The sequence below is a fragment of the Furipterus horrens genome, unplaced genomic scaffold, assembly GCF_987537825.1.
Source record: "Furipterus horrens unplaced genomic scaffold, mFurHor1.1.pri manual_scaffold_2, whole genome shotgun sequence".
Lineage (NCBI taxonomy): Eukaryota > Metazoa > Chordata > Mammalia > Chiroptera > Furipteridae > Furipterus > Furipterus horrens.
This window is the reverse complement of record NW_028327172.1, coordinates 157416603-157488691: the sequence shown is the minus strand read 5'-3', so window position 1 is coordinate 157488691 and position 72089 is coordinate 157416603. Positions and strand designations below refer to the sequence as shown.

At 37.8% G+C, this 72089-nt stretch overlaps 1 protein-coding gene across 1 annotated transcript; it reads right to left on the bottom strand.

Moving 5' to 3' along the window:
- Positions 1 to 15315: 15315 nt before the first annotated feature.
- On the bottom strand, positions 15316 to 50529 carry LOC150019797 (uncharacterized). The gene is made up of 4 exons (XM_090267373.1): positions 50450 to 50529; positions 49914 to 50355; positions 26655 to 26737; positions 15316 to 15665 (listed from the first exon to the last, which is right to left on the bottom strand). The coding sequence occupies exons 1-4, from the start codon at positions 50527 to 50529 to the stop codon at positions 15623 to 15625; spliced, it is 648 nt and encodes a 215-aa protein (XP_090123499.1). The 3' UTR covers positions 15316 to 15622.
- Positions 50530 to 72089: the final 21560 nt, after the last annotated feature.

Here is a 72089-nt window from a genome sequence, read left to right as displayed (position 1 = left end):
GTTCAGAAACAAATATATACTTAGATGAATATAAATGAAATAAATATGGCAAATGTCAACAATTAAAGTATAGGTAGGGGGTATATTAGCATTCATTGTACTATCCTATAAATGTTGGTTTATGTTTAAAATTTTTCCTAATTACAATGTCAGAAAGCAACTAAATCCCCCAGAAATTAGTTATCTCTACTTGTCATTAGATCACATATTTATTGATATTCAGCTTAGAAGTTTGCACAATTACAAAACAAATAAATCTGAGGAGCATTGTTGAACCAGTAGTTCCACTTAAAAGTTATCCCATCTCTCCATGTTTGCCGGAGGTTAAAAAAATAATTGGTACTGATTCCTTTGTTTTCTTTTCCTGTTTTCATCTTACTTTACTTTTCATTAAAAGCAGACAATCGCTAAGTCCAAGAGGAATTAGTCAAGTTCAGTATCCAGGTGCACAAACATAACCATAAGTTCATTTTTATATAATAAATGAAGAACTTATGTGTTTATGCAAAACACTGGAAGGGGGCACAGAGGGGAAAGAATAGCAGGACAAGAAATTCACATCCAGAAGTTAATTGAAAAAGGACCTTTAAAACCAATGAGTTAATTTGCAAATCTAGTAATTTTTACTGAAATATTGACATGAAAATATTATCTGGGTGTTAAGTTCTCAATGTAAGAAAAATTCAGTGACACTCTCATCATTAACACATCCAAAGCATACTTTTAAAAAAACTGACATAGTCACCCTGACCCATGTGGCTCAAACTGGTTGGGCATTGACAGGTAAAGTGAAAAGTGGCTGGTTCGATTCCTGGTCAGGACACATGACTAGGTTGTGGGTTTGGGTCTCCTTTTGGGGCACATTCGAGAGACAACTAATTGATATTCCTATCACATCAATGTTTCTCTCCCTCTCTTTCTCTCTCCCTTTTCCTCTCTCAAAAAATAAATAAAATCTTTTAAAAACTGACATAGTCAAAATAATAATTCAGCATTTATTTTTATGTAAAGAACATTTTATATTTCTAAATTGCATCGATGAGTTTTTGTTCTTAAGTTATGCATTTGTAATTATGTTTTCACAGTATTTTTAATTTTAATTTACACTTATTTAGTATAATATGTAATTTAAAATATGTTTTACTTCACACCAATAGGAATTTAAATTAAAACTACCCTGATACATCATATCAACACACTCTGTTAGTGAGGCTGTGGCAGAAACAGGAACTCTTCTGCATTCATAATGAGAATGGAAATGGTACAATCTTTACAAAGAGAAAATATGGTACTATCTACAGAAATTATATAGAGAGACCAATCCTATTTTTCATAAGGTTTTTTTTTTTTTTTTTTTTACTGTAGGATTGTTTATAGAAAAAGAATAAGAACAAAGTAATCAAACATTCAGGCTGGCTAAATAAACCATGGTACTTATGTATAAACAATTACCAAAAGTTGTAGAAAAGAAAGAAAATTATCTCTATATATTAGTATGAAGTGATCATACAGATATATTGTAATGTAAATAAAGTATGGTGGAAAGTATGTAGTATATCATTGTTTAAGAAAGAGAATAAATATATATACTCATACATGATTATATAAAAATCAAATTTTTAAGTTACCAGTGGCAAAGAAAAAGAAAACAGGTTGAAGAGACAGAAACAGAAACTAAACTTCTTTGAATATATTTGTTTCAATAGATTCAACTGGACTATGTAAATATTTACATAATTACAAATTTTATAAAACTATAAAAATTTTATAGTTTTTATTAGACTATAAAACTACAAAATTATAAACAATAAAACTTAAAATTTTATAGGTTTTACTTACACAATAGTTTAATAAAACTATAAAAATAAAGTTAAAACAAATTAGCCAAATAACCACATAGAGACAAACTATTCCAAGTGACTTTCAAAAACAGTAATATGACTTTTTTTTAATGTATGAATATTGGGATATGCCTAAAGATGATTGATATAAAAAATCAAACTAGTGGAGATCCAAGATGGGGGAGGAGTAAGTGGAAGCTACACTAACCTCCTCCCAGGATCAACCTGAAATTACAACTAAATTGTAGAGAAATCATCCAGAATAAGCAACTGAACAATAGCTAGAGAGAAGCCTTATAACCAAGGACAGACAGAAGGAACCACTTCACCACAAGTCTGGTAAAGAGTGAGGAAGAGATGTGAGGGGGCTGGCTGGGCTCCCACACGTGGCAACTGAGGATCTGGAGAAATACTCCAGTGGCCCAGGGGTTCCCCCTGAGAAGTGTGGGGTCTAAACACCAAGCTATGTTCCCCAGTCTATAGCACCAGAGCCAGCAAGGAACCCGGGTAACATCCAGCTGCGAAAAGCAGTGGGGCTTCTATCAGCCAGAGAGACAGCTGGAATCATAGCCCCTTAAAGCACCAATGCATAAAATTTCATTTCCAGTCACTTACCCTGGGATCCAGCAAAGGAGGCGGGGGGCAGAGTGACTAGAGATGTTTAAGGAGAGTCTGGGGATGGTGGCTTTGGGGAGAAAACTGAAGGAGCAGCTACCAGGATCCCTGGGCTGAGTCATTCCTCATACTGCATAGTCATCATTCTTAGGCAGGGCACTCCCCTCCAAGTGGCATCAGCCTGAGGGGAAGCAGTATCCCCACTGACAGGAATTACTCTGCCCAATCCTGTGGTGCTAAGCCTGACTGCTGATTTTACGGACTGTCTAGATAAACAAATGAAGGAGACAGCCACAGATGGTGGATCTCCAGTAGTCTCTAAAAGGTTGCCTAGGGCCAGACTGGGACACAATCTGACATCACCAAGGGCAGATCCAGAAAGATAAGACACTGGTAAACACTGGGTTCTACTGAGACAAATTCCCCTGAAGTCTTCTTCATGATTTGCATTATTTCCTCTCCTGCATAGCTTCTTAACATTCATTCCTTTTCCTTCAAATTAGGTCACTAGTTTTTATATTATAGCTCCTCCCTTATCTTACTCCATTTTACCTTCTTCTTTCCTCTTCTTATTTTAAGTTTTATGTTCTCTCTTACTATGACTTGTGTCTATTCCACACTCTTACTATTTCTCCCCCCTCCAGCTTCTCAAAACCATGTTTCTTGTCATTAGTCATCTCACATTATTTTTCCTGTTCTTAAAATACCCTTAGTCTCTCTCCACTTTTATCAACCTTTGCTCATTGGTTGTAGATGTGGTGGTGGTTGATGCAGTCCTTCAATTTTATTTCTAGATCTTAGCTATTTTTGTATTTAAAGTCTCAGATTTTACCATTCCCCTCTTCTACTCCATTTTGCCTTCTTCCTGCCCTTTCTTTTTTTGTTGTTTAAAATTTTTCCCTGTGTTAGACTGGTTTTCATTCCTCACCCTTAGTTTTCCTTCTCCCTCTATCCTCTTAAAATCGCTTCTCTTTCCTCTAGACATCTCCTAAGTTTTTCTTTCTTTCTTCTTTCCCTCTTGTTACCACCCTATTATGTTAATCTTTGCTCATTTGTTGTTGATATTGCTGTGGTGGACCTTTTTATCCAATCTGGTTTCTATTTATATTTTATAAATTTCTCTTTAAACTGAATACTATACACTTCTATTCTCTCTTACTTCATTCTTCCTTCTTCCCTCCCTTTTACATTTATGATGTAAATTTTACTTTCTTTTTCTCTTCACCTTGTCTCTATTTCCTACTCTAATTATTGTTGCCCCCTCTACCTTCTCAAAATTATTTTTCTTTCAGTTAGTCATCTCATATTTGCTTCTCCTTTCTTATAATAGTCTTAATCTCTTTTCACCTTTATTAATATGGGCTGATTTGCTGGTGATAGTGTGATTGTGGTGGGAGTTATTTTTGCAGGTGTGGTTTTCTTTCCTGGGCTGTTTGGTTTTATTCTGGTAGTGCCTGTACAATAGCACAAAAGATGTGGTGGGCAGAATGACTCTCAGTCAGCCAGTCAGATGGAAGGACCCACCAAAGAATGACCCAACAATGACCAAAACCCAATTACAACAAGGAAACAACATAAGTGGCAAAAAGGGCATCCCAAGAGCATCAAGTTCAACAGATAAAGAGACTGCACCACTGAATCCCATAGGTCTCCTACCACAGAAGGCCACACTACTAAGACAGGAAGTCAAAGCAGATCAATCTAAGAAGCAGAAACAAACAAGAAGTCACTTAAAATGAGGAGACAAAGAAACAACCCAAAATCAAAAGGAAAGGAGGAATATCCACAAAGAGTGCTAAATGAAATTGAAGCAAGCAAACTATCAGACACTGAGTTCAAAATGAGGGTTATAAGGATTCTCAATGAGCTCAGTGACAACTACAAAGAATTCTGGGGAAACTACACAAGCATGAAAAAAGGACATAGAAACTATCAATAAAAGCCACGAGGAAATGAAGAATACAATTTCTGAAGTGGAGAACACAGGAGAAGGAACTAAAAGCAGTCTAGATGAAGCAGAGGATCACATCAGCAAGATGGACGACAAGGTAGAAAAAATTCCCAGAGGGCAACAAAACAAAAAAAGAATGAAAAAGAACAAAGAGGGTTTAAGGGACCTTGCAGTAAAACATGAAACGTAATAATACCCATACTATAGGGATACCAGAAAGAGAAGAGGAGGGACAAGGGATAGAAAACCTGTTTGAAAAAGTAATTACGGAAAACTTCCCTAACTTGGTGATAGAAAAATCATGCAAGTCTAGGAAGCACAGAGGGTCCCAATGAAGATGAACCCAAAGAAGCCCACTCCATGACACATCATAATTAGAATGGCAAAATTTAAAGACAAAGAGAGAATCTTAAATGCAGCAAGGGAGAAACAGCTAGTAATATACAAGGGAGCTCCAATAAGGCTATCAGCTGATATCTCAACAGAAACACTATAAGCCACAAGGGAATGGCAAGAAATATTCCAAGTAATGAAAAGTGAAGACCTGCAACCAATACTACTCTACTCAGCAAGGCTCTCATTAAAATAAAAAGAGAAATAAGGTGTTTCCAAGACCACCCCCCGCAAAAAAAAGCTAAACGAATACATCTTCACCAAACCAGCATTGCAAGAAATGATAAAGAGACTGCTTTAAGAAGATTAAGAAAGATTGTGATGGTGGCATGGGTATAAAGATAAGAAATGGCAATAACTAAGTACCTATCAATAATAACCTTAAATATAAATGAATTAAATGTTCTAATCAAAAGACATAGGGTAGCTGAATGGATAAGAAACCACGACCCGCATATATGCTGTCTACAAGAGACCCACCTCAGAACAAAAGAACTACACAGACTGAAAGTGAAGGGATGGAATAAAATATTCAAAGAAAATGGACACACAATACAAGCAGGGGTAGCATTATGTACATCAGACAAAATAGATTTCAAAACAGAAGCCATAAAAAGAGACAAAAAAGGACACCACATAATAATAAGGGAATAATCCATCAAGAAGATATAACCCTTGGAAACATATATGTACCCAACATAGGAGCACCCAAATATATAAGGAAAATCTTGGAGGGCTTCAAGAAAGATACTGACAGCAACACATTCATAGTAAGAGATTTTAACAACCCATTGTCAACAATGGATAGATATTCAAAGCAAAAAATCAACAAGGATACTTTGGCATTGAATAATACCCTAGATCAAATGGCCTTAATTGATATATACACAACCTTTCACCCCCAAAGAAAGCAAAATACACATTCTTTTCAAATGCACATGAAACATTTTCAAAGACAGACCACAAAACAAGCCTCAACAAATTCAAGAAAATTGGTATCATACCGAACACGTTCTTGAATCACAATGGTTTGAAACAAGAAACCAACCTCAAGAAAAACTCAAAAACATTCATATTCATAGAGAATGAATAACCTGCTCTTACATAATGAATGGGTTAACAATGACATCAAGGAAGAAATCAAAAGTTTCTGTAAACAAAAGAAAATAAACACAAACAGCCCAAAACCTATGGACACAGCAAAGGCAGTCCTGAGAGGAAAGTTCATAGCAACACAGGCCTACCTAAAAATGATAGAAAACTCTCAAATAAACAACCTAACCATACATCTATAAGCACTAGAGGAACAACAACAAACAAAACCCAGAGCAAGTAGAAGGAAGAAAATAATCAAGATCAGAGCAGAATTAATGATATAGAGACTAAAAGAACAATTAAAGGGATCAATAAATCCAGGAGCTGGTCCTTTGAAGAGATAAACAAAATTGACAAGCCTTTAACAAGACTCATCAAGAAAAGAAGAGAGAGAATCCAAATAAATAAAATCAGAAAAGGAAGAGGAGAAATTGCAAAGGATTGTACTAATTCGTCGTCGTCGTCGGCAGCCGTCCGTCTCGAGAGACGATGGTGTAGCTTCTTAAGAGTCTATCTGCACCGCCGAGAATGGCTGTGCAGTCTGACTCGGGAATGACACGGTATCTGTCTCCTCCCGTGTTGAATCGACATCTTGCGATGACGCTGGAGTGTCCTCTCCAGTGAAGCTGAAGCTACAGAGCCTGGGCAGGGTGATATGGAGGGTCTGCTGTTGCCCATGCAGCAGACCCCCCCTCTCTTCGTAGCTGAAGGGTCCAAGGGAAAGACGGAGTCAATACAGCTTGGCTTCAGGTGCGCCGCAGGAGTTGCCGGTGTTGACTACAACGTCAAACCGCCTTAGGGACTCCGGCTCTGGATTTTCTGTCGGGGTTTACTCCCTTAGCCTTTCCCCTGAAGAGGTATGCCACAAGGCAGCGGAGGTTTTTTTTTTTTTTTTTTTTTTTTTTTTTGGAGTCAGAGTTTTCCTTCTCTGATGTGCCCTGACTGGAAGATCGAACCAGCGACACTTAGCTCGCAGGCCGATGCTCAATTACTACAAACAATATATGCCAAGAAATTTGGCAACTGGATGAAATGGACAAAATTCTAGAAAGATATAATCTTCCAAAACTGAATCAAGAAGCAGCAGAAATCTGAATAGACTGATAACAACTAGTGAAATTGAAGCAGTTGATGAAAATCTCCTGGCACACAAAAGCCCTGGACTCGATGACTTCACAGGCAAATTTTATCAAATATTTAGGAAGAGATAACACCTATCCTTCTCAAACTACTCCAAAAAGTTCAAGGAGAGGCAAGACTCATAAACTCTTTCTATGAGGCCAGTATTATCCTAATTCCAAACCAGGTCAAGACACAATGAAGAAAGAAAACTACAGGCCAATATCACTGGTGAACATAGATGCTAAAATCCTCAACAAAATACTAGCAAATGGGATCCAGCAACACATTAAAAAGATCATACACCATGATCAAGTGGAATTCATCCTAGGGATGCAATGATGGTATAATATTTGCAAATCAATAAATGTATTATGCCATATAAACAAAATTAAAGACAAAAATCACATGATAATATTAATAGATGTTGAAAAATATTTGATACAGTACAACACCCATTTATGATAAAAATATTCAGCAATGTTTCAACAGAGGAAGCATACCTCAAAATAATAAAGACCATATATGAGAAACCTACAGCCAACATCATACTCAATGGGCAAAAACCGAAAGCATTCTCCCTGAGATCAGGAATAAGACAAGGGTTGCCATTTTCACCACTTTTATTCAACATAGTATTGGAAGTTCTAACTACAGCAATCAGACAAGAAAAAGAAGTAAAAAGCATCCAAATTGGAAAGGAGGAAGTAGAACTGTCATTATCTGCAGATCACATGATAGTGTACATAGAAAACCCTATAGGCTCCACCAAAAAACTGCTCTACCTAATTAGTGAATTTGGCAAAATAATTGGGTACAAAGTCAATATTCAGAAATCAAAGGCATTTTGTACACTAACAATGAGTATCAGAATCAGAAACTAGCAAAAATATCCCATATACTCGTTGGCAGCCGTCCGTCTCGAGAGACGATGGTGTAGCTTCTCAAGAGTCTATCTGCACCCCCGAGAATGGCAGTGCAGTCTGACTCGGGAGTGACACGGTATCTGTCTCCTCCCGTGTTGAATCGACATCTTGCGATGACGCTGGAGTGTCCTCTCCAGTGAAGCTGAAGCTACAGAGCCTGGGCGGGGTGATATGGAGGGTCTGCTGTTGCCCATGCAGCAGACTCCCCCTCTCTTCGCAGCTGAAGGATCCAAGGGAAAGACGGAGTCGATACAGCTTGGCTTCAGGTGCGCCGCAGGAGTTGCCAGTGTTGACTACAACGTCAAACCGCCTTAGGGACTCTGGCTCCGGATTTTCTCTCGGGGTTTACTCCCCTAGCCTTTCCCCTGAAGAGGTATGCCGCAAGGTAGCGGAGGTTTTTTGGAGTCAGAGTTTTCCTTCTCTGATGTACCCTGACTGGAAGATCGAACCAGCGACACTTAGCTCGCAGGCCGACGCTCAATCCACTGAGCTAAACCAGCCAGGGCCTATCCCATATACTATAGCAACAAGAAAAATAAAGTTCCTAGGATTAAACTTAACCAAGGAGGTAAAAGATCTGTACTTGGAAAATCACTGAACACTGAAGGAAGAAATTAAGGAAGATATAAATAAATGGAAGCATATACCGAGTTCATGGGTTGGAAGAATTAACATCATTAAAATTCCATACTATCCAAAACAATTTAGATTTTCAATGCAATTCCTATTAAAATTCCAATGACATATTTCACAGATTTAGAATATTTCAAAAATTTATATGGAACAAAAATGACCTCAAATAGCCTTAGCAATCTTGAGAAAGAAGAACAAAGTAGGAGGGAATACAACACCTGATATCCAACTATACTACAAGGCTACTGTAATCAAGACAGGCTGGTGGTACTGGCATAAGAACAGATGTATAGATCAATGGAACAGAATAGAGATTCCAGAAATGAACCCATGTCTCTATCCTCAATTAATATTTGACAAAGGGGGCAGGAGCATATAGTGGAGTTTTAAAAATCTCTTCAGCAAATGGTGTTGGGAGAACTGGAAGGATACATGCAAAAAAGTGAAACTAGACCACCAGCTTATACCATACACCAAAATGAACTCAAAATGGATAGAAGACTTAAACATAAGCCATGACACCATAAAAATCCTAGAGGAAAAGAGAGGCAAAAAAATTTCAGATATCCCATGCAGCAATATTTTTGCCGAAATACCTCCTAGGTAAAGGGAAATAACGGGAAAAAAATGGGAATATACCAAATTAAAAAGCTTCTGCTGGACTAAAGAAAACATCATCAGAATGAAAAGGGAACCAGCCATATGGGAAAACATATTTGCCAGTGATACCTCAGGCAAGGGTTTGATTTCCAAATATATAAAGAACTCATATGACTCACACAGGAAGACAAACAATCCAATTAAAAAATGGGCAAGGGCCCTAACAGACTCTTCTCTAAGGAGGACATACAGAGGGCCCATAGATATATGAAAGGATGCTCAACATCAGTAGCCATCAGAGATGCACAAATTAAACCACAATGAGATACCACCTCGCACTGGTCAGAATGGCCATCATTAACATCAACAAAAAAGTGCTGGTAAGGATGTTGAGAAAAGGGAACCCTAGTGCACTGTTGGTGGGAATGCAGACTGGTACAGCCACTGTGGAAAACAGTATGGAATTTCCTCAGAAAAATAAAAATGAAACTGCCTTTTGATCCAGCAATCCCACTGCTCGGATTATACCTGAAGAATCCTGAAACACCAATTCACAAGAACCTATATGTACCCTTATGTTCATAGCAGAGTTATTTACAATAGCCAAGTGCTGGAAACAACTTAAGAACCCATCAGTAAATGAGTGGATCAAAAAACTGGTACATTCACAAAATGGAATGCTATGTAGCAGGAATAAAGAACTCCTACCTTTCATGACAGTATGGATGGGACTAGAGAGTATTATGCTAATAATACAAATACTATATTATCTCACCTATGAAATGAACCTAAAGAACAAAAAAAACAAACCAGCAAAATAGAACCAGAGGCATAAAAACAAGGAACAGACTGACAGTGACCAGAAGGGATGCAGGAGAAGGATAAGGGGGAATAGAATGGGAAGGGTCCAGTTAAGGAACAGGTATAAATGATTCATGAACATGGTCAACCGTGGGAGCAGGAGCTGGCAGGAGCTGTGGAGTGCAGCAGGGGAAAATTGGGACAACTGTAATAGAACAACAATAAAAAAAATCGAACTAGTTTCAGTAACCATATTGGTGGTGGTAGTATTGATAATACTGTTCTGAAGGTTAAGTAAAACACTTATAGTACTAAATTTGAATTGGAAATCAATTTATATTCATTACAACATGTTTGTCTCTAAAGAATATATATTCTTATGTATCCACTGAAAAGACCCAGAAATGAATACCAACGTAGTAGCAATGAATGCCCCCACTGTCCAGAGTATAGTCCTGGAGAAATACCAATTCCAGGTGTGAGGCAGGAAATACAGAAGATGAACCAAGAACATCTTGTGATACTAAATATCATACTTTTAAACAACCCATATATCAAAGCAGAAATCAAAAGGGAAATTAGAGAGTGTTTTCAACTGAACAGGAAAATACTATGTATCATAATTCATGTTATGCCACCAAAGTAGCACTTAGAGAATTATGCTATTCAATCCCTGTATTAAAAAGATATATCTTATATAACTACCTCAACTTTCACCTTAAGCAAGTTAAGAAAAACAATAGCAAGTTAAGCTCAAAACAAGCAGAAAGGTAATAATCAAGATCAAAGTGGAAATCATTGAAATATAAAACACAAAAATGATAGAGAAAATTAATGAAACCAAAAGTTGTTTGAGAGTACTGATAAAAATTGTCAAATCTCTGCTAGATTAATCAGGAATCAAAGAAAAAAAACAATGATATTACTATACATCAACATTAGAATAACTAAGATCAGAAATTCAAAAGGAAATATCACTATAGATGTTAACAAGATAATAAGGGAATATTATGAAGAAATTTATGGCTAATAAATTTGACAACTGAGATAAAATGAAAAAAATCCTTAAACTACATAATCTACCATAATTTACTCAAAAGAATAACCTGAGTAGTCCTAATAAAGAAATGAAATATGTAGTTAAAGCCTTCCCAGAAACGAATAAACAAAAAATATTCTAGGCCCAGACATTCCATAGGTGAATGCTACTAAACATTTAAGAAAGATGGTGCTAACCCTACACAAATTCTCCCAGAAAACTGAAGGAGAGAGACTCCCAACTCATTCAGGGTCTAGCATTACCCTGATATGAGAACCAGGCTAAGATATTACAAGGAAAGAAAGCTATGAACCAGTATCCCTCAAGAGCACAGATTTTGAAAACACCCATCAGCAAATTCAACAATAGCTGAAAAGGATATTATATCATGTCCAAGGGAGTTTTATACTAAGAATACAGAATTGCTTTAATGGCCTAAAATAGATCAATATAATTCACATATTAACAAATTAAAAACAAAAAATAATGTAATCATCTCCACAGATGCTAAAAAAGCATCTGACAAAATTCAGTAATTGATCATGATAAAAAGTCAGTGAGCTAGGAGTAGAAGGGAATTTCTCCTTTCCTTCTACTATTAGGAGTAAGACAATGATGTCTGTCCTCACTGCTCCTTTTCAATATTGTACTGCAGGTTTTGGCCAGAGAACTCAGGCAAGCAAGGGAAATAAAGGGCATTTAGATTGGAAAGAAAGAAAACTAGTCTTGCTCACAGACATGATAGCCTACATAAAATGTTCAACAGAACAAAAAAAAAAAAATCTAAAATTAATATGTGAGTTTAGAAAGGTTGCAGGATAGACAACGTACAAAAATCAACTGTATTTCTACATACAGGCAACAAACCTTTAAAAAATTAAATAAAAAGACTATTTACAAATATCATGAAAATATGAAAGATGTGGGGTAAAATGACCAAATATATAAAATACCAGTACACTAAAAACTATAAAACACTTCTGACAGATAGTAAAGAAGACCTAAATAAAGAGAAATATATCCTGTTCATGTGTTAGAAGACTCAATACTGTTAAGGTATCAATTCTACCCTAACTGATCTACAGATTCAATGTAATACTAATCAAAATCCCAGTAGGTAATTTGCAGAAGTCATACAGAGTACAGCAGTCCCTCTCTACATAGCGGTTCACTTATCACAGCCTCACTGTATCACGGTATTTTTCAAAATATTATATTTAATTATTTATCGTGGATTTTTCACTATATTGCAGGATTTTGTGGTACTGTGTACATATGTTGTTAAAGTTATGTAGGTTTAAGAGTGTAGAATATGTTTAAGAACATAAGCAGTGTTTATAAAAGTGTGGAAAAGGTTAATAAGGGAGTGGGAAAGGTTAATAAGGGACTTAGAATGGTTCAGAAGTGTGTGGGAAGGGTTTATAAAACCTTAAAAAATCTAAAAATACTAAAATAATATAAGGTTCCTACCTTGTTGATTTTCACCTATCGCGGGGGTGGGGGCGGGTCTAGAACATAATACCCACGATAAGTGAGGGAATACTATATTCCAATTACAATACAATTAAATTAGGAAGCAATAACAGAATGACATCAGGAAAGTCCCAAAATATTTGGAAATTAAACCATGGGTATAAAAGAAAATCACAGGGAGATCAGAAAACATTTTGAACTAAATGAGAATGAAAGTGCAGCATATCCAGACTTGTGGAATGCAGCTAAAGCAGTGCTTAGAAAAAACTTCTATTGTAGAAAAAGATGAAAGGTTTAAAATCTATAATCCAAGTTTCCATTTTTATAAGTTAGGAAAAGAAGAACAAATAAATTCAAAATAAGTGAAAGGAAGGAAGTACTAAAGAGAAAAAAGTTATTAAAATAAAGATTTCTGTTCCCAACCATGCTAGAATAACTTAAACTCTTAAAAAACAAAAAAGAAAAGGAAATATGAAACCGTTATTTCAGATATTGGACAACAGGAACATAGAAGAGTGATTCCTAAGAGAAGAGAAACAAATAAAGTGAGCCCTAGGATTGTCCCAGGTACCCCTTCATACTAAAATGGCTATAGTCAAAAAAAATGGAAAATAACAAGGGCTGCTAAGGATGTGTAGAAATTAGAACCCCGAGACATTGCTGAGTGTACAATGGTGCATCTGCCTTGGCAAATAGTTTAGTAGTTCTTCAAAAAGCTAAACACAGAGTTATCATATGACCAAACAATTTCACTCCGAGGTATATATCCAAGAAAAATGAAACATTGTGTCCACACAAAAACTTGTACATGAATGTTCACAGCAACAATATTCATAATAGCCACAGGGTGGAAATAACCCAAATGTCCATCAACTGATGAGTGAAAAAAACAAAATGTGGTATACGTATCTATATAATGGAATATCATTTGAAAATTCAAAATAATTAAGCTACAACATGGGTGAACCTTGAAAACATTATGTTAACTGAAAGAAGCCAGTCACAAAAGACCATGTAGTGCAGGACTGGATTTATATAAAATGTTCAGAAGAGGCAAAGCTATGGAGACAGAGAAGAGATCAGTGGCTGCTTAGAGCTGGAGGTAAGAGAAGAAGGGACATGGGAAAGAATGAGGAAGAGCTAATGGCTATGGGGTTGCTTTTAGGAGGGGTACAATGCTTTAAGACTGTGATGAGGGCTGTACAACACTGTGAATATACTAAAAACTAATTGGTTTTGTACACTTTAAATAGGAAAGTTATATGGTATAAAATGTATCTTAATAAAGCTACTTAGAAAGAATGTTATTGGAACCCTTTTCCAACAAATTACATGATATTAGGAATAAGCATTTTCATTTATAAATGGAAACAGTATCCATTCCAATCTTTCTACCTCTAGATATAAGGACATAAGGTACATGGAAGAAACATTCTAGAAAGCTAGTTTCATAACTTGAAGATGACTATATTGGTTATTGCTGTATAGCAAATTACCCCAAAACATCACAGCTTAAAACAAAAAACATTTATAATATTATCTCACATAGTCAGGAACAGGGGCTGGCTTAGCTGGGTGGATCTGGCGCAGGTCTCTAATGAGGTTGCAGTCATGCAGGAGCTACACTCTGAACACTTACTTTACTGTGGTTGGAAGATCTGTTTCCAAGCTCACTTACATGGCCATTGGTTGGAGGCTTCAGTTCCCCACCTTGTAGGCCTCCCCACAGGTATGTTCATCCTGGTTTCACTCAGAGCAAGTGCTCAGAAAGGCAGACAGAATGTGACAGTAATTGAGACAGAAGCTCAGTCTTTTATGACCTTATGTCAGAAGTGCTACTTTGCCATATCCTGTTGGCTACACAGATCAATTCTGATCAAGTGAGGAGGGATTAGACAATGGAATGAATATCAGGAAGTGAGACTCACTGGGGTCATTGTGGAGGCTGACTATCAAAATGACATTATGACAATAAATAGACCAAAAATCCCACGTAAGCAAATGTTTGACCTTTGATCTGAAAGGAAATGAAAGGTATACTTATTCTTCAGCAGGGTCACAGGTACACTCTTGAAAATGTTTTCAGAGTTGCGAAAAAAGGATTTGGAATGACTGTTGATACCATTTTCTACTCTCCTTATGATTAAGTAATGGTTAGCATAAAGCAATACAAAACTATAGAGCTGGGCGCTGATGGAGGAAGTATGCAAAGGGTTTAGTCAACTGCACTCTCACCTGGCTCCCCTACCATTGATGGTTGAGGAAAGAGTCCTAGTTGCAGAAAGGCTAGGCGACTCCACCAGGATCATATGGTGAAAGTGTGGGGACTAAAATCCAGTTCTGCATGTTTTTATTACACCAGGAGCTATGCATCAGAAAACCAATGGCAGAGACTCATAATACAGATGACATGTTAAACATGAGAGCATTGAATCACTATATGCTGAACTCCAGAATTGTCACTCCTTTTGTGTGGCTTTTTGACATTGCCTATACTGTATTACTTTCTCAGGCAGTAGTGGCCTCTTACCCTCTTTCCACTCCAACTGAGAGATGATCTACTTAGCTACGGGGAGAAAGGAATCACTCCTTCAGCTTAGCTAGTATTTATAAAATATCTGTTCTGTACCCAACATTGTACATGGAGATTTGAAAATGAAAAACATGGTCCCTTCACTCAAAAAGCACATAGTCAAGTTGAGAAGACATGACCTAAATCTAAAACACTAAGAAAATCAGACATCATGTGACAGGACTGCATAAATATTAATATATTTTGAATAATTTTATTTAATAAAAATTGTATATAATTCTTACAATGTGCCAGATATAACTACATTATAATATTAATTCTTAGTCCCCACTTTACAGACGAGGAAAGAACAGGCTGGAGAGCTTAAGGCATTTGTCAAAGTTCTCATGCCTAGGAAGAAGCTGGGCCAAATACAAACTCAGTAAGAAGGGCTCCAGAGTCTGCACTTTTCTTAATCACGAAAGCATGAGGCTTCTCAATAATGGTAACAATTATTCTTCTTCTTCCTTCATATGTACTTTTGTTCAGGGTTCTGAAGGAAAGTCAGTCATAAAATTCAAAAGCTCCTCTGAGAAATCCTGGCTGTACTGGGGAAGAGAGTAGTTAGCCCAGTACAGTAAGGATGTCTCTGAACAGCCTGCTAACCCTGTGGAGAGAGGTGAGAAAGGGTGAAGAAACAGTCACTAATGAGGTAGTGCTTTCCTGCTGCCAAAATGAAAGATAAAATTGAATCATAACTGCAATTAACAAATTAGGCTATAGATGGAGTGAAAAAATTAAATGGATGTACTGTTCTGTAAGTGCAAAAATAAATTAATTTCATCCCGTCAAAGTCCACTAGAATGTGGGGAGATTCAATATAGTCTTCTAAAGACTTCCTCCCAGAATCATACCATAAGAAAACAGCACACACACCACACCAGGAACAGATGTATTCAATCATTTTTAATGAATATGAAAAGTAGTTTGAAAAGAATAAATTGATATGTAGGCCTGGAAAACCTTTTGCTTAAAGCAATGAATTCCATTCTGGTAAAAATTTGCCAACTTTGCCACCTTATAAAGCAATTGCTGTCTCTTTCCTTTACATCTGAATTTTATGATTTTGGAAAATGTTCCTTGCAGCAAAGAGGCGATATTGCATTGTTGGCAATCTTCATGTAATAAATTTCTATTTTTGTGTTCTTCTCCTCACATATCTTGAATTATCCATGGGTCTATCAATTAAAACTTCAGAACACATTGTCCAAAACTTGTAGGAAGAGGCCTTATGTAGAGCCAAGTGGCATGTAAGCAAGGCAGCACAGTGAATAGCATTTGGGTCAAATTTTTTCTTCTAAGATAACATGCCAGTATACAACTGACCCTTAGACAATGCAGAGGTCAGGAGTGGCAAGAACAGTGCACTTCTAAATCCATCTATAACTTCCATCTCCCACAGTTGTCCCTCAGTATCTGAAGGACATTGGTTCTAGGGCCTCACAGATACCAATATCCACAGATGTTCAAGTCCCTTATATAAAATGGCACAGAACAATGTATATGGATGGCCTTCCATATCCGTGGATTCCCAACTGAACACTGAAAATACAGACCTGTGGTTGCTTGAATCCATGATTGTGAAACTCAGGGATACAGAGGACCAAGAGGGCCAACTGTATATTTTTGAAAATCCAGGATTAAGTGGACCCATGCAGTTCAAACCCATGTTGTTCAAGGGTCAACTGTAGTTTATTGTAATTTTTTTTAAAGGTCTTAAAATTATTTTAAAAAAACTAAAATTCAAAATTTTATTTAAAGTCTTTTTTTTCTTTTGTACGTTTTATTGATTATGTTGTTACAGTTGTCCCAATTTCTTTTCCCTTTGCTCCCCTCCATTCACCAGTTCCCCTCCCTCCAGCCCCCCCACCCACTTAGTCCATGTCCATGGGTCATGTATATAAGCTCTTCTCAACATCACCCTGTCCATTCTGCACCCTCAACTATGCTTCTTAATTCCTGCAACATTTCCCTCCCTCTCCTCCCTTCGCCCTCCCAGCTGACCTTCCCCCACGTGCTCCCCATACCTATGATTCTGTTCCTACTCTGGTTATCAGCTTAGTTTGCCTTTGTTTCCATTCCCTAGCTTCTGTTGTTGATAGTTGTGATATTGTTTTCACTTTAATATTCATAGTTTTGATCTTTTTCTTAAATAAGCCCCTTTAACATTTCATATAATAATGGCTTGGTGATGATGAACTCCTTTAGCTTTACCTTGTCTGAGAAGCGCTTTCTCTACCCTTCCATTCTGAATGATAGCCTTGCTGGATAGAGTAGTCTTGGTTGTAGGTCCTTGCTTTTCATCAATTTGAATATTTCCTGCCAGCCCCTTCTTGCCTGCAAAGTGTCTTTTGAGAAATCAGCTGACAGTCTTATAGGTACACCTTTGTAGGTAATTTTCCTCTTCTCTCTTGCTGCTTTTAAGATTCTCTTTTTATCCTTAACCTTTGGCATTTTAATTATGAGGTGTCTTGGTGTGGTCCTCCCTGGGTCTAGTTTGGGACTCTCTGTGCTTCCTGGACCCATATGTCCATTCCCTTCCCCAAATTAGAGAAGTTTTCCTTCATTATTTTTTCACATAGCTTTTCAATTTTTGCTCTCCCTCTTCACCTTCTGGCAACACTATGATTCAGATGTTGGCATGTTTAAAGCTATTCCAGAAGTTTCTAAGCCTCTCCTCATTTTTTTCAGTTATCATTTCCTCCTTCTTTACTGGTTGACTGTTTGTTTCTTCCTTGTGTTCCAATTTGTTGATTTGAACCCTGGTTTCCTTTCTTTCACCACTTGTTCCATGTGGCTTTTCCTTCATTTCAGCCAGGATAACCTACATCCTTAACCCGTCATGTTTAATTTTTTCTGTCAAGTCTGTGAGCATCTTTATTAACAATGCCTTAAACTGTGCATCTGCTAAGTCCTCTATCTCTTCATCTGTTAGGTGCGCTATCTGCTCCTTGCTTAGTTGTGTCACTGGGACTTTGATCTGCCCTCCCCTTCTGGGCCCTACTTCTCTGTCTCCTCATCTTGACCGCTTTCTGTGTTTGCCTCTGTGATTTGGGTGGGGCTGTCCCACCTCTTATGTTATAGGGGGTGGAGCCTTAGGTATTCATTAGTGCTGGCACCAGTTTCACCACATTTTGTTGCTGTATATGGGGGAGGGGTCTTAGAGGGAACAGCGCTGGCTCCTGCCCCTTTTCCAGGCACTTCTCCCCCTTCCAGTACTAAGCAAGCTGTCTCCTTTTCAAGACTGGTAGCTTCTTCCTCTCCCCCAACCCCCCATTGGCTTTCACAGTCAGAAGCAATGTGGCTCTATTTTCCTGACGCTGGAACCACAAGCTACATGGTCTGGTGTGGGGCTGGGATCACTTCTTCGGTTTAAACCCTATGAATGTGTTGTCGTGTTTTTTGCTATGGCTACTGCTAAACGTACGCGACCACTCCACTCCCACCAGCTGCACTGCCTCTAGCTATGCTGCCTTCCAAGCACCGCCCCCACAGCTGCTGCTCCACCTCTCCTACTTCCTGGCTGATTATTTCTTCTTTATTTCTTTGCTGAACTTCCCTGTAGTTTCGATTTTCTGGTTTATTTTATTTTATTTTATTTTTTAGTTTTGAAGTGGTTGTAAATGCCTTCTTAGTTGTGAGGAGACACAAAGTGTATATTTATGCCTCCATCTTGGCTGGAAGTCCTATTTGAAATCTTATATCTGGGCACAGGTGATTTATAGGATTCCAAAAGAAAGTCTAATAAATTCTCTTTTAAATTGACTTTTCCTTTAAATTATATCAAACGTACCATAATTATCTTAAAGTCTCAGCATAAGAGTGACTTTTAGGAGGTCATTCAGTTCATCCCAACTACCATATCTGGAAAGTTCTCACTAAACTATTACAGGAAGAGGTTTTTTTGTTTTTATTTTTGTTTCCATTCTGTTATGAAAGATTTGACCACACTCCTCACTAAACTACTCTGAACTACAAATGTTCTTCTTTCATTTGGAAGTATGGTAAGTTATCGTCTACTTCAGACTTATATAAAAATTATGATGCTAACAAGACAGAGACAAAGGAAATGGAATGATGAGGAATTTTTAGCATATAATGCGGGATAGTCTGAGTAGGACAATGTTGGCATGGGTGTGTGTGTGTATGTAGTCATGAACAACTGGAGTGAACTGACCAAAAAAAAAGTAGAAGCCAGTTAGCAAACAGCTGTTTCCTAGTTCTCCAATGCCTTCTTATTTGGCTCTCTCACCCTAGCATCCTTGCCAGCAAATTCTATGTGTGTCTAATCTTGGTTCGTAGCTTTGGCACATAGGAATCTCCTAGAGCCTCTTCATCTTAAGTGGCCAAACAAAGCAGGTCAATCCTCTGTGTCTCAAGTTCTTATTTCCCAGAATCATTCCAGGCATACTTTGAACTTCTTCCTAGGGAAACCTCAAAAGTTGTCAGGGTCCACCAAGAATAAATCCAAAATGTTCTGAGCTAATCTTGCTTAAGGCCAGACCTAGATATAATTGTCTTGTTAAAATGAATTTAATATTAGAATCTAGCTGGCTTCCAGATGGCATCTTTCATGTTTTTTATTTCCCATCTGCTATGGGAAGAATCTCTCTACTAGGATAATGTGCATTTCTACTTCCGTTGTTACTACTGTTACTATCACCACTAATAATAATATATAGCCTTTATACATACAGCATAGATTATGGACCACAGACTACTCTACATATGTAAGACCACTTAGTCTTCCTTACAGCCTTATGAGGTATGTTTTCTTTATTATCCCTGGTTTAAAAACTTACCCAAGATCACACAGCTAGTAAGGGGAAGTATTGAGGTTCTAACCTAGCAATTTGGCTATAAAATCCATGCTCTTATACCCTATATCATACAGCTTTTTCTTGTGTAATGCAAAGAATATTCCATCAAGACCAAGAACCTGGGTTTCCAGTTCTGTCTCTAATCCTGAATTAATTGAGTGACTTAGGGCAAGTCACTGACGGAATTTCCACTATATAATGAGACAGGCTCAATGACTAACTTTTAGTTATACAATGTTGTGATGATTAAATAGGTGCCTTTCATTATGAAACCTGATTTTGCTGGATGAGTTAGGGCATCTAAAGCTTGAAAATTAAATATATCTAAGGAAAGGAAGGCAACTAATAACTAAGTTAATCTCCTAAGCATTCTGTTATTTTCTCAAGTCATACTCTATACTGTAAGAACTAGATTAATATTTTACAGAGGAAAACACAGACTCAGAGATTGGTTGATTTATCTGAGGCCACACAGAAAGTCAGGATGAAGAGCCAGCATTTGAATGTAGACAAAGCCCAAGCACCTTCTGCCATATCTCAGTGCTTTCCTGGCATTGTCTTTTTCTCCCCTTAGTAGTAGTAAGCAGAGATTTAAAAGGTAATGTATTTAAAGAACCTAGCACAAGATCTTACAAACAGCAGACACAAGAAACTAATTTGGAGGTAAGGATGGAAGACAGGTGAATACCAATTTAGCTGTGCCAACAGATTGTAATTTTAAACCAAAGTGGGTACATTTTTGTGTAAATTCTCTAAGGTAGGCTGAATACCCAATCAAAACAAGTGAATTTCTGGAGGAAAAGTTTGAATTTATCCCTAAGTAAACAATGATGACATACCACAAGAATGCCAACATATGAGGTATTTCCAGACCACATACATGAGTTCTTGTGGTATTTTGATGCTGAAATAACTTCCTAATAATAACTCAGAAATATTTTGTTAAAAGGAATCTCCCTTTTTCCCTAGCCAGAATTTCACAAATAATAGAAATGAAAAAGGAAGTCCCTTATGTATCGACTACTTAAAGGAGGGCACAAAAATCAGAAACTACTGTCAGAAACTTAATAAGTTCCTATTTTGGTTTGAAAATGGACTCACTCATTCACTAATTCATACAACAAATAATAACTGAACACAAGGTATATACAAAGTACTATTTTATTATGAAGAGTTTTTGAAAAACGTGCCTGGGTCCCACTGCAGAATACTGACTTAGGTTCAGAAACCACTGGACCTGATGACCTTTAAGATTCTTTCCAATCCTGGAATTACTTTACTTGCAAATATTTTGTATACATACAACATTCAACAGGTTTTGGTGGGGGGCAGGCAGATGTATACATTAACCACCAACACTACATAGGGTAAAAACATTATTTCTATAAGATAGGTAAAGGTCCTCTTCCCCAGCACTAGGTACTCTTATTACTGACCCAGAGAAATTCATAGGAAATAGACTGAGATTACAGTTGATATACAACTGCAACTTAGTCTTTTTTCCCTGTGATTATTTTGACACAAACTCCACCGTATTTCTGAGTCAGGAATAAGGGGAACTGGCTCTAATGTAAGCACCAATTGTTGCAGAGGTGATGAGGAGGCAGGGGAAGGGCAGGAGGTGGTTGCACATTATCATACTGGTTCTCTAACTCAAAACAATCTCAGGAAGTCAGGCAAGTAAGTGTTAGCATTTTCTCTAACCTGGCATTTCATATACATCAGTTGTTCTCAATCCTATTAAACCATATGCCCCCTTTTTATGTAAAAGGTATGCATATACATTTATTTCAATTCCTCCTTTTTTTATCCTGAAATGAAAATGTATCAATTAAATACCCTAACAGTAATATAAAAGAAAATGAAATGAAAGTAATTAATAATAAATTATGTATTTCAATATGTATATGTTCGGGCACGACTATACTAAAAGATAATGAAGTAGTCAGATGCTTATACCTATTTATAATTAACACATTTAAATTTAAGAGAAGTAGGATAAGAAACCATTCCATGCAACAAGTACAGGAAAATGAAGCAAAGCCAAGTGATTTTCTGAAATGGTTTCAAACAATACAAAGTACAATTATCTCTTGATATGCAAGGTAGCTGCATTTCTGGAGATTTTACTGTTTTTTGAAACTATGCAAGAGTATATAAAACATTTAGTATTTATAGATAAAAGAGTTAAGTTATAGGCATAGATAATTATACAAAGGCTTTCTCTTCTTCACAAATACACCATATACGCGACATTGAAAAGCTATGCAGGAACCACACAATTCTTTGTTGTGTGGTTTGTCCTGTACATTACATGATGTCTAGCATCTCTGACCACTGCCTACTAAATCATTGAGACAAACTCAAAAGCTCTACAAAATTTCAAAATTACCTCTTAAAATTAGTACCTCCCTGTTGAGAACCACTGGTCTATATGAGCTTTCAGTGCTACAATTGTATTGTTACAGATTCTTGCCCTGGCTTAGGTAGTAGGTGGGCCACTGATGACCTCTGATCTCCGGCTATAGATTTTCTGATGTAAGGGTTACTTTAATTGAAAAGTCTAGCACACATCTATCCCAGAAGCTTCCAATATGAAATTTTCCTTTAACTGTTCCTTTTTATTTCTTTAGAAAAGTCAATAATAAAGCTATTTTTACCTATATAGCAGAATTAAAGACAGTTGTACTGATAATTCTGCCTCCCCTCTCTACCTCTTCTAAAAAATTACTTTCTCCTGAGTTTTCAAGGTAAGCAAGCTCAAACTGTGAAGCTATAACCATACTCTTTTCTCCATACTAATGCAAAGATACATACACTAATGCAAATAATCTAAAAGTTATTTAAATATGGTACTGAAATGTGTTACTGCATTGTTTAGTTATTTGGCAGAAGAATATCTTCCTAATTAAATTTTTATTAGGCTTCTATTAAAAGTAATTTACATTTCCTGATCAACCCAATAACTATAGCATGTGTTTTGGGGTACAGGCTGCCTGAGTCTGAGAAGTTGCTGACTACTGAGAATGACCTAAGTATTTTGAAAGTTTCAAGACTGGGATTTAGCTATATAATTTATTTTTGGCATTGAAAAAACTGCCATGCTTCCATATAGACTTTATGTTAAATTAACACATCATTCGTAGAAATACCAGGTATACCCTCAATTTAAATAAAGGTGATAAGACTTCTATTTACATAAAAGGATTCACAGATTAGTAGAAAATCATTACAGGATTCCTTTGGACATAAAACTTCTGAGTTATAATGCCACTTAAAAATTAATGAATAGGAGCATCCAGTCAAGATGGCACTGTAGGCAGACATGGCTTGCCTCTTCACACAACCACATCAAAATTACAGCTAAAATATAGAACAACCATCAGCCAGAGCCATCCGAAATTGAGTTGAATGGAAGTCTGACAACTACAGAATTAAAGAAACCACATTATTGAGACGGGGTGCAGAGTGTGGAACAGGCTAGTCTCACCCATGTGTGGTGAATAAAAATTCAGGTAGGATATCTCGGGAGCAAGGACTTCCAACCCCACACAAGGCTCCCCCAGCCCAGGGTTCCAGTGCCAGGAAGTTGAATCCTCACAACTTTTGGCTGCAAAAACCAGCGGGCATTGGGTCGGTGGAAGAAACTTCTGGAGACCCCAGCAGTTCCTCTTAAAGAACCTGCACATGGACTCACCTACTCAGATTCATGCCTTCTGAATGCCAGCACCAGGGTGGCAGCTTGAGAGGCACCAGTGGCATACAGGGAGGAACTGAAGTGTCTGGCACCAAGGCAAGCAGAGGCCATTGTCTCTTTTCTAAACCCTCCCCCCACAGAGCTGGCAAGCTGGTGCCATATCTGAGACTCCATCAACCTGACTAACACTATTTGACTGGCCATGGAGATCCCCAGAGACCCTGCCGCACCTAATTTACAGACACCACCCCGCACCTCCTAACCCTCCCCCCCATCCCCACCCTGCGCTCTGCCTGCCCACAAGCCAATTTTTCATATGAATAGCTGATCTTGGCTCATGCTTCACAACTTCCAAAATACTATCAAACAAACAACAGCTGGCCTCAGTGACTCGGGCCCAGCACTACAAGCAGTCAGCTTAGATTCACAGCTTGGCTTTGCCTGGGAATCTCCAAGCCCAGCACAAGTAGCAGCCATTTCAGATTGATTTATAGCTCAGGCTGGGAGCCCTTGGCAAAACACAGATGGGGGCTGACATTGGCCTGCAACACCCAGAAAACTCCAGGGTCAGCATACCCTATGGACAGCTACAGACCAAGCAGGAGCACCACCACCCTGCCCCTGCACAGCTGATTCTCCACAGCAGGCAGAGAGGTTGGGGATAAGTGCTCACAGCCAGTTCTTGCAGCTGACTGGCCTGGATAAATCCCTCCCATAGATCTGTCAACAGCAACAAAGGCTCAACTACAAGAGAAGGATATACTCAGCCTACATTAAGGGCACACATCAAGTACCCAGCTTGAGTGATAGGGGAGGCTGTGCCACTGGACCCAAAAGGCACTTATCATATTAGGTCATACTACCAATATATAGAGTCAAAGCAAGTCTACCTAATACACAGAAACAAACACAGGGAGGCTGCCAAATTGAGGAGGCAAAAAAATATGGCCCAAATGAAAGAACAGAACAAAACTCCAGAAAAAGAACTGAACAAATTTAGGTAGCCACCTTCTCAGATGCAAAGTTCAAGACACTGGTGATCAGGGTGCTCGGAGAAATGATTGAGTAAGGCCACAAAATAAAGGAAGAAGTGAAGGCTATACAAAGTGAAATAAAGACAAATATACCAGGAACCAACAGTGATAGGAAGGAAGCTGTGATTCAAATCAACGATTTGGAACAAAAGGAAGATATAAACATTCACCCAGAACAGAAAGAAGAAATAGGAATTGAAAAAAAAAATGAGGAGAGGCTTAGGAACCTCTGGGACAACTTTAAACGTACCAACAACCAAATCACAAGGGTGCCAGGAGAAGAGGAAGAGTAAGAAATGGAAAACTTATTTGAAAAAATAAGGAAAGTAAACTTCCCTAATTTGGCGAAGGAAATAAAACATACAAGTCCAGGAAGCATATAGAGTCCCAAACAAGTTAGACCCAGAGAGGACCAAACCAAGACATATCATAATTAAAATGTCAAAGGTTCAAGATAAAGAGAGAATCTTAAAAGCAGCAAGAGAAAAGCAGAGAGTTACCTACAAAGGGGTGCCTATAAGATTGTCAGCTGATTTCTCAAAAGAAACTTCGCAGGCAATACAAGACTGGTAAGAAGTATTCCACATGATGAAAAGCAAGGACCTACACCCAAGATTACTCTATCCAGCCAAGCTATCATTTAGAATGGAAGGGCAGACAAAGTGCTTCCCAGACAAGGTAAAGCTGAAGGAATTCATCACCACCAAGCCCTCATTATATGAAATGTTAAAGGGACTTATTTAAGAAAAAGATCAAAACTATGAACACTAAAATGACAACAAACTCACAACTATCAAAAACTGAATCTAAAAAACAAAAACAAACTAAGCAAGTAACCAGAACAGGAACAGAATCATAGGTATGGGGATTATTTGGAAGGTATCAGCGGGGACGTGAAAGGGGGAGAAGGGGGAATGGTGCAGGGATCAAGAAGCATAATTGGTAGGAACAAAACAGGGGGATGTTAAGAACAGTATAAAAGTCCTGGCTGCTGTGGCTCAGTGGATTGAGCGTCGGCCTGCAAGCCAAGTGTAGATGGTTTGATTCCCAGTCAGGGCACATGACTAGGTTGCATGTCAGGTCCCCAGTTGGGGGTGCGAGTGAGAGGCAACCACACAGTGATGTTTCTCTCCCTCTCTTTCTCCTTTCCCCTCTCTCTAAATATATAAAAAAATAAAATAAACAAATAAATAAATTATTTAAAAAAAAAGAATAGTATAGGAAATGGTGAAGCTAAAGAACTTACATGCAGAGCCCATGAAAATGAACTAAGGGGTAATGGATTGCTGGAAGGAAGGGGGGGCAAAGGGAAAAAAATGGGACAACTGTAACAGCATAATCAATAAAAAAACTTAAAAAGTAAATAGACATCTTGGAGAAAAAAATTAATGACTAAGTTAATGATTGAATATCCATTCAATTTCTACACATTATGAAAGATTTTTGTAAAATGTCATTGAAATAGTGTTCAGCCTCAATAGGTAAAATGATCATTTCAATAGATATTTAGTTTGTTTTTTCACTTCAAATTTCACTAATAAATTCACTAATTAATTTAACTAATAATGTCTAAAAGAAATCAACATTCCCTTTTTTAACAATCTTAATCTTTCTTCATATCTAAAATTAGTAAAAATTTCCCTTATAACCATGCACAGGGATCACCTTTTGATAAAGAACTAGACAAAGGCTTGTGTATGACCAAATATGTACGGTGGTTAAAATAACTCATATATTAGTATTCCTATTTTTGATCATTTTTTTATATAAACTTTAACAGTATGTGGACCTTTAATTTTTGTGTACTATGTGATGTGGGATCCACTTTTGAAATCAGTTTTAAAGCAACTGATCATATGTGCCAACTCTAAAATGCTCTGTGATTCACAAAATAAATAGACCTTATTAAATAACCTCAGAACAGAAGTCATATTTTCTATTATTAAACAGAGAATTCTGGTGCTGTTAAAAAAAAGAAGTAAATAACCCCACACATAAAAAATATGTAGCACATACAAAATGTATGATACAAATTTTTCACTTACTTGGTATTAGGATGTTTTTGTAGGGCTTTATCCAGGATGAGAGATGGAGCACTCCTCCTCCTTTCTGCTAGTGTTTTCATTTTCTGTTGAGAAAAGAATCATAATAAAGACCATGCAGCTTGTAAGAAAGTAAATGCCAATCTTCAATCAAATCCAGCAAGTTTTATATTGCCTCTCTTTGTCTATGAAGATGTTTGCAATCTCATCATGGAGATAAAATGATAACATCTAAACTAGGAAACTAAGTGTCAGCAAGTGGTACAGAAGTAAATTATTTTTTATGGTCTGAGAATAAGGTCAAATGCTGATCAGAGTATTTGGAGAAAGCTTTATCATAACCATTACCACCCTTTTCAGCTAACATACATATTGCTTATTATGTGCTAGGCCCTATGCTAAAGGCAGAACAGGATTATCTCATTTTTACTCCAAAATGTCATCAAAGTAGGTTCTACTATCTGTATTATAGGAAGGGTAGGCCCCAAAATGGGTTTCAAGAATAGACAGGATTTGAAGAGATCAAGTAAAGAGGGGAGAAAACAGTTAAAGCAAAATGGAGAATAGATTCTTACTCATTTAATAGACCTTTAAATATGCACAGATTTGGAAATACCTTTTCCAAATATTTTTTTTTTTACTGTAATATTTTTATAAAAAGGACTTTCACCCTGACTGGTGTGGCTTAGTGGGTTGGGCATCATCCTGCAAACTAAAAGGTCAATGGTTCAATTCCCAGTCAGGACACATACCTGGGCTGTAGGCCAGGTCCTCAGAATGGGGTGTGTGACAGACAACTGATCAATGTTTCTCTTGCACATCAATGTTTCTCTCTCTCTTTCTCCCTCCCTTTCTCCCTCCCTTTCCTCTAAAAATAAATAAATAAAATCTTAAAAATAAACAAATAAAAAGGACCTTTTCCCCTTTTTTCTAGGTATTCTATAAGTATAGAATTAACTGAATAATTCAAGTACTCTGTTTCAGAGGACCTTAAATTTGTGGTAAATGAGATTTTATTTAGCTTGAGTTATCCATGTAATTACTTTCTAAATTCAATCATATATTTAATAAATCTAGATAGACTAAGAGGGCCTGCCAGTGAATATGGATGAGTAAAATTAATAATAGTCACAAAGAGCCATGAGTGAAGTTCAGGATGTCTTACCAAAGTCATCCTTTTGCTCTACTCTACCACCCTTCCCTGGCCAGAGGTCTCACCCACGGCCTCAGGTCTAGGCCAGCCATGCTTGGGAACTGGATGCTGCTCTAAGAAGAACCACCTAAGACTAATCTGCTCAGTATCAGCATCACATGACGATTCATATAGGAACTGCTTCACAGTTGCTAAAATAAAACCTAGACCCTAGCTTAGGAAAGAGGTAGAATCATCCAGTGAGAGAGGGGTGGTGAACTTCTTTGGCACAGTTCTTATCCCCCAACTCACCATGCCCCTCAAGGATCTCCTCCAAAGTATTGGTGTCATCAGTGCCATGGCCTGAGGGTTGCAGTTTCCCATTAATCTTTTGGCTCACATGTGGAATGCATGCCCAAACCTCCTTCATATAGCTCAGATAGCAAATGAAACAATTATATAAAACATTAATAAAGGACAAAAAAACAGATAAGAAATGCAGAATAACACATTTCTCAAAAGGTTATTAACCATGTATCAGTTTCAGGGCAGATTAAATTGTATACAATTATTTGTACAATATGTATGAGTATTTGGTGCCTTCCTTCTGGAGAGAAAACCCACCCATAGTTTCATCAGAGTTCTATAATTGTCTGTAATTCCTCCCAACCCCAATGATTTTGATAGCCTTCTTCATATATTATAGCTTGTAAACCTCATCCACTGTTTCCATTAGTCACACCTCTTGGGAACATAACTCTCAGGAACCTAACGCCTCAAGGCTAGTGGGACTTTGGAGGTTACAGGAGAAGGGAAATTGGGAAGACAAGTACCTCCCCAAGTGAAGAGTCTCAATAATGGAAGACTGCATCAATTTTTACTTAGAAAGGTGGCAGTTGGTTCATGTGCAGATTTTATCTGGGATTCTGTGTCACCTTCAGGTCTGGGCTTGCTTCATGCTCACTATTCTGACTCCTTTATTCAGGATCTGTTCACTATGCTTTGAACTTTGAAATAATATGCCCAATCCTTTTAAACTTGTCTTGGTCCCTTAACCTTCTGACTCTCTGGACCTTAAGGTTCTGCCCAGCCTACCTTGAAATGGAGTGGGGGAGGGAGATCATTTCTGGACCTATCTCAGTAGTCTTATTTCTGCTGCCCGTAACTGCATGAAACCACTCACTATCAGCAGTTCCAAGCTCCTAAACTAGATCTTCATTAACATATCATTTCTAATTCTGAGCTCCTTGGCTTTCACATTTATAAAGAATTTGGAAAGGGTTCAAAAGACAGTCATAAAAATGACTTAAAATGTGGAGGGAAAAAAGGACCTATGGGAAAAGTTAAACTGATCTGAAATTCTTCATTTGGAAACATTAACAATCTCCAAGTTAAAGTAGAATTATAATATGGAGGATAGGAAGTTATCTTCCAAGGAAGATAAGGCAAAAAGAAATTGCTAAACTGTAGACTGTGAATCCAACTTGGTCTTGGGTAGTGGCTCTTTGAGATATTTACAAAAGCTATGAACTAAATTATGGACATAATTTCAGATGGCTCAGAAACTCACATAATATGAATTCCTTAAGGATTCATGAAACCCAAATATTAAACCTTCTGATATAAAGAAATCTTTCTGAGTTGATGGCTGTTAAACATGATAATCAAAAACGGGTGACATATTTTCTTCTGTAAAGATGCTTTTAAAATGGTTTCCCATGCAGACCTAATATAGAGGACCATTTTTATACATAGTAGTAAGATTGTGTTTTCTTAGTTATAACATTGCCAGAATGGAGTGTATCTACCTCATCTAGTGTACTCATATTCAGGAAAGTGCAATCAAACTACAGGCAGAATATTATTTTTGAGATCCTATTGTTTGTACTGAAATTTACTTTACCACTAATGAGATATGCAACTCAAGGCAATCCAGTTACTTCTCTAGCCCTCCATTTCCTTATCTAGAAAAAGAAATTTTGACCTACATAGTTTCTTAGGTACCTTCTATTTCTGATATTCTCATGTTAAGTGTCCACCGAAGGCTCACCCTGGATTTCCAAGAAAATAAACATTACCTACATTACACATTTAGAATTCAGAAGATTCACTTCTCTGCTAAGTAGTAAGTCTTAAAAGTTGCCAACATGAGGGCTTAATAAGTAGATTTAGGTATTAATTCATTCAAAATACACAGATCTCTTTTAAAAAAATATTTTATTGTTGTTCTGTTACAGTTGTCCCAATATTCCCCCTTGTCCTCTTCCACCCAGTTCAGTCCCCATACAGCTCTCTCTCCCTCTTTTTTTTTTATCCTTACCCAAGGACATTTTTCATTGCTTTTACAGAGAGAGGAATGGGGTGGGGAGGTAGAGATGGAGAGACAGACAGATATTGATGTGAGAGGAAAACATCAATTGTTTGCCATCAGTTGCCTCCTGTAAATGCCCCAACTGGGGATCAAACCTGCAACCCAGGTATGTGCCCTGACCGGGAATTGAATCCACAACCTTTTGGGGTACAGGAAGACGTTCGGACCAACTGAGCCACAGCAGCCAGGGCCAGATCTCTTTCTTCTGCTCAAAAGTATAGCAAAATAAAGGGCCAGTAGTAACTTTTAAACAAATTTGCACATCAAAGAATTTGTTCTCAGGCAATAAAGACTTGGATTTTCTTTCTGTTTATAATCACTGTGTGAAATAGAATGCATGGAAATAGAATAAGGCTACTGATTACTTTACAAATGTGTAAGAGTATAAACTTGTCGGGATAGGTTGAGACTATCCTTATATTAGTACCAACAAATTTATCAGTTGTTCAGTAACAGTAAAGACTATGATTCTTTGCCTCACAGGAAACAGAAAGTAGATTTAAAACTGTATATTTTCTGTGTTAGCTTAAAAATCACAACCCACAGTGTGATTTTTCAGAATATCCATAAGAAAATGGTCATATCCAGATGACCTCAGAAATATTTAATGTCATTCTGAAACGGAATATTTTTAAAAGACAATATTATTTTCTAAATTGATAAACTACACATTAGGCAAAAATTCAATTGCTTTAATCTTTTGGGAACAATTTTCTTTATATCATACACTTTATCTAGTCTTATGTAGCCCAAAAAACTAAACAAGAGTTTTATATAAACTAAAAAACAAACATAAACAGCCTTTATTTATTCCTCCACTCTAAATGGGAAGGATGAGGAGAAGCTTGGGAAAACTTATAAAAGGAAATAAATAGCAATAGAATTTTAAAAACTGCTGTGCTTTTACTAAGAGGTATTTATTAGGAAAGTAGACGATGAATACTAGAGAGGAATTAGATCTTTGATTTTTTAAGCTATCTCCTCTGTATTGAAAGCAAAAAACCTATTCTTCCAAAGAATAAATGAATAGAGGTCATAATTAAAGATAAGAAACAAATGTCTATAATTAATTTTTAAAAAATATTTCAGTAACACAGAACTCTAGCAACATCACCAGCTAATCTGCTGGGTGCTTTCCACTTCAACTCTCTTTTAATCATTTGGATTAACTATATATTCAATTTCTTGTATTCTTAGCTTGCTTTACATACTATGCTTCAGTTATAGCCTTTCATATTACATTGTTTATTTTTCTGCACTGTTCTAGAAAGCAGGGACTATATCTTCTTTCCAAACTATCTCCCATCTTTCTACAATCATCTACTGGAACTCTAATCTGCAGCAGGCCTAATTTTCATTCCCAAATCACAGTACAATGCCTGGCAAAAACTATACACCCAATAAGTGAAGTTTTTATGTCAACTTTAAAATCCACTCATTCTCCACATCTATACCACTGTCCTCAAATACACACACAGGAAAACAAACCAACCAAACTTTGGGGGCTCTGCTGGAGGTGATCATTAACAAAACGTAAATACTTGCAATGGAACAGAATGGTAAGAGTCATGTTTGCACAATGCAAACTACATCTTTTGACACTGTTGATATTTACCACTTTGAGCTACATGATAAACATCTGTCTGATGATAAGTTTAATTTCTTTCCAATAAATGGTGCAAGGACAACTGGTTACCCACATGCAAAAGAATGAAGCTGGACTCCTATCACACACCACATACAAAACTTAACTCAAAGTGGTTCAAAGATTTAAAGGTAAGAACAGAGTCTATAAAAATTTTAGAAGAAAACACAAGCAGAAATATTTCTGATTTTGGATTAGGTAATGGTTTCTTAGATATGACACCAAAAGCACAAGCAACTAAAGAAAAAATAAATTAGAAATGACTGTCAAGAGAAAAAACTTCTGTGCTTCTAAGGACACTATTAAGAAAATAAAACCCACAAAATGGGAGAAAATTTCTGCCATTCACAAGAGATCTGTATCTAGAATATATAAAGAACTGTTACAATTCAATAAAGACAAGCCAATTTTTAAATGGGCAAAGGATCTAAAGGGACAGTTCTCTAAGAAAGACATACAATAGCCAATAAACACATGAAAAGATGTTCAACATTATTAGCAAATCAAAAACATGAAGCACCACTTTATACTCATCAGGATACATTCATCAAGATGATTATAATAAAAAACCCACTTCAAGTCACATCATAAGTAAAATGGCAACATTCAAAGACAAAGACAGAATCCTAAAAGCAGAAAGAGAAAAACAGCAAATAGCTTACAAGGGAGTTCTGATAAAGATATCAACGAATTTCACAACGGAAACATTACAAGCCAGAAGGGAGTAGTCAAAAATATTTCAAGCAATGAAAAACAACGGCCTACAACCAAGAATACCCTACCCAGCAAGGCTCTCATTCATATTGGAAGGTGAAATAAAAAGTTTCCCAGGCAAAGGAAGACTAAAAGAATACATCTCCACCAAACCACCATTGCAAGAGATGCTAAAGGGAATGTTTAAGAAAAAGAAGAAAAAAAGAGATGCGGAACACAGGTACAAAGGGAAATGAATAAATACATGTCAATAATAACCTTAAATGTAAATGGATTAAATGCTCCAATTAAAAGACATAGGGTAACAGAATGGATAAGAAAACAGGACCCACATATTTGCTGTCTACAAGAAACACACCTCAAAACAAAAGATTTACACAGACTGAAAGTAAAGGGATACAAAAAAGTATGCCAAGCAAACGGACATGAAAAAAAAGCTGGGGTAGCAGTACTCATATCAGACAAAACGGATTTCAAAGCAAGGGCAATAAATAGAGACAAAGAAGGACATTTCGTAATACTTAAGGGAACAATCCATCAAGAAGATATAACACTGGTAAACATATATGCACCCAACATAGGAGCACCCAAATACATAAAGCAAATACTAGAAGACCACAAGAAGGATATTAAGAGCAACACACTCATAGTAGCGGACTTTAAAACTCCATTATCAACAATAGACAGATCTCTGAAGCAAAGAAACACCAAGGATACACAGGCATTGAACAACACACTAAACCACATGGACTTAACTGATATATATAGAACTTTTCACCTCAAAGAAACAAAATATACATTCTTTTCAAAGGAACATGGGACATTTTCAAAGATAGACCACATGATAGGACACAAAATAAGCCTCAACAAATTCAAGAAAATTGAAATCATATCAAGCATCTTTTCAGACCACAATGCCTTGAAACTAAATATCAACCTCAGAGAAAAAAACCAAAGACACCCAAACTCATGGAGAATGAATAACATGCAATTAAATAATGAATGGGTTAACAATGACATCAAAGAGGAAATCAAGAAATTTCTAGACACTAATGACAATGAACACACAACAGCCCAAAACCTATGGGACACAGCAAAAGCAGTCCTAAGAGGGAAGTTCACAGCAATACAGGCATATCTGAAAAGGCTAGAAGAATCTCAAATAAAAAACCTAACCCTAAAGCTACAAGAACTAGAACAACAACAACAAACAAAGCCTAGGGCAAGAAGAAGGAACGAAATCATCAAGATCAGAGCAGAATTAAATGACATAGAGACCAAACAAACAATTCAAAAGATCAACAAAACTAGGAGCTGGCTCTTTGAAAAAATAAACAAAATCAACAAGCCTTTAGCCAGGCTTATCAAGAAAAATAGAGAGAAGACCCAAATAAACAAAATCAGAAACAAAAAAGGAGAAATCACGACTGATACCACAGAAATGCAAAGGATTGTAAGGAATTACTACAAACAAGTGTATGGCAAGAAATTTGACAACCTAGAAGAAATGGGCAAATTTCTAGAAACATACAACCTTCCAAAACTGAATCAAGAAGAAGTAGAAAGTCTCAACAGACCAATAACAAAGAAGGAAATTGAAACAGTAATCAAAAATCTCCTGGCACACAAAAGCCCTGGACCGGATGGCTTCACAGGAGAATTTTACAACACATTTAGGGAAGAACTAACTCCTATCCTCCTCAAACTATTCCAAAAAATCCAAAAAGAGGGAAGACTCACAAACGCTTTCTATGAAGCCAGTATTACCCTAATTTCAAAACCAGGTCAAGACACAACAAAGAAAGAAAACTACACGCCAATATCACTGATGAACATAGATGCTAAAATCCTCAACAAAATACTGGAAAATAGGACCAGCAATACATCAAAAAGATCATACACCACGATCAAGTGGGATTCATCCCAGGGATGCAAGGACAGTTTAATATTCACAAATCAATAAACGTAATACATCACCTAAACAAAATGAAAAACAAAAATCACACAATCATATCAATAGATGCAGAAAAAACATTTGATAAAGTCAACACACATTTATGATGAAAACACTAAGCAAAATGGGAATAGAGGGAGCATACCTTAACATAATTGAGGCTATATATGAGAAACCTGAAGCCAACATCATACTCAGTGGACAAAAACTGAAAGCATTCATGCTGAGATCAGGAACAAGACAAGGATGTCCACTCTCTCCACTTCTTTTCAACATAGTGTTGTAAGTCCTAGCCACAGCAATCAGACAAGACAAAGAAATAAAAGGCATCCAAATTGGGAAAGAAAAAGTAAAACTATCATTATATGCAGATGACATGATAGTATACATAGAAAACCCTATTAATTCCAATAAAAGAATACTCGATATAATAAGTGAATTTGGGAAAATAGCAGGGTACAAAATAAATATACAGAAAACTAAGGCATTTCTGTACACCAACAATAAAATATCAGAGACAGAGGCAAAAAAGAAAATACCATTTACTATAGCAACAAGAAAAATAAAGTACCTAGGAATAAACTTAACCAAAGAGATAAAAGACCTGTACTCGGAAAATTACGTAACATTGAAGAAAGAAATTAAGGAAGATACAAATAAATGGAAGCAAATACCATGTTCATGGATGGGAAGAATCAACATCATCAAAATGGCCATACTACCCAAAGCAATTTACAGATTCAATGCAATCCTTATTAAAATACCAATGACATATTTCACAGACCTAGAACAAATACTCTAAAAATTCATATGGAACCAAAAAGACCCCGAATAGCAAAAGCAATCTTGAGACAGAAGAACATAGCAGGAGGAATCACGATACCAGACATCAAACAATACTACAAAGCCACTGTGATCAAAACAGTCTGGTACTGGCATAAGAACAGACATATAGATCAATGGAACAGAATAGAGAGTCCAGAAATAAATCCAGGACTAAACAGTCAACTAATACTTGCTAAAGGGGAAAGGAACATAAAATGGAGTGAGAAGAGCCTCTTCAACAAATGGTGCAGGGAGAACTGGACAGGGACGTGCAAAAAAATGAAACAAGATGGATCAAAGACTTAAATGTAAGCTGTGACACCATAAAACTCCTAGAGGAAAACATAGGTAGGAAAATTTCAGATATCCCACGTAACAATATTTTCATGGATACATCTCCTAAGGCAAGAGAAATAAAGAAAAAAATAAACAAATGGGACTGCATCAAACTAAAGAGTTTCTGCTCAGCAAAAGGAAACATCAGCAAGGTGAAAAGGAAACCAACCATATGGGAAAACATATTTGCCAATGATATCTCAGACAGGGGACTGATCTCCAATATATATAAAGAGCTTATATGACTCAACATCAAGAAAACAGACAACCCAATTAAAAAATGGGGACAGGACCTGAACAAACACTCTCTGAAGAGAACATACAGAAGGTCCATAGACACATGAAAAAATGCTCAACATCACTAGCCATCAGAGAGATGCAAATAAAAACCACAATGAGATACCACTTTACACCAGTCAGAATGGCCATCATCAACAAATCAATGAACAACAAGTGCTGGCGAGGATGTGGAGAAACAGGAACCCTACTGCACTGTTGGTGGGAATGCAGACTATGGAAAACAGCCACTATGGAAAACAGTATGGAATTACCTCAAAAAACTAAAAATGGAACTGCCTTTTGAACCAGCGGTTTCACTGCCTGGATTATACTGAAAAATCCTAAAACCCTAATTCAAAAGAACTTATGCACCCCTATGTTCATAGCAGTACTGTTTACAATAGCTAAGTGCTGGAAACAGCTTAAGTGCCCATCTGTAGATGAGTGGATCAAAAAACTGTGGTACATTTACACAATGGAATACTGTGCAGCAGAGAGAAAGAAGGAACTCCTGCCATTTGCAACAACATGGATGAAACTAAAGAGAATTATGCTTAGTGAAATAAGCTGACAAAGAAAGAAAAATACCATATGATATCACCTAATACAGGAAACCAAAGAACAACATAAACAAACGAACTAAACAGGACAAGGAGCAGAATAACAGTCAATAAGGGGGAGGGGGAAGAGAGAGAAGGGGGATAAGTAAGGGAAGGGTTTAGTCAAGGAATGTGTATAAATGACTTACGGACATGGACAACAGGGAGGGATATGATTGTTGAAGAACGGGTGGGCTGGGTGGGGGGGAGCAATGGGGTAAAATGGGACAACTGTAATTGAAAAACCAAAAAATAAAATTAAAAAAAAATATGACTATAATAGAAAAGACAGCTAAATAACAATTGTTGACAAGGATGTGAATACATGGGACCCCCCATCTCCCAATCATGTTTCTAATCTAAACTTATCCTGCTGGTGGGAACTGTAAAATGGTTCCATTGCTTGGAAAACAGTTTGGAAGTTTTACAAATGGCTAAAGATAGATACTATATGATCCTGCAATTCCTAGCTACATACAAGAGAAATAAAAACATGTCCACACAAAAACATGAATGTTCACAGCAGCAGTATTAATTTACAGTAAAAAAATAGAGACAATTCCAATGTACATTAACTGACTAATGAATAAACAAAATGTGGTATATACATAAAATGGAGTATTACTTGGCAATAAAAGTACTGATATGTGCAACAACATGAATGACTCTTGAAAACATATGCTAATTAAAAGAAGTCAATCTCAAAGGACCACATATTATATGATTCCACTTATATAAAATATGCAGAATAAACAAATCCATAGAAACTTAAAGTAGATTAGTGTTTGCCTGGGACTTGGGGAGATGAGGGGACTCGGATGTGATGGCTAAGGGGTGTGGTGATTCTTTTGGGGGTTATTCTAAAATTGACTATGGGGATGGATTCACAATTCTGTGAATATATTAAAAGCCATTGAATTTTACAGTTTGAGTAAATGAACTGTATGGTAAGCAAGTTATATCTCAATAAAGCTATTAAAAATGCCAACTATCACATTCCTAAATCATTGGGTTCCATTCCAGCAAACTGGGTCATAAGCAGAAGATATAATTTTCTTTATTTGTATAACAGTCATCTGAAGTATAATACATAAGGATAGAATTTATTTATTTGCTTTTTGTCCAACATGTTTCTGTACTAAATGTCTGAGTGGCTGCCCATTTGAATTCCTTGAAGAGGTGAGGAACAAGGTTGGCTGTCTATTGTGACTTGCGACCATTCCTACCCCATTCCTCCAGTGCCCTGCTCAGTCTTTCCATGGAGTAAATTCTCAGTGCCTGTGTGGTAAGTCAATGAATTAACACCGACTGTATCCGAGAGTGTGCCTCTGTAGGAAACTGCAGTTGTAAACAGGTAACTTAAGAAAAAAAGTTTTTTTTTCTTCTGTTTTCTACAAGCCAGATAACACTGTCACATAAAAAACTTGATGTAGTCTCTCATTAGAGTTTGAACTTCATGTCAACCAAGAGATACAGTAGTTTTTGAAACATCTAAATATGGTTATTCTTAGTTTATATTAAAGGAAAAGAAAGCCTATCAAAAGAAAGGAGCAGGATGAAAGGTTTAAGTCAGGTGCACTGTGATTTTTCATACTTTGTTATTTTTCCAGTCACTTTATGAGGAAAAGTTCAAGCACTGCAGTTGAATTTAAGTTACATGTGCTGAAGTCGCTTTCAAACATTTAAAATTAGCATAGAATTAAAATAAGGTCTTTGATGGAAGTTTTTAAATATTCTGAAGTTTTAAGGCTAGAAAAAATATTTAATCACATTTGCAAATTAGCTTATTCAAACTTGCCTATTAATCCTTCTGTGGCTAGTCTGTACCTCGTCTTATCTTCCTAGATGCCTGCAGCATTTATTTGTGGAGACAAAACTCAAAGACACTGGTTCTGCAAGGTAACAAGAAAATTATTCTTAACCTTACACCCTGCTTCTAAGGTCCTATTATCACAAAAATGTTTTGACCACTGGGTGAGCTGAAGCTTCTCACTATTGTCAGTTTGGTCTCTGATGAGTACGATCTCCTATTTACTCATGATCATCCCATCCAGAATCACTTTGAAATTTAATTAAAACAAATGTCATCACAACACAGACTACTGTAAAGGAATAAAAGTTTTCTAGCAGACATTGGGCCTAAATTCTAGACCCTGATTCTATCACTTAACTTCTCGGAGTCCTCTTTGTAAAATGACATAACTATCTAATCTACGACAAAGATCAAATTAAGGTTATAGATGTGGAAAGCACCGTGATGGTGTAATGCTTTAGAGTACACAAGTACTGTACATAAATACACATGAGGACAGTAGAACTCCCCTTATACATTATTCTTTCTCTGCCTCTGCCCCACCCATGCAGTCTTCTGGAGTACCACTATGGACCTTCACGTTGGCTGGACTTTCTTCTTCGGCAAAGGCAACAGTTTCAACATGCAGTCACAATTCCCTGTCAGCAGCCCCCTGCAGTAGGCAAGGTCACTCACCAACGCTCAGTCCCTCATGATCCCTTTCAGGGCATGGCTTCCCTACATTTTTCACATTATGCCCCATACAAAGTGATATTATTTGTACATCCATGACACTATAATAATAACAAAAAAAGCTCTGGTTGCCTCAGTACTTATCTACCTGCCTGAAGGCTAAGAGGCTGAATGTATCAGATACATCTGCAATGGCTGGGAAACTGCCTTAAGGCAACTTCCCACTTTCCTCCCACAGAGTCAAACAGTATGGTGATCAAGTCCAAAAACCATAATGCTAAAAGAATATATCAAATAAGAATACAAAAACAGGCCCATGTCTATCCAGATTCAGATAGAGAATAACCTAGTAATGGCTACTGTTGGAGCTGAGGTTCAAGAGGGTGAATATAGGGGTATAAAAGAAAATACAGACACCTGTCTTAGGTATAAAGTAGGACCCAGGTAAACAGGGAAAGAAAAAGGCTGCAGAACAGTTGAGCTCTTCAGATCTTTGAAATATGAGCTGATGTGGGCACATTCCATTTTCAGAGTCCACACACCAGTGACCAGACATCCAAAAATGGTTTTACCTTTCAGTTGTGCCATGTGACAGCTGTCTGTCAAAATTAGGTCAAAGCTGCTCAGCACAGCACTGACATACAGTGCTGATAGGGCTATTTCTGCTGTTGGTTGGATGTTTCTAATCTAAAAGTGTCCTAGATAAAGAAAATAAGACTGAAACAAAATTATAAAATAAACCAGGCAGTGTTGCCTATATGCCCCATTATTGGGGGCTGACAGAAAGCTGTTGCCTCTGCTCCCTTTCCAGACTCCCACACTGAGGCTAAGTTCCGTAAGTAAAGCTAAACATTATCTCTATCCTAGGTTGCTTCAGAAAGCAGCTGCAGTTGCCGTTACTAAACTGAGCATTCACCCTGCAGGCTTTCTCCACGCATCAGAATCTGGATAGTCCCGTGATCTAGAACACTTGAGATAACAACAGAAAGAACAGAAGAGCCAACCTTTCACTCAATGAAAGTTTATTTTAGAGTAGTCAGCTCAGGCTACCATAACAAAATAATAGACTGGGTGTTATTTTAAACAACAGACATTTCTCACAATTTTGAGACTGGGAAGCCCAAGGTCAAGGTGCCCACAGATTGGGTTCTTGTGAGGGCCCTTTTCCTCATTTGCAGACAACAGCTTTCTTGCTCTATCCTCACATGGGGGACAGAGAGAGAAAGAGCAAACTCTTTGGTCTCTGATAAGGGCATTAAAACCATCATGGGGTTTGGTTCTCATGACATCATCTAACCTAATTATCTCCCAAATGCCCCGACCTCCAAATACTATCATACTGGGGATTGGAGCTTCAACATATGAGTTTGCAGGGACACATTCAGTCCATAGCAGAGGTTTCTGCCAAATACTCTGGAGATATGAGGGTTTGAGTCATGAGACTCTATCAAATCACAATTAAATGTGTGTGTGTGTATATATACATATTTATCCTCAAAGCACTATGTATATGAGTATATATATATACATTTAGGTATCGTCGTCGTCGGCAGCCGTCCATCTCGAGAGACGATGGTGTAGCTTCTTAAGAGTCTATCTGCACCGCCGAGAATGGCTGTGCAGTCTGACTCGGGAGTGACACGGTATCTGTCTCCTCCCGTGTTGAATCGACATCTTGCGATGACGCTGGAGTGTCCTCTCCAGTGAAGCTGAAACTACAGAGCCTGGGCAGGGTGATATGGAGGGTCTGCTGTTGCCCATGCAGCAGACCCCCCCTCTCTTCGCAGCTGAAGGGTCCAAGGGAAAGACGGAGTCAATACAGCTTGGCTTCAGGTGCGCCGCAGGAGTTGCCGGTGTTGACGGTGTTGACTACAACGTCAAACCGCCTTAGGGACTCCGGCTCCGGATTTTCTGTTGGGGTTTACTCCCTTAGCCTTTCCTCTGAAGAGGTATGCCGCAAGGCAGCGGAGGTTTTTTGGAATCAGAGTTTTCCTTCTCTGACATTTAGGTATATATATAGTATATAACATGTTTTGGTGGCATTTTAAATTGAAACCTAGTATATTTTTAAATACAGCTTCTAGGAAGGCAAACTTTATAATCACATATCTTTGTTAAATTATATGTGGTACTATAAGGCACAAGATGTCTTTACTTTGATAAGAACATCCACTAAGTTCTGGATAGCTGGAGGAGAACTATGAAAGAATCAGACACCTAAATTATTAAAGTTGGAGGTTTCATTTTCTGCAGGTATTATCAGTTACCTCACTTCTTCCAATCTACTGAACATGTTCCACCTTTTGCAAGGCAGACTTTTTACCAAATCATAACCTGGAACGATGCTGAAATCACAGGAAGTGAAAAATTGCTTCACAACAATCTTTACTTTAACCAAAAGCAACAACTGCATTATTTAGGTATCTGTGAATTTTCAGTCTATAGTTATAACTCTCTACTTTAACTTGGAATGCTAAATATTCAAAATTAATAATTACTTTATACACAAATGTGTAAAATTAAAACTGTCTTTAACTTGCATGTTATAAAGCATACAATAGAGTTACAAAAAATTAATTTTTCTTTTGCTATGTTAAAGTGCACTATTGTGTTCACATGTTAAGTAAAAACATCTATGGAAGCAAGTTTTCTTCCTGTATTTAAGATTCATGATATGAAATGTTCACTGAATGGATAAGTTTTCAGCTGGGTTTCCCACATATCATTTTCCATGATGGAATCATCTGAGGCATCGGATTCAGTGCACCCCTACATAACTTTGAATAATTTTATGAGTTTGGAGAATATGCCAAGCTTTCCAACAGAAAGCAAGACTTACATACCAGCATGGGAAGCAAGCCTGGCTGAAGAGCTCCTGAAACAGAAAGGCTTTCGATAAAACATATGAAAATGACATATCAAGGCATAAAAATCAGAACTTTCCAAAGTAATTAGACCAATGATTGTATCATTGTTGCTGTTAGTCAGTACTGACTGGGATAGTTAATTTAACAATTCCAGGTATGTCTGTAAAGCTACTTCGGATGAGATTCATATTTGAATAGCTAAACTCAGTAAAGGAGATTATCCTCACCAAAGTGAGTAGGCATCATTCAATCCCTTAAGAACCAGTTTTTTTAGAACAAAAAGTGGAGGAAGGAGGAATTCTCCCCTCTCTCCAACCTCCCCCGCCCACCCCCTCAGTGTTGAGCTGGGATGTCTTATCTCATCTTTTCTTGTCCTCAGGAAAAAGTGGTGGTGAATTACACCATTGGCTTTCCTGGACACTTCTATTAGTTTGTTTTTCTGGAGAACCCTGAAGAATACGTTTACTTATTGGCAACAATGGATATAATATTCAATGGTAAATGGAAAGGGTAGAAAGTCTGTTCTCCAAAGAGTAAAGTTACTTCTCAGAAGAAATACATACAAGTTTTCCTCAGCTGGTTATATAAAATTCAAATGTACTCTCTCCTACATCTTATGTTACAAATAATAACAAATACACCTATAGTCTAGCTGGCAATAAAAATAGAGTTGGAAGACCTGGGTTCAAATTCCAGCTCTGCTGCTTACCACATGTACTCTTGGCAGGGCTCAGTTCCTTCTTCCACAAGAGTAAATTAATAATACCCACCTCATATAATTTATATGTATTACATATAAAACACTTAAAGAGGTTTTAAAAACTCCCTTTACTATTGCATAAATTACAAATAGTAAAGTCTTTTTGCTCAAGTTGCTACCTTATATTTAATATTTATGACATTCAAGAGTGACTGCTTTGAAGGATAAGTGTTAGGGACTGAATGTTTGTGTCCCCTCTCAATTCATATAATTCATTTTCTAACCACCAATACAATGATATTAGCAGATGGGGGTCTTTGAGAAGTGATTAGATTTAGATGAGGTCATGAGAGTGGTGCCCCTATGATGAGATTAGTGCCTGTATAAAAAGAAACCAGAGTTATCTAGCTCCATCTCTATCCTCCTTCCCCTCCCCTTCTCCTTCCCCTTCCCCTCCCTTCCCCCTCCTTCTCTCTCCCTCTTGCTCCCTTGCTCTCTTTTCCCACCCCCCACACATACAGCAAAAAGATGGTAACTGCAAGCCAAGAAGAGGGGGCTGTCACCAGGCACTGAATTAGCTGGCATCCAGATCATGGGAATTCACAGCCTCCAGAACTGAGGAACAAATGTCTGTTGTTTTAAGCCACCCAGTTTATGATATTGTTATGGCAGCCTGAGTTAAATAAGACAGGATTCACTCGTCTGTATGTAAATGTTCTTGTATTAAATTCATAGAAATACCACTTTTTATTGCTTTATACCTACTTTTACTAGTAAAAGATACTAACAGCTGATGCACTTTTTCTGAAAGTGTTTTTGTATACTTTCTTCTTTGGATCCATAAAAAACAACCTGTGAGATACACAGGATATGGATTATCACCCCCATTTTACAGACAAAGAAATATAGTACAGTCAGAAGTTCTTAGGTCATACCAGTGATAACAAAGGTCATTTTTGAGCAATTTAACTCAGTTTTTGATAATTCCAGACTCCTCTCAGCCAAAACAATGTTATGTGCCTGATTTTATGCACTTTACGCTGGTTTAACTACAGGCATAATATTTTCCTCAATATTTAAGAGTAAAACTGAAGCTTATTCACCAAGATGTTTCATTCAAACCCCAGCACAAGACACACACATGGCCAAAGTCAGCTCTCAGGGGTGTTCTAGCATAAGTTGCTATAAACAGATTTGGACCCAGAGAATGTAGACAAAAAAAGACAGAATGAAGTGTACACAACAGCAGCTGCCACATTTTAAAATGTTGGAGCTATTTTAAAATCCTTTGCTGTGACTTACTTTCTGTGTCTTTCTCTACTATCCCAATAGTACTCATCTTATTTAAAGAGTTTCAATTAGTATGTGAAACCAAAGGGTCATTGTGGTTGAGTATGAAACAAATTACCCCGAATTGAAATTATTCTAATGTGTTTCCACTTCATTTCATAAAAACTTTTTTTATTCAAATGTGTATATCCTCAAGGATGCATTAGCCTTAGTTCTTATCCAGAACAAATTATCTAGATGATGCTATTATATTTTAGAGCCACATTTTAAAAAATTAATGTACAAATTTATTGTGTATTCATTTGAAGAGTCTCAGTGATGAAAAATCTTTGGTTTTTGGAAATAGTAAAGTTATCTGGATGGACCGACTAGGTAATTCCACTTGAGGTTAAATGTGGCTGTAAAATAAAGAGACTGACTTCTTACATAGCATCTACAAACTAGCTCCTCAAACACATAGTGCTCTTTTCTAGCTCAGAAGCTTTGAACAATTGCTCCCAGTTCTTGGAATCTTTTTAGAGTATGCTCTTTGTCACCCATAAATGCATGTAAAAGAGGCCTTCCCGGAACACCCTAAATCCAGAGTGGTCTAGCTTCATATCTATGTTTGTCTAAATCAGTGTCATGTTTGTTTCTTTAATAACAGTTATTATTGTTTATGGCTTTTAAAATTGTTCTTGTCTCTTCCTCTCAACTTGTGCTGTCCAATACAGTACTCACTAGACACATGTGGCTATTTTAATTTAAATTCAAATCAATTACAATGAAGTAAAACTAAATTTAAAAAATGATCAATTCAATTTCATACAAATTAAGAACTGTTCTTTGAAAGACACTGTTAAGAAAATGACAAGCCACAGAATGGGAGAGAGCATTTGAAATGCACATATCTGATAAAAGACTTTGAATCCAAAATATATAAATAAATCTTAAAACTCAATAATAAGAAAATTAACAATCCAACTAAAATTGGGCAAAATATTTGAGCAGGCACTTCACTAAACATAACATATGGATTACAAGAAAGCATGTGATAAGATGTTCAGTATAATTAATTATAAGGGAAATGTCAATCAAAACCACAGTGAGATACCACTTTATACTCTCTAGGTGGTTATAATAAAAAAGATAGATAATAAGTGCTGGTAAAGATGTGGAGAAACTGGACTCAGACACTGCTAGTGGAAATGTAAAACCACTTTGGAAAATAATCTGACAGTTTCTTATATTAAACATACACCTAAAATATGACCCAGCCATTAAACACCTAAGAATTTACCCAAAAGAAATGGGAGCATAAGTCCATACAAGGCCTTGTATATAAATGTTCACAGAAGCTTTATTTGCATAGTCAAAACCTGGAAATAATCAAATACTCATTAACAGGTGAATGTATAAACAAACTGCAGTTTATCCATATGATCAAATACTGGTCAGCAATGAAATGAACTACTGATACATGCAAAAAACAGAGATAAATTGCAAAGTAACTATATTGAATTAAAGAATGCAAAAAGGAATGTACAGGATGATTTCATTTATATAAAATTCTTGAGAGTGCAAATTAATCTATAGTTACCTAGGAATGGAGCAGGAACAAAAGTATTAGAAAAGGACATAAGGAAACTTTGGGGGGATGACAAATATGTTCAGTATCTTGACTGTGGTAATGGTTTCCCAGGTGTATACATACATTAAAACTTACTGATTTATATATTTTAAATTTGTAAAACTTATTGTATGTCAATTATACTCAGTGAAGCCATTAGAAATTTTTAGTTCCTCAGTTGTACCAGCCACATTTCAAGTGCTCAGTAGCCACATGTAGCTAGTAGCTATCAAATTAGGCACTGTAGATGAAGGGCAGTTTCATCATCATAGAAAGTTCTAGCCAACAGTGACATTCTAGACCAAGGGTCGGCAAACCATACACCAGGGACCCACCACCTGTTCTCTAAATAAAGTTTTATTGGAACACAGCTATGCCAATTCATTTACATATTATCTCTGGCTGCTTTAGCACTACAATGGCAGAGTGGATAGCTGCAACAGAGACCTATCATTCATCAACCTAAATTATTTACTACCTGACCCTTTAAGAAAGTCTGCTGACCCTGCTCTAAATCATAAAGTGAATACAAGGACCAGTATCTTTCCTGTTCACTGCAGTACATAACCCAACTAATATTGAGTACCTAAAATGTGGCACTGTCCTGGGAACTGGGGGGCGGGGGGGGGCTGCCTTGAACAATACAGATACGGTCCCTATTCTCATGGTGAGGGATTCAGATAATATAATCAGGAAATAAATAAGAAAATATCAGGCAAGAATCAATGCTAAGATGAAAATAAAACAAAATATAGAGATTATTAAGGGGCAACTTCCACTTAGGTAGTTAGGACAGGCCTCTGGGAGGACCTAATATCTGAATAGTATAAAAGAATCAGTACTGCAAATACCTGTGGCAGAAGCAGAGGGAATAGGAAAACTAAGGCCTCGGAATAAAAATGAATTGATGACTTGATGTTTGAAAAAGAAGGAACATGTGGCTGGAGAATACAACAAGGTGGCAAAAGTTCAGCTGAGGTAAGAGAAGTAGAGAGGCCTAAGAGGAGTCTGAATTTTACTTTGAATATGATGAAAAGCCACTACAGGTTTTGAAGCAGGTGAGCAACATGATGAATTTATACTCCAGTGCTGCTAAATGGAGATTGGATCAGGGAAGAAAAAGAAAGGTGTTAAGACAAGTTAGGGAGTTTTTGCAAAGGTACAGGTGAAAGATGGTGCTGGTTTGGCTTGGACCACAGTGGCAGCAGTGGAGATGAAATGGACAAAATCAAGATATGTTTCAAAGTAATATTGGATTGGCCTTTCTGATGGTTATTGTAGAGTGAGGAAATGAGAGGAGTCGAAGATGATTCCTAGATTTTTGGCTTGAGTAACTTGGACACAGTAGTATGAATTACAGATATGTGGGAAATTACAAACAGTAAGAGTTATCATCTACTGAGGGCTTATTTTATGCCAATACTCACCCACTGGCCCATTTAATTTTCCCAACAATCTTGAAGAGGCAGGTATTATTGTTATTTCAACTTTACAAATAGTCAACGAAAAAGGATAAGCAACTTACTTAGGTCAGAAAACTAGTATCAACACAATCTATGCCAATTTCTGACCATTCATTTACTGGCCCAAAAGTAGTGTTAACCTGGTAAATTCACACACACACACACACACATCCTTAAGTCATCAGTCTCTAAATTCTACCACACTATATAAAACTGCCTCAGTGACAGCAGTTTCTGGGAATCTGATCTACATTGTAGGCAATGACAGTACCCCTGGGTTAATAGACTCTCAGGATGACTAACTTGAAAGATTAAATTTTTCTTTATAAACTCCTGTTATTTAAAAATCACCTTATTTTCACAGAGTACAAGATATAATTGTAAACTATATACTTTTTCTCCAGCATTATCTCTTTGATTCCTGTCTAAAAAATGAGAAACTGAAACAAGTGAAGTGATTTTTCTCAAGATCATTGAGATAGTAATAGAGCTAGAACTAAAAGCCAAGTGAACTTATTCCATACAATGGTCAGGCCAATAAACCTGCCCTTAAAATTTTTGACAACTCAATAAAAAACACATTTTATACCACTACCCAAAATAAACATACGTATATGAAACAGAGGGAAAGAGTTATACAAAACAGCCTTTACCCTTACTAATGTACTAATATTTTCTACTTTATTTTTTAAAATGTTGATTGTACCTGGCAATTTGAACATTGACTCAAGCCTTAATAATTAACATTACAACCACATAAGTGGCCTTTGTTTTTAGAAATGTCTCATGATTCACTAAGACTACCAGACACCAAAAAGGCGAGATAAAACACAAAAAACAAAAAAAGATGAATCTGGTGAGTATTTGGAATACATGAAGACTGATTTATAAGAGCATAAATGATGATGATTCTATGAACTATACTTTGGAAATATTTTATTTTTACTTTCTGTTGCTAATATGGAGGTCTGAAATCAAAGAGATATGCCTACTTTTTAAAATAAGCAGAGATGTGCTTTTCTGGAAAACATATTAAAAGCAAAATAAAATGTTTCTTCAACCTCACCCCAATTCCAAAGGAAGTAAAAAGCTGTAGAGAGACCATACTGACAAAATCTATTCCGTTTAAAGAAAAGGAAAAGGAAAAGACTAGACTGGCAACGTAATAATCCATTATGGTTTATAATGGATAGCATCTTAAGGACAATGGCTTAAGATGTAAAGCAACCTTTCATTTACTGAATAAGTACTATCTTATAAATGATCAAGCCACTCCAATGCTTTCTCTTTTTACCAGTAATGCTTAAGCTTAATTACTTAGTTAAAACAGGAAGAGAACTGTTCAGGAATACAAATATTTGATTTCCTCCAATTCCTTAAGTTTACAAGGATAAAAATTGCTTTAAAATCTATGCCAATTTCTGACCATTTACCTTCCCAAAAGTAGTGTTAACCTGGTAAATTCACACACACACACACACACACACACACACACACACTCCCTGCATCTCTGAAGGGGAAAAGCAACAAGGACAAACCACAATCTAACACATCAAAAGCTCAGCAGACACTACAGCTGATGCATCAAGTTCACTCCTAAATGGCTCTGTGGCATGGTCAAGGTCCTTGGGAGTTCACACACACTTCTGTACTCCCCACACAGATCTCACGTCTTCAACTGACCTCTAGCCAACCCAGGATGCTGGAGGGAAGAGTCGTGAAAGGTAATAAAATCAGGACAATCTGGGAGCCTGCACAACCCGTTACGGTTCTAATTATATAAATGCAATGCATTAACACAGTTCTTTACAAAAGAGTTGGATGATCCCTCTAATCCAATTTGTTCCAAAGAAACTGGAAGGGAACCACCAAGACAGAGTAAAAATGGCCAAATATCTTAAAGTCTTGGGGGGGAGGGGAGGAGCAAGAACAGAAATACCCAATGGCTATAAACACCCAAATCAATTCCTCTGACAGAACAGTAGAGGCCGGCAGTCGGCGGCCACGTGCACTTGCTCAGGAAACCGTTCCAAAGAAACCTTACCGGATCGGAATCAGCACGCGGCACAGCGGCTGCATGTATCCTAGCGAAATGCTACAAGTTGTTGCCTGCATCCCTCCCTATCGCTCTGGGAGGGAACACGCACGCGCCCCCACGCCCACAGCTACAGCCAGACTCCTCTCCAGCCCCACCAAATCCCAAGGGCTAGGGGACATGGGTAGGGTGAAGGCCCCTGGCCTCGGTCCATTCGACCCTGACCAAAGCCCACCGGCCCCACCCACCTCGGTTCTAGGCCGAACCAAACCTCCAGGACTTCGCTTTGTCGACCGTTAGCATCCCTAGCTTACCTACACGTCTGAGCACCACCTCAGAGACCCGGAGTCTTTCTGTGAGCCCAGCGCTGGGCACAATAACGCTCCCCCCTCAAACCCCTTTCCACTCAACCCAAATCCCTCGGATGCCGCATCCAGGTGAGAGGACTGAGCTCCTTAGGCCCGCAGCTCCGCCGCCTGCCTTCTTCAACGCGGGTGGCTGGACGCCTCCGCCCTTCGGGACCTCGGGGCTGACTCGGTCAAGAGACGGTGAGCGCCTGGAGGACCTCGGGGGAGATCAGGGGCTGAGCCCTCGGCGGTACCAAGGAAAGGCGATGCCCCAATACGAGGCCCCACGCCCAGCTGGGGAGCTGGGCCGCCTGCAGACCCTGCGGCGGATGGAGATGAGGGGGGCTGCTGATCTGTTCCTAGAGCGATTACGACTCTAGACCGAACAGGGTACTGGGGTGATTTGGGAGACTGCTGTGACCATGGGAGTGAGGACAAGTAAGGTGGGGACGTTCTAGAACTAAGGCAGTGGAGCCTCTAGCCTCTAGCGTTAAATCCCCACGGCGTTCGGGTCCCCGAGCCCCGGTGGCCGGCGCAGCAGGCACCCGCGGTGAGCAGATCTGCTGCTGCGGCAGCAACGACAGGAGTGGGGCCCCTCGCAGTGTCCTCACCTTTTTGGTGCCGGGGCCTCCTGCGATCCGAGACATTCCTGTCAGGGAGAAGGAGCGCCCCGGCTGCCCCCCTAGAGTCTCCTGCTGGGGGGACATCGCTTCCATGAAGAAGACTTTCAAGCAAATCCCAGCCCAGGAGGAGGCTACGCGGTCATAGCCGCAGGATCGCAGCCGGAGCGGCGATGATGCGCGGGCCGAGGCAGCCGCGGCGCTCAGGCAGGGAGCCAGGCTCCGAGTGCGGATGGCGCGCCTCCCGTCGGGGCCATGTACTGCCGCCTGAGCTGGACACGGCGGGCTGGAGGCGACTGCAGCGTCGCCAGCGCACCAGCCGCGGCCTGCCCCGCCTCGGGCCCGCCCCTCTGCGCTGGGCGCTGGGACCCGCCCCCGGCCGCCCTCCTCCAGCCGGGAACTACCGGCAGCGCCCGGCTTGCGGCGCAGCGGCCTGTCATTTTTTTTTGTATGTGTGTTAGGGCAAAGGCAACTGACTGACCTTCCCAGGCAGCCACTCTGGGTGAGTCCAGCCTGAAGGAGCTCACGGTTTGGTGTCACGAACCTGGGCCTTTAGTGCACGGACACGTGCTTCTCCCACCACCCAGCCCACTCGCAGCGACCCCATCCCTTCCCAGGCTGCGCCCGCGGGGGATGGCGCCACTGCAGCGTGTGCATCAGCGCAGCTGTGGTGACTTCAGCCTGAACCGAGGCTTTGCAGGGATTCCAGTCTCGTTCTCAACGAACTGCAGAGGAGTACCCCGACCCTCGTCCCAAACCCCACCCTGGAGGCCTCCGGATGGAGTTGCACGTTGCAGAGTGCTGCAGCTGTACAAATGTGGAAGCCCACAGCATCGCCTGACCTCTTGTGCAATCCCGAATGTTAGCCTAGCTCCGGGTCACCCTCCTTGCTTTCTGCAGCCTCCTGTCACCAGCCCCTGCACAATTTACACCAGCGGTTTCCCGGTGTCTGTGCGCGGGCAAAGACGGGCATTCCAAACGTGAAAGTGCACTGAAGCAAAATGCAGGCACAGAGGACTGAAATTTGACTTAGCTATTGAGCAGGTTACAATATGTGGAAGTGTTTATCAGATATCTGCGCCGAGAGCATAACTTCCTGTCAGCCCAAATAGTGGCAAAAAAAAAAAAAAAAAAAGGAATAATCAGAGGGAGGGGCTTTGGAGCCGACCGGGTTGAGTGTTACTGCACTTTGCAGGACTGGCTGACTGGTGCTGCTGATTCGGTAGGTGGCATTCTTTCTTTGGAGTCAGGCCTTCTTAAAGTGCAGATAAGTGGTGAAGGACACCACTCTATAATACTAGGTTGTTGAAGGAGATTTGTTTGTTCTTGCTCTTGCGGTAAGAAAAAGAAAAGCATCGATGTTCCTGCTGGGTTGGGCTGTTATCAGGACAGGTTGTAGAAGAATAGGGCTCGGCAGGCTCTGTTCCAAGAAGGAGATGGTGTCTAAAACACCCACACCCACACACTACCACCATCACCAAACCCCAGAATTGTTTATTGTGGAAGTAGTGGGTAGAATATGATCCAGCCCATTTTAAGCCTTGTCCTCATCACATTGCTTAAAATAGACTTACACTGTCTTTATAAATCATGCATGATTATTATATATAATTATACAAATCATGCTAATATAGAAATCATATATAAAGTTTATCAGGGTAACCCTCTTTTTGCTCATGTGCAAAAAGACCCATGTGCAGTGACAGGACTTTGCAACCGCCATAGAGTTAATCGTGAATTCTACACTGTAGAGGGTTTTGCAGTTTCTTTCATTCCTTGTTCAAATCATCCTTTTATGATTCCTACCTTGAATGAACAATCCCAATTTTCCTTACTCTCCTTGATCTTTTATTTCGGTAATACTATGTCATTTTAATATTTTATGTAAGTTACTTATTAATGTTTATGATCCGTCTCTCTGTATTCCAGAGGGTAGGAATCTTTGATTTGTTTTTGTTGTTATTGTTCATTGTTGTATCTCTCTCACACACACACACAAGGAGATAGATACGGAAGGGCCAAGCTAGAGTGGTTATTTCATTCAGAGTCCCATATACTATCAGGTATTTCTTTTTGTGATAAATACTTCATGCTCCAAACCAAAGTATTATTTATACTGCACATATGGAAAACTCATTTTCACTTCTTAATTTCAAAGTGCTTTTATTTAAAACTTAATTAGTTTTGATTTGCATACAAAACAATCCTACTAATCTCTGATAAGGAGTTTTGCAGGAGGTCTCACTTCCTAAAGAAAATTGAGTTAGCTCAGATTAATATTATCACTAGAGTAATGTTTTAAGAGCACAGCTCTGATCCCATCACTCCCCTGCTTAAACCCTTCTTTGCCAACTTGTGTCTCTGGAATAGGTTTCAATGCATGGTGTGATATTCAAGGCTGCCTACAAACTGACACCTTCTCCTCCACTTCTTTCTCTTATCATCTCTTTTCTCTCTTCAAGTCTCACCCTATCTCCTTTGCCTCACTGAGCTATTTGCACCTCTAAGAACTTGCCTTGACTTTGAACTTCCTCTTCCCATAGCCTAGGAAGTTTTTCTTCTAGATTTTCCAATTCCTGCTGCTTTACATTTCTTTATGTAGTGCATGTTGCATAGTAAATATCCAGTAGATATTTGTTGAGGAAATGAGTCTTCAAGACTTACATCTTTATTTCTCTTTACCTAGCTAACCACACACACACACACACACACACACACACACACACACACATACAGGGTTATGTGTATCTTCAGTTATAGTAACATAACATTTGTTGAGTGCTTACTACATACTAAACACTGTTCTAAGCCCTTTTCACACATTAATTCACTTAAATCTTCATGTTAATCTTACCAGGTAGTATTCTCTTACACCTCACTTTACAGATAGAAAAATCAAACCACATGTTAAATAACTTGCTCAAACAGCTGGTAAGTAGTGAAGCTTGGAACTGGGGAAGTGCCCTTAACCAGTTGGTTATACTGCCTTTTCTGTGTATATTTCCTTTATAGTACATATTACACTATACTTTTACTATCTGTTTTATTTACAATAAGCTCCTTGAAATTAAAGATTGTATTTTATTAGTGTTTACTTCTTTCTACCAGGCTCATAAGTATGCTCTCAATGATTTTTTTTTCTAATGACTTACCTTTGAATGAATGAATCAAGGATTAGAAACAATCATCTCTATTATGCTCTACAGTTTGAGGAAGAATGCTCTGATGGGGAAAGAACAATCCTGGACTAGTCCTGTTATTCTTTAGACAGTGACACCATTTTCTCTGCATTGGGAATGTTATGTTGTAGAAAAGGATGATGCTATACAGAAGTGATGACAGGGCAGCTGAAGGAGTGGTGACCAAGTCTGACACAAGCAGAATGCATCCAGAATATTTTGAAACAAACTGTAAAGCAAAGTACTAAGAATAGTAACATTTAACAGCTGGGAAAAATCAATGGCAGACCTTTAACAGGAACCAAACTAAGAATGAAACCAAAATGTTTCCCAAGCATTACATTGAATAATATAATGAATAAACTTAACTATGAAAAGAGGTGTTCATGCAACTCATTTATTTAAGGTATATTTATTATGTACCTGCTATGTGACAGATGCTGTGCAGTGCTTAGAGTACAGTCAAGATGAACCTACAGGTATATAGTCCTTGTAAGTCGCAGGATGCACACGAGAACCATTGGCAGTGCTCTCCAAATATTCTAGAGCAGAGGTTAAAAACTGATGTCCCACAGAGTGAGTTTAGGCATATTTTTCAAAATGCACTTTTTAATTTTTAAATGTGTTACAAACCTTAAAAATTAGAATATTTCACATAGGAATCTGGGTTCTCTTGAAAACAGTCTCTTGAAAATATTGGCAACCCTGGACTCAATTTCTCCAACACAACAATCAGTTAAAACTGAGTTGTAACTGTGTTATTACATTTAATGCTTGCAACAACCCTATGATTGTCATAGATGCCTCTGTTCCTAGTGCTGGAGATCTAATAACAAATAAGGTAATGGAAGATGCAAAACTATCAAGAGAGAGAGGAGGCCAGATAAACGCAAGTGTGTGTGTGCACACATGCACACCTTTTAAAGGCAAAGTAATAAAGTTTTTCAAGAAGAGAAATGGTTTACTGTATCATATTCTAAGAGATCAAGCTATCTCTGAGGTCACTATGAGCATTGATAAAAGAGAGCTATTGATTTTACTTAATTATAAAGACAAGATGTGGTATTTTCTCTTCTCTTAGATAGAATCTAAAAATGGGATATTTCCTCAAAGAACATAATCCCAGTTCTAAGGGTAGAAGCTAATGAGGTGGGAGACAAAGAAGTTAGGAAAGGGGAAGAAGAAGATACAGGGAGGGTGTTAGAAGCTAACACTGGAAAGAGAGCCAGGGGCCAGAGTATGAAGGTCCTTGGACTCCATGGTAAAAATTTGGACATTATTCTCTTGGGAAAGCAGTAAAAAGGGAACCAGCATCTGCTGAGTGCCTGCCATGTGTCATATATACCTTACATACATTTCATGTAACCATCACTGTCTACCAGAGAGGTAGGCATTATTGAACTCATTTTAAGTATAAAGATGAGGCTCAGAGAAATTAAGCAGCTTTCTGAGGTCATACAACTATAGATGGAGCCAGGACTTGAACCAAGATATGATTGAGTACTAAGACCAAATATTTATAATGTCAACAGTATTACTATTGGTAACAGCTACCACTCATTGAGAGGGTATAAATTTAGTAGTGAAACACTACTATCATAATCTTCCAAACAACCCCAATGGCTTGTATATTTATGCCTACTAGACAAAGAGCTTGGTACTAAGAGATATAAAGCAACTTGTTAAAGATCATATGGTTACTGAATACTGAGCTAGAATCAAACTCAGGACACCAAAACCCATGTTCTTAACCACTACACTTGATAGTATCTTCTTTTTGTTCCTTATGACTGAAAAACATAATAAATTGTGTTGCATCCATGTAAAATATGTGTGACTCCAAACCCTTCCACTTAGTCCATGGTCAGCTTTCTTGCTGGTCAGAGGCTTAGCATAATCATTTAAAAAATGTATTTTACATATTTTACAAAGCAACTTAGTATTTTAATAAGAAACATCAAAAAGAAGAAATATCTGTTTCCCATCAAAGTTAGGTTGCTCTGTGAACCAGACCAAATTAATTAACTAATCATCATTTATTTTCTACCACATGCCTTGTGCTTCAAGGGTGAGCACAATCTATGACACTTCTCTACCCCACAAATCACTTTGAGTTTCTTTTTTCTTTTTGTTTTTTTTTTTCTAGGCATTTCAATTGATTGCATATTTTTTAGTTCTTCCTATATGTTATGTTAAAATCCTGTCCAAAGCTTTGTGGAATTAACCCTTTAACTGTACCCCTAATTCACTATTATACCTCATATCTGCTACACAGTTGATTATTATTGGTGCTTATATAGAAGAGTTAGGGAGCTCAGTCCATGAGTAGGTTCAGTAAGTTGTGTAAGATTGTTCAGCTAATAAGTGGTGGAAGAGCATTTCAGTTCAGTCTTGACTCTTGAAAGTATGACACTTAAATCCTTGCCCTTAAGCTCTATTTAAATTATGAGTGAAAACTAACTGTTGAATATTTGCAATAGAAAAGAACAGAAAATGACACTGGTAAACAAAGAAATACATCAAAGGAAAGAAAGAAGTTATATGTAGACATTCTGAACAAATTTTTATTTTAAAGCATGTTTTCCAAGGCATGTTATATGCAACACTAGTACCTTAAAATGCTCTTGAAGAAAAAGGGGGGGGGTCCATCGTTAAGGGTTCTATGGGAAATACCTCTAAGGGTTGTTGCATGCCTAACAAAACAAGCTAATGTGATAATGTATATTATAAAATGTGCATATTAAATCATTGGTAAATTCTGTAGTTAAAAAAATAATCCTTAATTAAGCTCAATCTCTGCTTTATATATTTTTTCTGCCTCTATATAGTCCCATATGAACATTGCTGGGCATGCAACAGATTTTAAGAGTAGAGATGGGAGAATGGGGCATGTCCCATTTAATCACTTCCTCTTCAGTGGCTTTTTTCTCTTTGCACACAATGTACTCTAGTCATTAAAGTTTTAAAATAAAACTTTATTTCATCATGGTACCCTCCTGAGTTATTACTACTGTCCCTCCACTTTCTTCTTCTCTTCATTGCCGGCTCTTGGAGAAGAAAGAAATCCATATTTACCACTGCCACTTTTTTTATTGCCTTTTCTTCTTGCAAATATGAGGTCTCTTCCATGATTTCCTAGTGATCAAATGCAATAGCTTCTACAATCACTTCAAGAATGACTTTCGTAACATATGACCTGCCACTTTTCTTTTGCCAATTGCGACACTTACTTCTGATTCATTCATTCCACAATATATATCAATCACCCAAGCAATGTTAGGTATTGAAGGTACAAAATGAATACTGTAAACATGGTTCCTACCCTCCTGAAGATGGCATTTCATTTGCTCTTTTATTTCTCTGAATTCTCTAAATCGCCTTTACTAGATCCTCTATCCACATGTATAATATAGACGTCTCTCAAGGTTCTGTCCTTTCTCTTTTCCCTCCCAACATATATGTGCATGTACAGACACACAGACACTCACAAGCACACACACTCAAATGTTGAAGAGAAGAATCATGACCTTATTTCCTACTGTTTGTTGAATAAGTAAATTTTTATTTTTACTAATACTGGATATAAATATAGCACTAGTACTATTATTTTTGTTCAAAATAAGTATTGTTCTATAATCCACAGATGGAATAGATGAGTAGGTATATGTTGATGAGGGAAAGGCAGAACTTATCATATACATAGAAAGTGATTCTTAAGTAATTAGCAAATAGTTACTGAGAATTTTTCAATTTCCTGTTAAGAAGTGAATAGGAAGATGGCCTATTAAAAATTTTTTTACAGGATTTCTCTCCAAAAACACCACAGAATGAGCAAAAATGACGTTTCTTTTATCCTCACTCACGGACATTTTTTTCATTGCTTTAGAGAGAGGAGAAGGGAGAGAGAGAAAAACACCGATGTGAGAGTGAAAAATTAATTGGTTGCCTCCCATACACGCCCCAATGAGGGACTGCATGTTGCCCCGACTGGGAATTGAACCCGCAACATAGGTATGTGCCCTGATCAGGAATCAAACTCCTTATAGGATGATGCTCCAACCAACTGAGCCACTCTGGCCAGTGTGAGCAAAAACTTTCCTTAAAAAAATTACTGCAAACAAAGAAGGAAAGATGTATGACCGAAGCTTGCAGTTCTTAAGCTCCATACTATCTTGGGCACTTTAAAACATATTTGCAGTCTCCATGGATTCTGATTTAATTGACCTGGGATGCAGCCTGAATGTCAGGATTTTTTATTCCCCAGAGCTCCATATAAGGTTAAAAACCACTGACCTAAGCAAATAATTCCAAAACCTGGTTACTGAAGGAGTGATAAAAGATTCTGAAGAGCAGCAGTGCTATGTTCCTTACCTCACCCAAAATCCTGCAAGAGCAAACTTCTGAACTGGCCAAATATAATTCTCCCTATTATCAACTAAATATAGAAAGGAAAAAATGGGTTTAAGTCTCATTTTTCTCTCCTAATAAATGACTAGCACGAACTACCACTGCAGACAAGCAGGTGATAATAAAAATGAACAATGAAGCTGCCTCTCTCTCTTATGGAAAGGAGGACTCCAGAGTTAGAATTTGAGAAGTGATCAAAAGCTTTTCAACACTGAAATAGTGTACTATCCTCTACCCCAACTAGAAGCAGAAAATCCTAGAATGTATAATGAAATATCAGAAGAGATATCATATGTAATGAATAATAAAGTCTCAGAAGAGTCAGTAGAGAACAAGCAAGATGAAACAAAATGACATGGAAACTATGCAAAAATACTATAGCACCACAAAGTCATGCATTGCATGCATTTTTTGAATTTAATGAGAACCAGCATTAAATGAACAAGAGCTCAAAGATGTGATGACAGATAAAACGAAATGTTGCATGCCCCCCCAAAAAAGTAGGTGCCCAACCAGTGTCATTATAGAACAAATAAATAAATTAGACACAAAAACTTAATTTGAAGATCAAAAGAGCATTCTCTGTTTTTGGTAAATTTAATGCAGAACACTTAAGACCAAGACATATTCTTATTAAACTGTTAAGCTTTAGAACATGAATAGGAGATGGTAGCTGAGTAGGTAGAAGCTGAGTCCACTTGGTCTTGTCCCCAACTCAGATTCTCAGCTGATCTTCCAACAAATAACCTACACAATCAATGGAATCTTAGCTACTATGAAGTTTTGAAGCCGAGGAGAGTGGCGAGGGGGAGAGAGAAAGAGAGAGAGAGAGAGAGAGAGAGAGAGAGAGAGATGCTATCTCCCAAATGACCAGGGGCTGCAACTGGGGTTGGGCAGAGATAGGCTGCAGCCAGCCATGACCATGAGAAACTAGGCTTTTTGAAGAGGTGGTAGGAGTGGATAACTGGACAGTGACTTGGTACTGCAGTGGGTGTGCCACAAAGAGACTTCAAAAGGGGAGCTGAAACATGCTGGGCAGGGACCCCATGCACAGCTGCCTTGCAAGCATAAAGGCACAAAATTGAAAGTGCAGTTTGCTCCCACTGAATACAGCTGTGCAGGGAGATCAGAAAGTTGCACAGCAAAGGGATTTCTGGGATCCAGCCCAGTGCAGCTAGCAAACTGGGGCTACTGTGCCTAATGTGAGGGCAGTGGGCTGGGAATTAGACGGGCAAGGATTGAGCATTTAAAATTCTCCTCAGCCAGGCAGAACCCCCTTCCCTGGCTGAGAAACCTCTGGGAAAGGAAGGACATACCCAGCCTCCACCTCCTGCAGGATTGCAAGCACCACATCCAACAGGGGAGCTCTACAGAACAAGCCAGGCCAGACTCAAGAACTCCCTGCTGGTGCATATCCATCCACAGGAGAAAGACAGGAAGAGAAACTCCAGAAGGGCCCATTTTTAACTTCTCTCAGGCAGACAAAATACACTCGTTCTTCGGGCCCTCTTCCACTGAGGCTAGCAAGGCAGTGTGGTTGGAAATCAGTGCAGCAAGATATAATCAGGGCCCTGCCCGGCTTCTCTGCTCACACAGAGCTGCCATCAGTGCCAAGCAGGAAAAAGCTGATCCTTTTACACAGATTGGCCCCTTCCTTGAAACGGACAGCTAGTTCATCAAAACTGTTCATTATTGGAAATAAGCTGGGACAGACCAAGATGAGCGGCATAAGAGCAGGGGAACACACCCACAATTTTCCCAGAATACCAAACAGTGCCTCTTAGGGGAGCTCAGGGATCCCACTCTTCTAATTGTGATAGAAGTGCCCCATCTATAAGCAGGTGAAGGTGAGCTGATAAGTCCTAGAGGAAAACACAGGCAGTAAAATTTCAGATATCCCACGCAGCAATATTTTCACTTATATATCTTCTAGAACAAGGGATCGAAAGGGAAGATAAATAAATGGGACTACATCAAATTAAAAAGCATCTGCTTAGCAAGAGAAAACATCAGCAAGATGAAAAGGGAGCCAACTATATGGGAGAACATATTTGCCAATACCTCAGACAAGGGATTGATCTCCAAAATATATAAAGAACTTATAAGACTCAACACCAAGAAGATAGGCAACCCAATTAAAAATTGAGCAAAGGATCAGAAGAGACAATTCTCCAAGGAGGACAGATAGAGGGCCCTTAGGTGTACGAAAGGATGTTCAACATCACTAGCCATCAAAGCGATGCAAATTAAAACTACAATGAGATACCACTCACATTGGTCAGAATGGCCATCATTAACAAATCAACAAACAACAAGTGTGGGCAAGGATGTGGAGAAAAGGGAACCCTGGTGCATTGCTGGTGGCAATGCAGACTAGTGGAGCCACTGGAACATGGTATGGAATTTCTTCAAAAAACTAAAAATGGAACTGCCTTTTGATCCAGTGTTCCCACTGATGGAATTATACCCTAAGAAAACTGAAACACCAATTCAAAAGAACCTATGCACCCCTATGTTCATAGCAGCATTATTTAAAATAGCCAAGTGCTGGAAACAGCCTAAGTGTCCATCAGTGGATGAGTGGATTAAAAAATTGTGGTACATTTACACAATGGAATACTATGCAGCAGAAAGAAAGGAGGAACTCCTACCCTTTGCAACTGCATGGATGGAACTGATGAGTATTATGCTAAGTGAAATAAGCCAAGCAGTGAAGGACAAATATATGGTCTCACCTATAAGTGGAACCTAATGAACAAAAAGAAAGAAATGTGCAAGATAGAACCAGTGACATGGAAATAAGAAACAAAATGACAGTGCCCAAAGGGAAGGGGTGAGGAGGATAATGGGGGAAAGAAAAGGAAGAGTCTAATCAAGGAACAAGTATAAAGGACCCATGGACATGAACAACACGGGGAGGGGGGGGGACTGACTGTGGGAGCAAGGCAGACAGAGTGCGGGAAGGGGAGAGCAAGGGAGGAAAAATTGGGACAACTGTAATTGAAAAAACAAAAACAAAAACCAGCAAAGCAGTTTAGTCAGTTCACATTCTTTTCCCCCCTTTTTTCTAGTATTTTTATTTTCCTCCCATCTTTATTAATTGTTGCTTGTTTGCCATGGATATTGGAGTTATTGCTGTTTTTCTTCAATTTTATACCTATTTGTTCACTATTTTTTATTTCAAATTTCATGGCTTCCTCTCCCCCCTCTTACTTCATTTTGCCTTCTTCCTGCCCTTGCTTATTTGAGTTTGAAATTTTATTTTTTTCCCTTTCTTAGCCTGGATTCTATTCTTCATTCATATTATCTCCTCCTGCTATGCTCTTGCAATCATTTTTCTTTCCTTTAAACTTCTCAGGTTCTCTTTTCTCTTTGTTATAATATTCTTATTCTCTCTCCACCTTTATTAATCTTTGCTCATCTGTCATTATTATTGCTCCTGTTGTGTTTTTTCAGCTTTATTCCTATTGGTTCGCTGTTTTTTAAATATTTATTTCAAACGTCATAATATACTCTTCCTTTTTTCTTACTCTATTTTTCCATCTCCCTTCCCCTTTTATTTACATTTTTAATTTTATATTTTCCATTTCTTTGTCTTGTTTATATTGCTTACTTTCATTATTTCTCCTCTCTTTACCCTCTCAAAATCATTATTCTTTCCTTTAGCCATCCCATATTCATTTTTTACTATCTTATAATAATATTCTTGATCTCTTTCCACCTTTATTAACCTTTACTCATTTTCTGTTGATATTGATGATATGGTAGGGGGGTATTTTTGCTAGTGTGGGTTTGGTTTTCTGGGTAGTTTTGCTTTGTTCTGCCAGCACCTGTAAAACAGCATACAAGACATGGTGGAAGTTGTGACTATCAGTCAGCCAGCCAGAGGGGACAACCCATTAGTGAATAAACCATCAATAATCAAAGCCCAATTACAATAAGAGAGCCCACATAAACTAAATAAAGGGCATCTCTAGACCACTCAGCTCAGGAGATCAAAGAGACTGCACCACTGAGTTACACAGATCTCTTACCACAGAAGACTAGTCCCCAAAGACAGGTAGTAAAAATAGAGCAACCTGAAATGCAGAGACAAACAGAAAGAGTTACCTAAAATGGAGAGAAAAAGTAGCAACCCCCAACTGAAAGGAAAGAAGGAATCCCCAGAAAAAGAGTTAAGTGAGATTGAGGTTAGCAATTTATCAGACATAGAGTTCGAAGTAATGGCTATAAGGATTCTCAAAGAGCTCAGTGAGAACTCAAAGAACCAAGTAGGAACTATATCAACATGAAAAAGGACATAGGAACTATGAATAAGAACCAGATGGAAATGAAGAATATAATACCCAAAATGAAGAACACACTAGAAGGAATTAAAAGCAGGGTAAATGAAGTGGAGGACTGGTTCAGCAAGTTGGGAAACATGATAGGAAAAAACACCCAGTCAGAGAACAAAATGAAAAGACTAAAAAAGAATGAGGATAGTTTAAGGGTACTTCAGGACAACATGAGATGTAACAACATTTGTATCATAGGAGTAATAGAAGGAGAAGAAAAGGAGCAAGGGAGAGAAAAATTCTTTGAAAAATAATAACAGAGAATTTGCCTAACTTGGTTGAGGGGAAAAGTACACAAATTCAAGAAGCACATATGGTTGCAATAAAGATGAACACAAAGAGACCCATCCAAGACAGATCATAATTATAATGGCAAAATTTAAAGACAAAGAAAGAACTTAAAGGCAGCAAGGAAGAAACAGCTAGTTACATACAAGGGAGCTCTGAAAAAGCTATCAGCTGATTTCTCAATGGAAACACTATAAGCCAGAAGAGAATGGCACAAATATTCCAAGTAATGAAAAGCAAAGATCTACAGCCAAGACTACTTTACCCAGCAAGGGTCTTATTTAAAATTGAAGGTGAAATAAAGAGCTTGCCAGACAAAACAAAGGGCTAAAAGAGTACATATCCACCAAACCAGCATTGTAAGAGATACTGAAGGGACTGCTTTAAGAAGAAGGAGAAGGAGGAGGAGAAAAAGAAGAAGAAAGGGAGGGAAGGAAGAACAAAGGTGTAAAGGGAAAAAATAGCAATGAACAAGTCCCTATCAATAATAACCTTAAATGTAAATGCATTAAATACTTCTATCAAAAGACACAGGGTAGGTGAATGCATAGGAAAACACAATCCACATATATGCTGTCTACAAGTAACCCATCTCATAACAAAAGATCACACAGGTAAAAAGCAAAAAGATGGAAAAAAATATTCAAAGCAAATGGACATGAAAAGAAGCCGGGGTAGCAGTACTAATACCAGCTTTAATAGATTTCAAAACAAAGGCCATAACAAGAAACAAAGAAGGTCATTACATAATACTTCTGAGAGCAGCCCGACAAGAGGATATAATGCTTGTAAACATATATTCACCCAACACAGGAGCACCTAAGTATATAAGAAAAACATCTTGGAGGTCTTTAAGAAAGAGACTAACAGTGATATAATCATTGTACAAAATTTAACACCCCACTGTCAACAATAGATAGATTTTCGAAACAAAGAATCAACAAGGATATTGTGGTATTGAATGACACTCTAAGTTAAATGTACTTATTTGATATTTACAGAATATTTCACCCCAAAATAGTAAAAATACACATTTTTTCAAATGTACTTGGATAATTTTCAAAGACAGACCACATTGTAGGACACAAAATAATTCTTAAATTCAAGAAAATTGAAATCATGTCAAGCTTCTTCTTGAAGAACAATGGCTTGAAACTGGAAATTAAACTCCAAAAGAAGGAATTCCTACCATTTGTAACATCGTGGATGGAACTGGAAACTATTATGCTAAATGAAATAAGGCAGTTGGCAAAAGACAAATACCCATGACCTAATTTATAATTGAAATCTAATGAACAAAATAAACTAATGAGAAAATAGAACCAGAGACATGGAAACATGAACAGACTGAATGCTGTAGGACGGAATAAGGAAGGAGTGAATGAGGAAAGGAAGGGGAAAGGATTAGTCAAAGAACATGTATGAATGACCCATGGACATGGACAATGGAGAGGAGATTGACTGTGGGAGAGAGTGTTGGATTGGGTGGAAGGGGGCAAAAGGGAAACAAATTGGGAAAACTGTAGTAGACTAAGCAATGAAAAAAGGAAAAAATACTGCTAAGCTCTAGGTTTCCCAATAATGCAAGTTCTATGAAGGCAACAGTTTGTTCTAGTAACTGATGTTGCCAGTGCCTAGAACCCTGTCTGGCAATTTGTAGGTACTCAGTAAAAATCTGTTGGTGAATGAAAGAATGAAGAAAGATATTTTCATTTATGCATTCATTAAAAGAAAGTTATGGTATTTTGGGTTCCACTTATGAGGAGTTTGGAAGTCACCACTCAATCCTATAACAAATAAAAAGCTGAACAGACTTAAAAATAAACAACTTTTCTTGGATTCACAAATGGTGGGAAGATACAGGGCAAACCACTGTCCCCAATATTAGAGAGTCAGACAGGTGAATACAGGGGCCACAGCTTGCCAGAGAGCAGGCTCATCAGCAGAAGCCACTGCAGGAACCAGTGCCAGGTAGTTAAACCTGAACTATGATTAGTGAATTCTTGGAGGCTGATTGCAGAAAACTCTAAAAGTTACCTCCAGGGAGATTCAGATATAAGGGGAGGAGATGTTCCACAATATTGTGAGATTTATTTCCAGGACTTTGACCAGGTTCCCATACTAAGTAGTAGAGAAAACAATCTCCTCCTGTTTTTAGCAGGGAGAGGGGTAAAGAAATCACTTTGAAATGTACCAGAGCACTTTTTATTAACAAGACATACCTTCAACAGAAACTAGTTAACTAGAGCTTAATCTTGTGTATTATCAAAGATGAAAGGAAATACCTAATGCCAGCACACTCTTGTCACCTGACTCACCTAAGGGAAGAAAAAACTTAAGAAATACTTGTGAAGTTCACAGCCCAGAGGCACAGGTTCTCTAAGACAATGAGACCTGATTATAGGACTATAGAATGCTACTCCCCTCTACACACACTCCTCACCATCACATTATTAAATGCCTACTTACAGCAGTTACTTTTACCTGGTACATCATGTCTGGCTATCAAGAAAAAGTTACAAGACATAAAATGCAAAAATCACAATCTGAAGACAAAGCAAGTATCAGATTCAAACATGACAAGGATGGTGAATGTAGATCACTATGATTAATATGCTAAGGGATATAATGGATAAAGTAGACAGCATGCAAGAACAAATGGGCACTGTAAGCAGAGAGGTGGAAATCTTAAGAAAGGATAAAAAAAGATATGCTATACATAAAAACCCTGTAATAGAAATGAAGAATGTCTTTGATTGCCTCATTAGTATACTGGACAGAGCTGAGGAAGGAAACTCTAAACTAAATGATATATCAATGGCATATTCAAAAGCCAAAAAGAAAACAAAGACTGAAAAATAAAACCCAGTATAGCATATTCAAGTACTGTTGGACATTGACAAAGGGTGAAACATACACATAATAGGAATACCAGAATGAGAAGAAAGACAGAAAGAAATATTTGGAACAATAATGACTAAAAATTTCTCCAAATTAATTTCAAACAATAGATTCAGGAAGCTTAAACATCAAGCAGGATAAATACCAAAAAACCATAGTTATATGAAATCAAAGATAAAGAAAACATCCTGAAAGAAGTAAGAGGGATGTGGGAACACCTTCCTATAGGAATTTTTATTCCTATAGAGGAATAAAAATTATTACATTCAAATTCTCAGAAATCATGCAAGCAAGTATACATTGGAGTGAAATATTTGGTGTTGAAAGAAAACCTCACTAACGTAAAATTCTATACCCTGCAAAATTAGCCTTTAAAACCAAAGGAGAAATAAAGATTTTCTCAAACAAAAATTGATAAAGAGTTCACTGCCAATAAAAGTGACTTGCAACTTCTGGCCAAGATGGAGATGTAAATAGATATGCTGCATCTCCCACACACCTAAGAAGGAATTTACAACCACTTCAAAACTAAAACAAAACAAAACAAAAAAAACCCAAAACAGAAAGTCAAAACTACAAGGAAGTTCAACACAGAAATAAAGAAGAAATATTCAGCCAGAAATGTAGGAGGGGCAGAGCTGGGATGGAGAGAAAGAGGTGCAGAGCAGCAGTTGTTGGAGAGGTGCTTGGTGGCTGCAGCTGGCAGTGAGACTAGAGGCAGCGGCTGCTGGCGGTGGGGCTGGAGGCAGAGGCAGCTTGAGGCCGTGGCAGCTGGCTGTGTTGCCAACAGTACAGCAATCGTAGCGATGGTGATAAGAAGTCATACATATTAAACCCAGGAAGCTTTCCCAGCCCCAAACCAGATGGATCCCAGCCCCACACAAGACCATGTAGCTTACAGTTCCAGCGCTGGGGAAAATAGAGCCACATTGCTTCTGACCGTGAAAGCCAGTCAGGAGTTGGGGCCGAGTAAGGAACTACTGGTCTCTCAAAGGAGGCAGCTTGCTTAGTATGGGAAGGGGGAGACATGCTTGGAAAAGGTGTGAATGCTGAGCAAGCGGCATTGTTCCCTTTCAGACCCCTCCCCATGTACAGTGCCACAGTGTGGTGAAATGGGTCACCCAGCAATGAAAAATACATAAGAGGTGCAACAGCTCTACCAAGACACAGAGGCAAACACAGAAATCTGTCAAGAGGAGGAGACAGAGATGTAAGCTCAAAAGAGGGGTCACATCAAGGTTCCAGTGGGAGAACTAAGTGGCAAGGAAATAACAAACCTAACAATGAAGAGATAACAAACCTAACAGTTGCAGTTTAAACCGCTGGTGATAAAGATGCTTACAGACCTGAAAGAAAAGATTAAACATGACAGGGAAGAAATGAAGGCTATACTAAGTGAAATGAAAGAAAAACCTCACAAAACTAGTGGTGAAGAAAAGAAAACCAGGGTTCAAATCAAATAATTGAAACATAAGGAAGAAATAAGCAGTCAACCAGTACAGAAGGAGGAAACAAGTACTAAAAAAAAACGAGGAGAGGCCTAGGAACCTCTGGGATAGTTTTGAATGTGCCAGCATCTGAATCATAGCGGTGCCAGCAGGAGAAGAGGAAGACCAAAAATTGTAAAACTATGTGAAAAAGTAAGGAAGGAAAACTTTCCTAATTTGGGGAAGTAAATGGACATATGGGTCCAGGAAGCACAGAGAGTCCCAAACAAACTACACCCAGAGAGGACCACACCGAGACACATCATAATCAAAATGCCAAAGGTTAAGGATAAAAAGAGAATCTTAAAAGCAGTAAGAGAAAAGAGGAGAATTACCTACAAAGGGTTACCTATAAGACTGTCAGCTGATTTTTGAAAAGGAAACTTTGCAGGCAAAAGGGACTGGCAGGAAATATTCAAAGTGATGTGAGGCAAAAACCTACAGCAAGAATTACTCTATCCAGCAAAGCTATCATTTAGAATGGAAAGGCAGAGAAATTCTCCCCATCAAGGTAAAGTTGAAGGAGTTCTTCATCACCAAGCCATTATATGCAATGTTAAATGTTTTCTTATTTAAGAAAAAGAATATCAAAACTATGAACATTAAAGTGAAAACAGAATTACAACTATCAACAACAGAAGCTAGGGAATGGACACAAAGGCAAACTAAGCAGGTAACCAGAGTGGGAACAAAGTTATAGATATGGGGAACATGTGGAGGGCTGTCAACTGGGAGATGGGAGGGGGAAGAAGGAGGGATATGGTGCAGGAATTAATAAACTTAGTAGGAGGGTGAAGAATAGACAGGGGGATGTAGAGAAGAGCTTATATGCACAACCCAAGGAATGAACTAAGTGCAATGAGATTGCTGGAGAAAGGGCTGGTGGGTGGAGAGGAGCAAAGGTAAAAGAAATTGGGACAACTGTAACAGCATAATCAATAAAACATACAAAAAACAAGTGACTTACAAAAAATGTTAAAAGAAGTTCTTCATAGAGAAGAAAAATTATGTTGTTTAGAAACTCAGATCTACATAAAGGAAGAGCATCAAGAAAAGAATAAGTAAAGATTAAATAAAAACATTTGCTTTTTATTATTGTTTTAACATACAAGTTGTTAGAAATAATATTTGCAATGATGTGTGTGATCATGTGATTATATATGTTTATGTGTATATCTTATGCATATATTATAAATGTTTTTGTATACTTGTACATAAATGAAATGAATAACAACAATGATACAGGGATAGAATGAAGGAATTAGGATTATTTTATTATTACAAGTACTCAATACTACCTGTGAAATGGCATAAATGTGGACTTGTTTCAGTTGTAAATGGATATTGCAAACTCTAGAGCTACCACTAAAAGAAAGTTTAAAAAAAGTATAACTGATACTCTGAGAAAGGAGAGAAAATGAAGTATATAAAATGCTCAGAACCAGGAAAAGCAGAAGAAGAGTGGACAAAAATAGAAACAAAGAATAAGTTTAAAAAAATAGAAAAATATGAAATCATAATAAATATGATAGATATTACCAAGATTCCTCTACCCAGAAAGGTTATTATTTAGCATCAAAGGAGTGCTACAGAGCTTCCCACACAAGAAAAAGCTAATGGTCACATAAAGACTTCTGGCCAAAATGGAGGCCTAGACTCACACGGTCCATCTTCCTCCACAACTAAGAAGGAATACAACTACCCCAAAACCAGAAATAACCAGAAGTTCCAGAAAATAAATGGAAGTCCAACATATAAAGTTATGAAGAAGTGGTGCTCGTCCAGACAGATGGGGGGGGGGGGGCGAAGCAGGGGCGGAGATGTCAAGCTGTGCTGGTGGTGGCAGCAACAGCAACGGCAGCGGGACAGCAGTAAGCATAGATACCTGCATTTAAGAGGAGGCAAGAAACACCTGGGGAGCACCCCTGGCTGCAGACCAGACCCATCAGCTCGCGATTCCAACGCCAGGGAAGGCAGACCCCCATTGCCTTGGACTGTGAGGCCCAGAGGGGGTGAGGACAGAGGAGGAGGGTCCCAGTCTCTCAGTGGAGAGTGAACAGCAGGAATCCATCTTGGACCCCACCCAGTCAGAAAACACCACAGCGTGGTGAGAAGGGTTGCCTGATTGTGATGAGTGCATGGGTCTCTGCCCCCTATAGTGTAGGAGGTGTGATAGCCCTGCCCAGGATGCGAAAGTAAACACAAAACTCTCAGGATGGCACAGATCGTGATAGAGATCCCGGTGATGCAGCTGACCAGACAGCAAATATCTAATCTAACAAAGCAGCAGATAGGAAGTCTTTCTGAGGCACAGTTCAGAGCTTTGGTTATAAAAATGCTTACAGATCTAACAGCAGATCTTAAACAAGACGGGGAAGGAATGAAGGCTAGTCCTGCTGAAATGAACAAACACACATACAAAACTAGTGGTGAGGGAAAGAAAACCAGGGATCAAATCAACAAATCAAAACGTGAGGAAGAAACAAACAGTCAACCAGTGCAGAAAGAGGAAACAAAAAGTGAGGAAAATGAGGAGAGGCTCAGAAACTTATCGGACAGCTGTAGGCGGGCCAACATCCGAATCATAGGGTTGCCAGAAAGTGAAGAAGGAGAACTGAAAATTAAAAAATTATCTAAAAAAATAATGAATCAGAACTTCTGTAATTTGGGGAAGGAAATAAGACTTACAGGTCCAGGAAGCACAGAGAGTTCCAGAAAAACTGGACGCAGGGAGAACCACACCAAGACACATTATAATCAAAGTGTCAAAAATTAAGGATAAAGAGAGAATCTTAAAAGCAGCAAGAGAGAAGAAGAGAACTATGTACAAAGTGGTCCCAATAAGATGATCAAATGATTTCTCAAAAGAATCTCTGCAGGCAAGAAGGGACTGGCAAGAAATATTCAAAGGAAAGAAAAGCAAACACCTACAACCACGATTACTCTATCCAGTGAAGCTGTCATTCAGAATAGAATGGCAGAGAAAGTGCTTCCAGGACAAAGTAAAACTGAAGGAGTTTATCAGATTCAAAACACTGAAATATGAAATATTAAAGGGACTTGTTTAGGAGAAAGAGGATCAAAACTATGAACATTAACATGAAAACTGTATCACAACAACCAACAACAGAAACTAGGGAACCGAAACAAAAGCAAACTAAGTAAGCAACGAGGGTGGAAAAAGAATTGTAGGTATGGGGAACATTATGGGGGGAGGTCAGGGAGAGGGACGGAGGGAAGGGAGGGAGATGGTACAGGAATTAAGAAGCATAGTAGGAGAGAGTGGAGTAGAAAGGAAGATGTTGAGAAGAACTATATGCACAACCAATGAGCATGGACTAAGTGGGGGAAACAACTGGAAGGAGGAGGGTCATTGGGTGAAGGGGAACAAAAGGAAAAGAAATTGGGACAACTGTAACAGCATAACCAATAAAACATATTTAAAAAAATAAAAAGAGAAAGCTAATGGTGTTTATCACCACTAAACCAGTATTACAAGAAATGTGAAAAGACATTTTAAGAAAAAAAATTAAAAAAGTAAATATAAATAATAAAACGACAATAACAAACACCTATTAGTAATCACTTTAAATATAAATGGATTAAATGCACCAGTAAAAAATCTAGTGTGGTTGACTGGATAAGAAAACAATATCCAAAAATATACTATTTATAAGAGATCTACTTCAGATCAGAAGACATACACAGATTGAAAGTAAATTGATAGAAAAATATATCTAATGCAAGTGGAAATGAAAAAAAAAACTGGAGTAGCAATACTTGTATCAAACAAAATATAATTTAAAACAAAGTATATAATAAGAGACAAAGAAGGATATTTCATAATGATAAAGAGATAAATCAAACAAGAGGATGTAACCCTTGTAAACATTTTTGTACCCAATGTAGGAACACCTAAATATATAAAGGAAATATTGATGAGCATAAAGAAAGAGATCAATGGTAATAATTAATTGTAGGGGACTGCAATACCTCATTGATGTTAATGGGTAGATCATCCAGTCAGAAAACAAACAAAGAAATAGCAACCTTAATGACATATTAGAACAGATGGACTTAATTGATAGATTTTGAAATTTCATCCAAAAGTATGTACATTTTTTCAAGTGCACATGAAACATTTTCCAGGACAGACCACATGTTAGGCCAGAAAATAAGTCTCAACAAATTTAATAGAATTTAAATCACATCAAGGATCTTATCCTATAATGGTATGAAACTTGATATCAATTACAAGTAAAAACAAACTGAATACACACAAATGCATAAAGGCAAAAAGAAATACAGGCTAATAATCAATGAATGGATTAACAATGATATCAAGAAAGAAGTAAAAGTTACCTTGAGAAAAATTAAAATGAAAACACAATGACCCAAAATCTCAAATACAGCAAAAGCAGTTTTAGGAGGGAAATTTATAGCAACAGGCTTACTTCAAGAAACAAGGAAAATCTCAAATACACAATCTAACCTTACATGTAAAGGAATGAGAAAAAGAACAACAAACATAGCTCAAAGTAGTAGAAAGAGGGAAATAATAAAGTTCAGAGTGAAAATAAATGAAATAGAGTCTATAAAATGCAAAACATTAATGAAACCAAGAGATGGTTCTTTGAAAAGAGGGACAAAATTGATAAACCTTTAATGAGACTCATCAAGAAAAAAAGAGAGAGAACCCAAATAAATACAATCGGATATTAAAATGATGTGACAAAAACATCACAGAAATGCAAAAGATTATAAGAAAGTTATTTGAACAACAGTATGCCAACAAATTGGACAATCTAGAAGAAATGGATAAATTCTTAGAAACATATAATCTTTTATTGCTGAATCAAGAATAAACAGAAAATCTGAACAGACTGCTAACTACTAATGAAATTGAATCAGTAATAAAAAAACTCAGAACAAACAAAAGTCCTAGACCAGATGGCTTCACAGGAAAATTTTATTAAATATCCAAATAGGAATTAACACTCATCTTTCTTAAACTATTCAAATAAAAAAAAAATCCTGAGGAAGAGGGAAAGCTCTTAAGAGTATTTTACCAGACCAGCATTATCTTGATTCCAAAACCAGACAAAGATATTACAAAAAAAAAAAAAAACGCAGAAAATTAGAGGCCAATATTCCTGTTGAACATAGTTGCAAAAATCCTCAACAAAATATTAGCAAACTGAATTCAGATATACACTAAAAAGATCATACACCGTGATCAAATAGGATTTATTCCTGGGATACAAGGTTGGTGCATTATCCGCAAATCAATTAATGTAATTGAAGGATAAAAAACACATGATAACATAAATAGATGCAGCAAACGCATTTGACAAAATCCAACATTGATGAAAAATCTCTTAGCAAAGTGGGAATAAAGGGAAATATCTCAACGTAATAAAAGTCATATATGACAAATGTACAGTTCACATCATACCCAACAATGAAAAGCTAAAGGATCAGGGAAAAGACAAGGATGTCCACTTTTACCACTTTTATTTAATGTAGTATTTGAAATTTTAGCCATAGCAATCAGAAAAGAGAAAAATA

What these genes read in the sequence shown, in the direction of transcription:
- LOC150019797 (XM_090267373.1), bottom strand. Translation starts at nt 50,529, where the DNA reads ATGGGGTCGCTGCGAGTGGGCTGGGTGGTGGGAGAAGCACGTGTCCGT. An exon ending in CAGGTTCGTGACACCAAACC is followed by an intron (nt 50,356 to 50,449) that starts GTGAGCTCCTTC and finishes AAAAAATGACAG; the next exon opens with GCCGCTGCGCCGCAAGCCGG. An exon ending in CAAAAACATCCTAATACCAA is followed by an intron (nt 15,666 to 26,654) that starts GTAAGTGAAAAA and finishes CTCTCTCCACAG; the next exon opens with GGTTAGCAGGCTGTTCAGAG.